Genomic DNA, 72,089 nt, shown 5'->3' on the forward strand with positions numbered 1-72,089 from the left:
TGGAGAGTGACCGTCAGATATGGTAACTATGGAGAGTGACCGTCAGATATGGTAACTATGGAGAGTGACCGTCAGATATGGTAACTATGGAGAGTGACCGTCAGATATGGTAACTATGGAGAGTCACCGTCAGATATGGTAACTATGGAGAGTGACCCGTCAGATATGGTAACTATGGAGAGTGACCGTCAGATATGGTAACTATGGAGAGTGACCGTCAGATATGGTAACTATGGAGAGTGACCGTCAGATATGGTAACTATGGAGAGTGACCGTCAGATATGGTAACTATGGAGAGTGACCGTCAGATATGGTGACTATGGAGAGTGACCGTCAGATATGGTAACTATGGAGAGTGACCGTCAGATATGGTAACTATGGAGAGTGACCGTCAGATATGGTAACTATGGAGAGTGACCGTCAGATATGGTAACTATGGAGAGTGACCGTCAGATATGGTAACTATGGAGAGTGACCGTCAGATATGGTAAATATGGAGAGTGACCGTCAGATATGGTAACTATGGAGAGTGACCGTCAGATATGGTAACTATGGAGAGTCACCGTCAGATATGGTAACTATGGAGAGAGAAGATATAGGTGACAGGAGGTTTACACAGATACTAAGGCTTGGCGCAAGGAATTGTGGGCCTGTGCAGTCCGCTCCTGGGCCTGGAGCTCGCATCTGACTGGGAAGCAGCGCTGTGACTGGTTGCTATGGGCAACACGCGCTGAATGACACCTAAGCAGCAGCGCCCCCTGGTGTAGAGCTCTCGGCTCCGCCCACAGTCCGTGTGCCTCCCGTCGTTCCCGCCCACACCTCCGATCACAGGCTGACCGAGTAAGGTAGGGCACAGTGGGGAGGGGGTTAACCATCCCAGAGCACGTGATCTTCCGGCCGAGTCCCGTGACTGCGCTCGTCCTCGCCTATTGCTGCGGTTGTTGGTGCGCGTGAATGCCGGCCCCGCCCATCCCTGACCCGCGGGGAACGCGCAAGGAAACCCCGTGCAAGCGCGGCCGCCATCTTGGATCGACGGGAATACAGAGAAATAGGAAGAGAAACACCGGGAGCTGCCGGGAAAGCGAGACACCTAGGCTTCCCCCCGGGCACCGACCGACCGACCGACCGACCGACCGACCGACCGCCTCCGGACACTGCGCAGGTGAGAGCCGCCCCTCCGGTCATCCCGGTACTCTGTATACCGCCCTGAGCCCCTGTATATACTGTGTGAGGAGACAGCCCCCCCCCCCCTGTATATACTGTGTGAGGAGACCCCCCCCCCCTGTATATACTGTGTGAGGAGACAGCCCCCCCCCCTGTATATACTGTGTGAGGAGACCCCCCTGTATATACTGTGTGAGGAGACAGCCCCCCCCCCTGTATATACTGTGTGAGGAGACAGCCCCCCCCCCTGTATATACTGTGTGAGGAGACAGGCCCCCCCCCCCTGTATATACTGTGTGAGGAGACAGCCCCCCCCTCTATATACTGTGTGAGGAGACCCCCCCTGTATATACTGTGTGAGGAGACCCCCCCCCTGTATATACTGTGTGAGGAGACAGACCCCCCTGTATATACTGTGTGAGGAGACCCCCCCCCTGTATATACTGTGTGAGGAGACCCCCCCCCTGTATATACTGTGTGAGGAGACCCCCCTGTATATACTGTGTGAGGAGACCCCCCCTGTATATACTGTGTGAGGAGACCCCCCCTGTATATACTGTGTGAGGAGACCCCCCCTGTATATACTGTGTGAGGAGACCCCCCCCCCCCTGTATATACTGTGTGAGGAGACCCCCCTGTATATACTGTGTGAGGAGACCCCCCCCCCTGTATATACTGTGTGAGGAGACCCCCCCCCTGTATATACTGTGTGAGGAGACCCCCCCCCTGTATATACTGTGTGAGGAGACCCCCCCCCCTGTATATACTGTGTGAGGAGACCCCCCCCCTGTATATACTGTGTGAGGAGACAGCCCCCCCCCCTGTATATACTGTGTGAGGAGACAGCCCGCCCCCCTGTATATACTGTGTGAGGAGACCCCCCCCCTGTATATACTGTGTGAGGAGACACCCCCCCCCCCCTGTATATACTGTGTGAGGAGACCCCCCCCCCTGTATATACTGTGTGAGGAGACCCCCCCCCCCTGTATATACTGTGTGAGGAGACCCCCCCCCTGTATATACTGTGTGAGGAGACAGCCCCCCCCCCTGTATATACTGTGTGAGGAGACAGCCCGCCCCCCTGTATATACTGTGTGAGGAGACAGCCCCCCCCCCCTGTATATACTGTGTGAGGAGACAGCCCCCCCCTATATACTGTGTGAGGAGACCCCCCCCCCTGTATATACTGTGTGAGGAGACAGCCCCCCCCTGTATATACTGTGTAAGGAGACCCCCCCCCCCTGTATATACTGTGTGAGGAACCCCCCCCCCTGTATATACTGTGTGAGGAGACAGCCCCCCCCTATATACTGTGTGAGGAGACAGCCCCCCCCCCTATATACTGTGTGAGGAGACAGCCCCCCCCTCTATATACTGTGTGAGGAGACAGCCCCCCCCTCTATATACTGTGTGAGGAGACAGCCCCCCCCTCTATATACTGTGTGAGGAGACCCCCCCCCCCCTGTATATACTGTGTGAGGAGACCCCCCCCCCTGTATATACTGTGTGAGGAGACAGACCCCCCCCCCCTGTATATACTGTGTGAGGAGACCAGCCCCCCCCTGTATATACTGTGTGAGGAGACAGCCCCCCCCTGTATATACTGTGTGAGGAGACAGCCCCCCCCCCTGTATATACTGTGTGAGGAGACCCCCCCCCCTGTATATACTGTGTGAGGAGACAGCCCCCCCCCCCTGTATATACTGTGTGAGGAGACAGCCCCCCCCCCTGTATATACTGTGTGAGGAGACAGCCCCCCCCCCCCTGTATATACTGTGTGAGGAGACCCCCCCCCTGTATATACTGTGTGAGGAGACCCCCCCCCCCTGTATATACTGTGTGAGGAGGACCCCCCTGTATATACTGTGTGAGGAGACAGCCCCCCCCCCCTGTATATACTGTGTGAGGAGACAGCCCCCCCCCCCCTGTATATACTGTGTGAGGAGACAGCCCCCCCCCTGTATATACTGTGTGAGGAGACAGCCCCCCCCCTGTATATACTGTGTGAGGAGACAGCCCCCCCCCCCTGTATATACTGTGTGAGGAGACCCCCCCCTGTATATACTGTGTGAGGAGACCCCCCCCCCCTGTATATACTGTGTGAGGAGACCCCCCTGTATATACTGTGTGAGGAGACAGCCCCCCCCCCTGTATATACTGTGTGAGGAGACAGCCCCCCCTCTATATACTGTGTGAGGAGACCCCCCTGTATATACTGTGTGAGGAGCCCCCCCTGTATATACTGTGTGAGGAGACCAGCCCCCCCCCCTGTATATACTGTGTGAGGAGACCCCCCCCCTGTATATACTGTGTGAGGAGACCCCCCCCTCCCTGTATATACTGTGTGAGGAGACCCCCCCCTCCCTGTATATACTGTGTGAGGAGACCCCCCCCACCTGTATATACTGTGTGAGGAGACCCCCCCCCCCCTGTATATACTGTGTGAGGAGACAGACCCCCCCTGTGTATACTGTGTGAGGAGACCCCCCCCCCCCTGTATATACTGTGTGAGGAGACCCCCCCCCCCTGTATATACTGTGTGAGGAGACCCCCCCCCCCTGTATATACTGTGTGAGGAGACCCCCCCCCTGTATATACTGTGTGAGGAGAACAGCCCCCCCCTGTATATACTGTGTGAGGAGATCCCCCCCTCCCTGTATATACTGTGTGAGGAGACCCCCCCCCCTGTATATACTGTGTGAGGAGACAGCCCCCACCCCCTGTATATACTGTGTGAGGAGACAGCCCCCCCCTGTATATACTGTGTGAGGAGACCCCCCCCCCCCTGTATATACTGTGTGAGGAGACAGCCCCCCCCCTGTATATACTGTGTGAGGAGACAGCCCCCCCCCCCCCTATATACTGTGTGAGGAGACAGCCCCCCCCCTGTATATACTGTGTGAGGAGACCCCCCCCCCCCTGTATATACTGTGTGAGGAGACCCCCCCCCCCCTGTATATACTGTGTGAGGAGACCCCCCCTGTATATACTGTGTGAGGAGACCGACCCCCCTGTATATACTGTGTGAGGAGACCCCCCCCCCCCTGTATATACTGTGTGAGGAGACAGCCCCCCCCCTGTATATACTGTGTGAGGAGACAGCCCCCCCCCCTGTATATACTGTGTGAGGAGACAGACCCCCCCCCCCTGTATATACTGTGTGAGGAGACAGCCCCCCCCCTCTATATACTGTGTGAGGAGACAGCCCCCCCCCCTGTATATACTGTGTGAGGAGACAGCCCCCCCCCTGTATATACTGTGTGAGGAGACAGCCCCCCCCCCCTATATACTGTGTGAGGAGACAGCCCCCCCCCTGTATATACTGTGTGAGGAGACCCCCCCTGTATATACTGTGTGAGGAGACCCCCCCTGTATATACTGTGTGAGGAGACAGACCCCCCTGTATATACTGTGTGAGGAGACAGACCCCCCTGTATATACTGTGTGAGGAGACAGACCCCCCTGTATATACTGTGTGAGGAGACAGACCCCCCTGTATATACTGTGTGAGGAGACCCCCCCCTGTATATACTGTGTGAGGAGACCCCCTCCCTGTATATACTGTGTGAGGAGACCCCCCTCCCTGTATATACTGTGTGAGGAGACCCCCCCCCCTGTATATACTGTGTGAGGAGACCCCCCCCCCTGTATATACTGTGTGTGGAGACCCCCCCCCTGTATATACTGTGTGAGGAGACCCCCCCCCCCCTGTATATACTGTGTGAGGAGACCCCCCCCCCCCCCCCCTGTATATACTGTGTGAGGAGACCCCCCCCCCTGTATATACTGTGTGAGGAGACCCCCCCCCCCTGTATATACTGTGTGAGGAGACCCCCCCCTGTATATACTGTGTGAGGAGACCCCCCCCCTGTATATACTGTGTGAGGAGACCCCCCCCTGTATATACTGTGTGAGGAGACCCCCCCCTGTATATACTGTGTGAGGAGACCCCCCCCCCCTGTATATACTGTGTGAGGAGACCCCCCCCCCTGTATATACTGTGTGAGGAGACCCCCCCCCCTGTATATACTGTGTGAGGAGACCTCCCCCTGTATATACTGTGTGAGGAGCCCCCCCTGTATATACTGTTTGAGGCGACCCCCCTGTATATACTGTGTGAGGAGACCCCCCCCCCCTGTATATACTGTGTGAGGAGACAGCCCCCCCCTGTATATACTGTGTGAGGAGACCCCCCCCTGTATATACTGTGTGAGGAGACCCCCCCCTGTATATACTGTGTGAGGAGACCCCCCCTGTATATACTGTGTGAGGAGACCCCCCCTGTATATACTGTGTGAGGAGACCCCCCCTGTATATACTGTGTGAGGAGACCCCCCTGTATATACTGTGTGAGGAGATCCCCCCCTCCCTGTATATACTGTGTGAGGAGACCCCCCCTGTATATACTGTGTGAGGAGACCCCCCTGTATATACTGTGTGAGGAGATCCCCCCCTCCCTGTATATACTGTGTGAGGAGACCCCCCCTGTATATACTGTGTGAGGAGACCCCCCCTGTATATACTGTGTGAGGAGACCCCCCCCCCTGTATATACTGTGTGAGGAGATCCCCCCCCCTCCCTGTATATACTGTGTGAGGAGACCTCCCCCTGTATATACTGTGTGAGGAGACCCCCCCTGTATATACTGTGTGAGGAGACCCCCCCCCCCCCCCCCCTGTATATACTGTGTGAGGAGTAGGGATGTCACGATACCAGAATTTTAAGTTCGATACCGATACCAGCTTTCTTATTTCGATACTCGATACTAATTTGATACTAAATAAAGTTTGAAAAAAAAACCCATGTAAAAATACAAATATACTGTAATTTCCCCCCGCCCAGACTGCGAATATGATGCCCCTATGTACAACATTTTTATTTTTCTGACTTTTTGATCACTTTGGATACATTTTATAGTTCTGACAATTATGCATGCAATGGTTGCTAAATACAGGTATGTTCCTTTTTTTTTATTATTACTTATTTTGAAATAAAAAAGGGAAAAGGGAGATTTTTGGAACCTTTATTATTATTTATTTTAATTTTTTAAAAACACACTTTTTATTTCCCCTCTACCTCGCAGCATACCTCCCTATGCACTACAATTCCCAGCATACCTCCCTATGCACTACAATTCCCAGCATACCTCCCTATGCACTACAATTCCCAGCATACCTCCCTATGCACTACAATTCCCAGCATACCTCCCTATGCACTACAATTCCCAGCATACCTCCCTATGCACTACAATTCCCAGCATACCTCCCTATGCACTACAATTCCCAGCATACCTCCCTATGCACTACAATTCCCAGCATACCTCCCTATGCACTACAATTCCCAGCATACCTCCCTATGCACTACAATTCCCAGCATACCTCCCTATGCACTACAATTCCAGCATACCTCCCTATGCACTACAATTCCCAGCATACCTCCCTATGCACTACAATTCCCAGCATACCTCCCTATGCACTACAATTCCCAGCATACCTCCCTATGCACTACAATTCCCAGCATACCTCCCTATGCACTACAATTCCCAGCATACCTCCCTATGCACTACAATTCCCAGCATACCTCCCTATGCACTACAATTCCCAGCATACCTCCCTATGCACTACAATTCCCAGCATACCTCCCTATGCACTACAATTCCCAGCATACCTTCCTATGCACTACAATTCCCAGCATACCTCCCTATGCACTACAATTCCCAGCATACCTCCCTATGCACTACAATTCCCAGCATACCTCCCTATGCACTACAATTCCCAGCATACCTCCCTATGCACTACAATTCCCAGCATACCTCCCTATGCACTACAATTCCCAGCATACCTCCCTATGCACTACAATTCCCAGCATACCTCCCTATGCACTACAATTCCCAGCATACCTCCCTATGCACTACAATTCCCAGCATACCTCCCTATGCACTACAATTCCCAGCATACCTCCCTATGCACTACAATTCCCAGCATACCTCCCTATGCACTACAATTCCCAGCATACCTCCCTATGCACTACAATTCCCAGCATACCTCCCTATGCACTACAATTCCCAGCATACCTCCCTATGCACTACCATTCCCAGCATACCTCCCTATGCACTACCATTCCCAGCATACCTCCCTATGCACTACCATTCCCAGCATACCTCCCTATGCACTACCATTCCCAGCATACCTTCTTATGCACTACAAGTACCAGCATACCTCCCTATGCACTACAATTCCCAGCATACCTCCCTATGCACTACCATTCCCAGCATACCTCCCTATGCACTACAAGTACCAGCATATCTCCTTATGCACTACAAGTACCAGCATATCTCCTTATGCACTACAAGTACCAGCATACCTTCTTATGCACTACAAGTACCAGCATACCTTCTTATGCACTACAAGTACCAGCATACCTTCTTATGCACTACAAGTACCAGCATACCTTCTTATGCACTACAAGTACCAGCATACCTTCTTATGCACTACAAGTACCAGCATACCTTCTTATGCACTACAAGTACCAGCATACCTTCTTATGCACTACAAGTACCAGCATACCTTCTTATGCACTACAAGTACCAGCATACCTTCTTATGCACTACAAGTACCAGCATACCTTCTTATGCACTACAAGTACCAGCATACCTTCTTATGCACTACAAGTACCAGCATACCTTCTTATGCACTACAAGTACCAGCATACCTTCTTATGCACTACAAGTACCAGCATACCTTCTTATGCACTACAAGTACCAGCATACCTTCTTGTGGGGAGTTGTGCACAAGGAGGTATGCTGGGAGTTGTAGTGCGTGCACAAGGAGGTATTCTGGCATGTTGTGTCAGGAGGCTGCTGCACAACTGCAACTCCCAACCTACCTCCTTGTGCACTACAACTCCCCACAAGAAGGTATGCTGGGGGTTGCAGTTGTGCATTAGCAACCTCCTGACACAACAACTCCCAGCATACCTTCGTATGCACTAAAACCCCCACATACCTCCTTGTGTACTGCAACTCCCCACAAAAAGGTATGCTGGGAGTTGTAGTGGACACTGAGGTATTCTGGAACTTGTAGTGCACAAGGAGGCTGCTAATGCACAACTGCAACACCCAGCATACCTTCTTGTGGGGAGTTGTAGTGCACAAGGAGATATGGTGGGAGTTTCAGTTGTGCAGCAGCAACCTCCTGGCACAACAACTCCCAGCAGCATACCACCTTGTGCACTACAACTCTCAGCATACTTCCTTGTGCACAAAGAGGTATGCTGTGGGTTGTACTAGTGCACAACGAGGTATGCTGCTGGGAGTTGTAGTGCAGCAGCAGCCTCCTGACACAACTCCCAGCGTACCTCCTTGTGCACAACTCCCCACAAAAAGATATGCTGGGAGTTGTTCCACTGTGCCGGCGGGCCCTGGGGGGACGGTGACAGGATTGTGGAGGGACCCCACTGCAGCCGCAGGTCCTGGTGGGAGAACTAAAGGGCGCAGGGAACCCCGCTGTATTAGTGGGTCCTGGAGTGTGCTGCGGTTCTGGAGGGTGCGGGGGACGCCGCTGCACCAGCCGGTCCCGGGGTGGGGAGACTGATAATGGTTAAGTGACTGCCGTGGACTGGCGGAGGAGGGGACACCAGGGGGCAGTACCCAGTAGGGCTGGGCGGTATACCGCAAAAATACCGATACCGTCACTGGCGTCGGTTAACCGACCTCAACTTAGCCAGGACGGTATCTGCGGTATTTTTGCTTTTCTATCTCCCTGTCAGAGTGCCCCCTCACTGCGCCCATCCTGTGAGAGCGCCCCCCGCACACACGCACGCCGCCTGGCATTAGCGCTGTACATTATGTGCAGGGGCGCTAATATCAGAGCGGGAGGTGGTGGAGGAGCAGCAGTGTAAGAAGGCCCCGCCCCCCGCAAGTCCCGTCCAAGCGCCCGCCCTCCTTACCTGTCCGATACCACCCCACCCCCAGCGGTCCAGTCCCGTCCGATGCCCCCCACTGGTCCCGTCCTGTCCGAGGCCCCCCACCTCTCCCCTCCGAGGCTCCTCCCCCACACACCCGGCCGGCGAACACTGCCCATGTTTTCCTGTGTGTGCAGGGACGCCGGCGTGTCAGAGCTGGAGGAGCAGCATTTTGGGGCGGCTGTCCTGTACTTCCCTAAGTAACAGTACAGGAGTGTAGCATAGGAGGAATGAATGGGCTGCAGCAGGCAGGATAAGTTATAGGAGACATCCTGCTGCAGCCCATTCATTCCTCCTATGCTACAGCCCTGTACTGTTACTGAGGGAACTACATTTCCCTGTATAGTAATACACCCCTATCCGCCGCCCTGTATAGTCATACACCCCTGTCCCCCCCCTCCCCCCCTGTATAGTCATACACCCCTGTCCCCCCCTGTATAGTCATACACCCCTGTCCCCCCCCCCCCCCCTGTATAGTCATACACCCCTGTCCCCCCCCCTGTATAGTCATACACCCCTATCCCCCCTGTATAGTCATACACCCCTATCCGCCCCCTGTATAGTCATACACCCGTATCCCCCCTGTATAGTCATACACCCCTATCCGCCCCCTGTATAGTCATACACCCCTGTACGTCCTCCCTGTATAGTCATACACCCCTATCCGCCCCCCCTGTATAGTCATACACCCCTATCCGCCCCCCCTGTATAGTCATACACCCCTATCCGCCCCCCCTGTATAGTCATACACCCCTATCCGCCCCCCCTGTATAGTCATACACCCCTGTACGTCCTCCCTGTATAGTCATACACCCCTATCCGCCCCCCCTGTATAGTCATACACCCCTATCCGCCCCCCCTGTATAGTCATACACCCCTATCCGCCCCCCCTGTATAGTCATACACCCCTATCCGCCCCCCCTGTATAGTCATACACCCCTATCCGCCCCCTGTATAGTCATACACCCCTATCCGCCCCCTGTATAGTCATACACCCCTATCCGCCCCCCCTGTATAGTCATACACCCCTATCCGCCCCCCCTGTATAGTCATACACCCCTATCCGCCCCCCCTGTATAGTCATACACCCCTATCCGCCCCCCCTGTATAGTCATACACCCCTATCCGCCCCCCCTGTATAGTCATACACCCCTATCCGCCCCCCCTGTATAGTCATACACCCCTATCCCCCCCCCTGTATAGTCATACACCCCTATCCGCCCCCCCTGTATAGTCATACACCCCTATCCGCCCCCCCTGTATAGTCATACACCCCTATCCGCCCCCCCTGTATAGTCATACACCCCTGTCCGCCACCCCTGTATAGTCATACACCCCTATCCGCCCCCCTGTATAGTCATACACCCCTATCCGCCCCCCCTGTATAGTCATACACCCCTATCCGCCCCCCCTGTATAGTCATACACCCCTATCCGCCCCCCCTGTATAGTCATACACCCCTATCCGCCCCCCCTGTATAGTCATACACCCCTATCCGCCCCCCTGTATAGTCATACACCCCTATCCGCCCCCCCTGTATAGTCATACACCCCTATCCTCCCTGTATAGTCATACACCCCTATCCTCCCTGTATAGTCATACACCCCTGTCCGCCACCCCTGTATAGTCATACACCCCTGTCCGCCACCCCTGTATAGTCATACACCCCTGTCCGCCACCCCTGTATAGTCATACACCCCTATCCGCCCCCCTGTATAGTCATACACCCCTATCCGCCCCCCCTGTATAGTCATACACCCCTATCCGCCCCCCCTGTATAGTCATACACCCCTATCCGCCCCCCCCTGTATAGTCATACACCCTATCCGCCCCCCCTGTATAGTCATACACCCCTATCCGCCCCCCCTGTATAGTCATACACCCCTATCCGCCCCCCTGTATAGTCATACACCCCTATCCGCCCCCCTGTATAGTCATACACCCCTATCCCCCCCCCCTGTATAGTCATACACCCCTATCCTCCCTGTATAGTCATACACCCCTATCCTCCCTGTATAGTCATACACCCCTATCCTCCCTGTATAGTCATACACCCCTATCCTCCCTGTATAGTCATACACCCCTATCCGCCCCCTGTATAGTCATACACCCCTGTCCGCCACCCCTGTATAGTCATACACCCCTACCCCCCCCTGTATAGTCATACACCCCTATCCGCCCCCTGTATAGTCATACACCCCTGTCCGCCACCCCTGTATAGTCATACACCCCTGTCCCCCCCCCCTGTATAGTCATACACCCCTATCCTCCCTGTATAGTCATACACCCCTATCCTCCCTGTATAGTCATACACCCCTATCCTCCCTGTATAGTCATACACCCCTATCCTCCCTGTATAGTCATACACCCCTGTCCTCCCTGTATAGTCATACACCCCTGTCCGCCACCCCTGTATAGTCATACACCCCTATCCCCCCCTGTATAGTCATACACCCCTATCCCCCCCGTATAGTCATACACCCCTATCCTCCCTGTATAGTAACACACCCCTGTCCGCCCCCCCTGTATAGTCATACACCCCTATCCTCCCTGTATAGTCATACACCCCTATCCGCCCCCTGTATAGTCATACACCCCTGTCCGCCACCCCTGTATAGTCATACACCCCTATCCCCCCCTGTATAGTCATACACCCCTATCCGCCCCCTGTATAGTCATACACCCCTGTCCGCCACCCCTGTATAGTCATACACCCCTATCCCCCCTGTATAGTCATACACCCCTATCCCCCCCTGTATAGTCATACACCCCTATCCGCCCCCTGTATAGTCATACACCCCTGTCCGCCACCCCTGTATAGTCATACACCCCTGTCCCCCCCCCTGTATAGTCATACACCCCTATCCGCCCCCTGTATAGTCATACACCCCTATCCGCCCCCTGTATAGTCATACACCCCTATCCGCCCCCTGTATAGTCATACACCCCTGTCCGCCACCCCTGTATAGTCATACACCCCTATCCCCCCCTGTATAGTCATACACCCCTGTCCGCCACGCCTGTATAGTCATGCTCAGTGAGTTTTTTACTTTTTTGATATTGACAGTTTTTCATAGCAAGTGGGTGTGGTTTGCAAAGAGGGGCGTGTCATAATTATCGTTCAGTTATCGTTACCGCGGCTACATGTGCGATTAACCGCGATATTGATTTTGGCCCATATCGCCCAGCCCTAGTACCCAGAGAACATAGCCGGCGCTCAGTTAGTCGCCGGCCGTGTTCTCTGAACTACACTTCATGTTAAGTTGCGCTATTACGCAACTTAACAAAGTTTCGATACCAGGAAATCCTGGTACCGAACCGTTTTTCTGCCCAAAATATCGATAGTAGTATCGATATTTCGGTGCATCGTGCATCACTAGTGAGGAGACAGACCACCCCCCCTCTATATACTGTGTGAGGAGACAGACCACCCCCCCTCTATATACTGTGTGAGGAGACAGCCCCCCCCCTTCTATATACTGTGTGAGGAGACATCCCCCTCCCTCTATATACTGTGTGAGGAGACATCCCCCTCCCTCTATATACTGTGTGAGGAGACAGCCCCCCCCCCCCCTGTATATACTGTGTGAGGAGACAGCCCCCCCCCCTATATACTGTGTGAGGAGACAGCCCCCCCTGTATATACTGTGTAAGGAGACCCCCCCCCCCCCCTGTATATACTGTGTGAGGAACCCCCCCCCCCTGTATATACTGTGTGAGGAAACCCCCCCGGTATATACTGTGTGAGGAAACCCCCCCCCCCCCTGTATATACTGTGTGAGGAAACCCCCCCCCTGTATATACTGTGTGAGGAGACCCCCCTGTATATACTGTGTGAGGAGACAGCCCCCCCCTCTATATACTTTGTGAGGAGACAGCCCCCCCCCTCTATATACTGTGTGAGGAGACCCCCCCCCCTGTATATACTGTGTGAGGAGACGGACCCCCCCCTGTATATACTGTGTGAGGAGACAGACCCCCCCCCCCCCTGTATATACTGTGTGAGGAGACAGACCCCCCCCCCCCCCCTGTATATACTGTGTGAGGAGACAGACCCCCCCCCCCCCTGTATATACTGTGTGAGGAACCCCCCCCCCCTGTATATACTTTGTGAGGAGACAGCCCCCCCCTCTATATACTTTGTGAGGAGACAGCCCCCCCCCTCTATATACTGTGTGAGGAGACAGCCCCCCCCTGTATATACTGTGTGAGGAGATGGACCCCCCCCTGTATATACTGTGTGAGGAGACAGACCCCCCCCCCCCCCCCCTGTATATACCGTGTGAGGAGACAGACCCCCCCCCCCCCTGTATATACTGTGTGAGGAGACAGACCCCCCCCCCCCCCTGTATATACTGTGTGAGGAGGCAGACCCCCCCCCCCCCTGTATATAATGTGTGAGGAGACAGGCCCCCCCCCCTGTATATACTGTGTGAGGAGACAGCCCCCCCCTCTATATACTGTGTGAGGAGACAGCCCCCCCCCCTGTATATACTGTGTGAGGAGACAGCCCCCCCCCCCTATATACTGTGTGAGGAGACAGCCCCCCCCCCCTATATACTGTGTGAGGAGACAGCCCCCCCCCTGTATATACTGTGTGAGGAGACAGCCCCCCCCTGTATATACTGTGTGAGGAGACAGCCCCCCCCCTGTATATACTGTGTGAGGAGACAGCCCCCCCCCCCCTGTATATACTGTGTGAGGAGACAGCCCCCCCCCCCTGTATATACTGTGTGAGGAGACAGCCCCCCCCTGTATATACTGTGTGAGGAGACCCCCCCTGTATATACTGTGTGAGGAGACCCCCCCCCCCTGTATATACTGTGTGAGGAGACCCCCCCCCCTGTATATACTGTGTGAGGAGACAGACCCCCGCCCTGTATATACTGTGTGAGGAGACAGACCCCCGCCCTGTATATACTGTGTGAGGAGACAGACCCCCGCCCTGTATATACTGTGTGAGGAGACAGACCCCCGCCCTGTATATACTGTGTGAGGAGACAGACCCCCGCCCTGTATATACTGTGTGAGGAGACAGACCCCCGCCCTGTATATACTGTGTGAGGAGACAGCCCCCCCCTCTATATACTGTGTGAGGAGACCCCCCCCCCCTGTATATACTGTGTGAGGAGACAGCCCCCCCCCCCCTGTATATACTGTGTGAGGAGACCCCCCCGCCCTGTATATACTGTGTGAGGAGACCCCCCCCCTGTATATACTGTGTGAGGAGAACCCCCCCCTGTATATACTGTGTGAGGAGACAGACCCCCCCCCCCTGTATATACTGTGTGAGGAGACCAGCCCCCCCCCTGTCTATACTGTGTGTGGAGACCCCCCCCCCCCCCTGTATATACTGTGTGAGGAGACCCCCCCCCCTGTGTATATACTGTGTGAGGAGACCAGCCCCCCCCCCTGTATATACTGTGTGAGGAGACCCCCCCCTGTATATACTGTGTGAGCAGAACCCCCCCCTGTATATACTGTGTGAGGAGAACCCCCCCCTGTATATACTGTGTGAGGAGACCCCCCCCCCACCTGTATATACTGTGTGAGGAGACCCCCCCCCCCCCCCCTGTATATACTGTGTGAGGAGACAGACCCCCCCCCCCTGTATATACTGTGTGAGGAGACAGACCCCCCCCCCTGTATATACTGTGTGAGGAGGCAGACCCCCCCCCCCCCCTGTATATACTGTGTGAGGAGACAGCCCCCCCCCCTCTATATACTGTGTGAGGAGACAGCCCCCCCCCCCTCTATATACTGTGTGAGGAGACCAGCCCCCCCCCCCCCCTGTATATACTGTGTGAGGAGACAGCCCCCCCCCTATATACTGTGTGAGGAGACAGCCCCCCCCTCTATATACTGTGTGAGGAGACAGCCCCCCCCCCTCTATATACTGTGTGAGGAGACAGCCCCCCCCCCTCTATATACTGTGTGAGGAGACAGCCCCGCCCCTGTATATACTGTGTGAGGAGACCCCCCCCCCCTGTATATACTGTGTGAGGAGACAGCCCCCCCCCCTGTATATACTGTGTGAGGAGACAGCCCCCCACCCCCTGTATATACTGTGTGAGGAGACAGCCCCCCCCCTGTATATACTGTGTGAGGAGACCCCCCCCCCCTGTATATACTGTGTGAGGAGACAGCCCCCCCCCCTGTATATACTGTGTGAGGAGACGGACCCCCCCCCCTGTATATACTGTGTGAGGAGACAGCCCCCCCCTGTATATACTGTGTGAGGAGACAGCCCCCCCCCTGTATATACTGTGTGAGGAGACAGCCCCCCCCCCCCCCTGTATATACTGTGTGAGGAGACAGCCCCCCCCCCCTGTATATACTGTGTGAGGAGACAGCCCCCCACCCCCTGTATATACTGTGTGAGGAGACAGCCCCCCCCCCCCTGTATATACTGTGTGAGGAGACAGCCCCCCCCCTGTATATACTGTGTGAGGAGACCCCCCCCCCCCCTGTATATACTGTGTGAGGAGACCCCCCCCCCCCCCCTGTATATACTGTGTGAGGAGACCCCCCCCCCTGTATATACTGTGTGAGGAGACAGCCCCCCCCTCTATATACTGTGTGAGGAGACAGCCCCCCCCTCTATATACTGTGTGAGGAGACCCCCCCCCTCTATATACTGTGTGAGGAGACCCCCCCCCCCCCCTGTATATACTGTGTGTGGAGACCGCCCCCCCCCCCTGTATATACTGTGTGAGGAGACAGCCCCCCCCCCTGTATATACTGTGTGAGGAGACAGACCCCCCCCCCCTGTATATACTGTGTGAGGAGACAGCCCCCCCCCCTGTATATACTGTGTGAGGAGACCCCCCCCCTGTATATACTGTGTGAGGAGACCCCCCCCTGTATATACTGTGTGAGGAGACCCCCCCCCCTGTATATACTGTGTGAGGAGACAGCCCCCCCCCCTGTATATACTGTGTGAGGAGACAGCCCCCCCCCTGTATATACTGTGTGAGGAGACAGCCCCCCACCCCCTGTATATACTGTGTGAGGAGACAGCCCCCCCCCCCTGTATATACTGTGTGAGGAGACAGCCCCCCCCCCTGTATATACTGTGTGAGGAGACAGCCCCCCACCCCCTGTATATACTGTGTGAGGAGACAGCCCCCCACCCCCTGTATATACTGTGTGAGGAGACAGCCCCCCCCTCTATATACTGTGTGAGGAGACAGCCCCCCCCTGTATATACTGTGTGAGGAGACAGACCCCCCCCTCCCCGTCACTACCGCTTCTCCTCCCGTCCTCTCCGCACCCCTCCTGTGTACAGATGTGGGGGGGCTGTCACCTCCTCCTCCCGTCCTCTCCGCACCCCTCCTGTGTACAGATGTGGGGGGGGGGGGCTGTCACCTCCTCCTCCCGTCCTCTCCGCACCCCTCCTGTGTACAGATATGGGGGGGGGCTGTCACCTCCTCCTCCCGTCCTCTCTGCACCCCTCCTGTGTACAGATGTGGGGGGGGGCTGTCACCTCCTCCTCCCGTCCTCTCCGCACCCCTCCTGTGTACAGATGTGGGGGGGCTGTCACCTCCCGTCCTCTCTGCACCCCTCCTGTGTACAGATGTGGGGGGGCTGTCACCTCCTCCTCCCGTCCTCTCCGCACCCCTCCTGTGTACAGATGTGGGGGGGGGGGGCTGTCACCTCCTCCTCCCGTCCTCTCTGCACCCCTCCTGTGTACAGATGTGGGGGGGGGCTGTCACCTCCTCCTCCCGTCCTCTCCGCACCCCTCCTGTGTACAGATGTGGGGGGGCTGTCACCTCCCGTTCTCTCCGCACCCCTCCTGTGTACAGATGTGGGGGGCCTGTCACCTCCCGTCCTCTCCGCACCCCTCCTGTGTACAGATGTGGGGGGGCTGTCACCTCCCGTCCTCTCCGCACCCCTCCTGTGTACAGATGTGGGGGGGCTGTCACCTCCCGTCCTCTCCGCACCCCTCCTGTGTACAGATGTGGGGGGCCTGTCACCTCCCGTCCTCTCCGCACCCCTCCTGTGTACAGATGTGGGGGGGCTGTCACCTCCCGTCCTCTCCGCACCCCTCCTGTGTACAGATGTGGGGGGGCTGTCACCTCCCGTCCTCTCCGCACCCCTCCTGTGTACAGATGTGGGGGGGGCTGTCACCTCCCGTCCTCTCCCCACCCCTCCTGTGTACAGATGTGGGGGGGCTGTCACCTCCTCCTCCCGTCCTTTCCGCACCCCTCCTGTGTACAGATGTGGGGGGGGGGGCTGTCACCTCCTCCTCCCGTCCTCTCCGCACCCCTCCTGTGTACAGATGTGGGGGGCTGTCACCTCCTCCTCCCGTCCTCTCCGCACCCCTCCTGTGTACAGATGATGGGGGGGGGGGGCTGTCACCTCCTCCTCCCGTCCTCTCTGCACCTGGCCTGTATGGTTTTCACATATCCGTGCCCCTGCACGTTAACCCCGTATAGGCCGCACGGCCGCTGCACACCACCTAGGCTGCATTTAGCAGGGGAAGGGGTGTCGCCTTTGTCACAGCTGAGAGAGGAGACAGAGACTTCCTGAGAAGGTGCAGCAGGACATGAATAAGTCATGAGGATTACAGGCCTGGACGGCGGAACGGGACGGAGAATCCACATCTGTCTCATCATCACTAGTAGCTGATGTCACTGGTTGTGTATACTCTGTATTCTGTATGTGATATCACTGTATATAATACACAGTACATACACATGGATTATGCTGTAGGGGTGTAGCTAATTTCACTGGTTGTGGATATAGGGTGACGCTGTGGCTGATGTCACTGGGTGTAGATATAGGGTGACGCTGTGGCTGATGTCACTGGTTGTAGATATAGGGTGACGCTGTGGCTGATGTCACTGGTTGTAGATATAGGGTGACGCTGGGGCTGATGTCACTGGGTGTATATATAGGGTGACTCTGTATCTGATGTCACTGGTTGTGGATATAGGGTGACGCTGTGGCTGATGTCACTGGTTGTGGCTATAGGATGACGCTGTATCTGATGTCACTGGGTGTAGATATAGGTTGACGCTGTATCTGATGTCACTGGTTGTGCATATAGGATGACGCTGTATCTGATGTCACTGGTTGTGGATATAGGGTGACGCTGTGGCTGATGTCACTGGTTGTGGATATAGGGTGAGGCTGTATCTGATGTCACTGGTTGTGGATATAGGGTGACGCTGTGGCTGATGTCACTGGTTGTGGATATAGGGTGAGGCTGTATCTGATGTCACTGGTTGTGGATATAGGATGACGCTGTGGCTGATGTCACTGGTTGTGGCTATAGGATGACGCTGTATCTGATGTCACTTGGTGTGGATATAGGGTGACGCTGTGGCTGATGTCACTGGTTGTGGATATAGGATGACGCTGTGGCTGATGTCACTGGTTGTGCATATAGGGTGACGCTGTGGCTGATGTCACTGGTTGTGGATATAGGGTGACGCTGTGGCTGATGTCACTGGTTGTGGATATAGGGTGACGCTGTGGCTGATGTCACTGGTTGTGGATATAGGGTGACGCTGTATCTGATGTCACTGGTTGTGGATATAGGGTGACGCTGTGGCTGATGTCACTGGTTGTGGATATAGGATGACGCTGTGGCTGATGTCACTGGTTGTGGATATAGGGTGACGCTGTATCTGATGTCACTGGTTGTGGATATAGGGTGACGCTGTATCTGATGTCACTGGTTGTGGATATAGGGTGACGCTGTGGCTGATGTCACTGGTTGTGGATATAGGATGACGCTGTGGCTGATGTCACTGGTTGTGGATATAGGATGACGCTGTATCTGATGTCACTGGTTGTGGATATAGGGTGACGCTGTGGCTGATGTCACTGGTTGTGGATATAGGGTGACGCTGTGGCTGATGTCACTGGTTGTGGATATAGGGTGACGCTGTATCTGATGTCACTGGTTGTGGATATAGGGTGACGCTGTATCTGATGTCACTGGTTGTGGATATAGGGTGACGCTGTGGCTGATGTCACTGGTTGTGGATATAGGATGACGCTGTGGCTGATGTCACTGGTTGTGGATATAGGATGACGCTGTATCTGATGTCACTGGTTGTGGATATAGGGTGACGCTGTATCTGATGTCACTGGTTGTGGATATAGGATGACGCTGTGGCTGATGTCACTGGTTGTGGATATAGGGTGACGCTGTATCTGATGTCACTGGTTGTGGATATAGGGTGACGCTGTATCTGATGTCACTGGTTGTGGATATAGGATGACGCTGTATCTGATGTCACTGGTTGTGGATATAGGGTGACGCTGTGGCTGATGTCACTGGTTGTGGATATAGGATGACGCTGTATCTGATGTCACTGGTTGTGGATATAGGGTGACGCTGTGGCTGATGTCACTGGTTGTGGATATAGGGTGACGCTGTGGCTGATGTCACTGGTTGTGGATATAGGGTGACGCTGTATCTGATGTCACTGGTTGTGGATATAGGGTGACGCTGTATCTGATGTCACTGGTTGTGGATATAGGGTGACGCTGTGGCTGATGTCACTGGTTGTGGATATAGGATGACGCTGTGGCTGATGTCACTGGTTGTGGATATAGGATGACGCTGTATCTGATGTCACTGGTTGTGGATATAGGGTGACGCTGTATCTGATGTCACTGGTTGTGGATATAGGGTGACGCTGTGGCTGATGTCACTGGTTGTGGATATAGGGTGACGCTGTATCTGATGTCACTGGTTGTGGATATAGGGTGACGCTGTATCTGATGTCACTGGTTGTGGATATAGGGTGATGCTGTGGCTGATGTCACTGGTTGTGGATATAGGGTGACGCTGTATCTGATGTCACTGGTTGTGGATATAGGGTGACGCTGTATCTGATGTCACTGGTTGTGGATATAGGGTGACGCTGTGGCTGATGTCACTGGTTGTGGATATAGGGTGACGCTGTGGCTGATGTCACTGGTTGTGGATATAGGGTGACGCTGTATCTGATGTCACTGGTTGTGGATATAGGATGACGCTGTATCTGATGTCACTGGTTGTGGATATAGGGTGACGCTGTGGCTGATGTCACTGGTTGTGGATATAGGATGACGCTGTATCTGATGTCACTGGGTGTAGATATAGGATGACGCTGTATCTGATGTCACTGGGTGTAGATATAGGATGACGCTGTATCTGATGTCACTGGTTGTGGATATAGGATGACGCTGTATCTGATGTCACTGGTTGTGGATATAGGATGACGCTGTATCTGATATCACTGGTTGTATATATAAGGTGACGCTGTATCTGATGTCACTGGGTGTAGATATAGGGTGACGCTGTATCTGATGTCACTGGGTGTAGATATAGGGTGACTCTGTATCTGATGTCACTGGGTGTAGATATAGGATGACGCTGTGGCTGATGTCACTGGGTGTAGATATAGGATGACGCTGTATCTGATGTCACTGGTTGTAGATATAGGGTGACGCTGTATCTGATGTCACTGGTTGTGGATATAGGATGACGCTGTGGCTGATGTCACTGGTTGTAGATATAGGGTGACGCTGGGGCTGATGTCACTGGGTGTATATATAGGGTGACGCTGTGGCTGATGTCACTGGTTGTAGATATAGGGTGACGCTGGGGCTGATGTCACTGGGTGTATATATAGGGTGACGCTGTGGCTGATGTCACTGGTTGTAGATATAGGGTGACGCTGTGGCTGATGTCACTGGTTGTAGATATAGGGTGACGCTGTGGCTGATGTCACTGGTTGTAGATATAGGGTGACGCTGTGGCTGATGTCACTGGGTGTATATATAGGGTGACGCTGTATCTGGTGTCACTGGTTGTGGATATAGGGTGACGCTGTATCTGATGTCACTGGTTGTGGATATAGGGTGACACTGTATCTGATGTCACTGGTTGTGGATATAGGGTGACACTGTATCTGATGTCACTGGTTGTGGATATAGGGTGACGCTGTGGCTGATGTCACTGGTTGTGGATATAGGGTGACGCTGTGGCTGATGTCACTGGTTGTGGATATAGGGTGACGCTGTATCTGATGTCACTGGTTGTGGATATAGGGTGACACTGTATCTGATGTCACTGGTTGTGGATATAGGGTGACACTGTATCTGATGTCACTGGTTGTGGATATAGGGTGACGCTGTATCTGATATCACTGGTTGTGGATTTGCATTGGCTTCTAGGATATACAATTGGTTTTAGGATGACCATTATGTTTTGAAATTTTTGTATCTTCAGATCAGAACTCTAAGGAAAGTTCTGATGCCCCAAAATGAGAAGAAAAGTTGAAATTGCCCTAAGCAAATGTGTGTAAGGGCCTGATTTACCCATAAGGATATGTTCACACTGAGCAAATGTCGTGGAATGCCATGGCAATTCTTTGAGCGCAGGCACGCGATCCCTCTCATAGAGATGCTGCCTGACATTAAGCAGGCGGGATTCCGTGGCTGAATTCACCCCCCCCCCCTCTCATTTGCTCAGTGTGAACATACCCGTACAGTCAGTGTGTGTTCTGAGGCCCCTGGTTCCTGTATGTGGCCCCAGGAGTGTGTGTTCTGGGGTCCCTGCTTGTATCCTGTATGTGGCCCCAGGAGTGTGTGTTCTGGGGTCCCTGCTTGTATCCTGTATGTGGCCCCAGGAGTGTGTGTGTTCTGGGGTCCCTGGTTGTATCCTGTATGTGGCCCCTGCAGTGTGTGTTCTGGGGCCCCTGGCTTCTGTATGTGGTCCCACTCTGATGTGTCTCCTATTTTCTTGCAGGACTCTGACATCCACTGACGCTTCTTCTGTGTTTGCTGTCATTTATCAGGTAAATCTCCTGTCCGTGCGGGCAGTGATGGCGGTGGTGGTGCTATGCGGGCAGGGATGGCGGTGGTGGTGCAATGCGGGCAGGGATGGCCGCGGTGGTGCTATGCGGGCAGTGATGGCGGTGGTGGTGCTATGCGGGCAGGGATGGCCGCGGTGGTGCTGTGCGGGCAGGGATGGCGGCGGTGGTGCTGTGCGGGCAGGGATGGCGGCGGTGGTGCTGTGCGGGCAGGGATGGCGGCGGTGGTGCTGTGCGGGCAGGGATGGCGGTGGTGGTGCTGTGCGGGCAGGGATGGCGGCGGTGGTGCTGTGCGGGCAGGGATGGCGGCGGTGGTGCTGTGCGGGCAGGGATGGCGGCGGTGGTGCTGTGCGGGCAGGGATGGCGGCGGTGGTGCTGTGCGGGCAGGGATGGCGGCGGTGGTGCTGTGCGGGCAGGGATGGCGGCGGTGGTGCTGTGCGGGCAGGGATGGCGGCGGTGGTGCTGTGCGGGCAGGGATGGCGGCGGCGGTGGTGCTGTGCGGGCAGGGATGGCGGCGGTGGTGGTGCTGTGCGGGCAGGGATGGCGGCGGTGATGCTATGCTATGTGGGCAGGGATGGCGGCGGTGATGCTATGCTATGTGGGCAGTGAGGGTGGCGGTGATGCTATGCTATGTGGGCAGTGAGGGTGGCGGCGGTGACGCTGTGCGGGCAGGGATGGCGGCGGTGGTGCTGTGCGGGCAGGGATGGCGGCGGCGGTGGTGCTGTGCGGGCAGGGATGGCGGCGGTGGTGGTGCTGTGCGGGCAGGGATGGCGGCGGTGGTGCTGTGCGGGCAGGGATGGCGGCGGTGACGCTGTGCGGGCAGGGATGGCGGCGGTGATGCTATGCTATGTGGGCAGGGATGGCGGCGGTGATGCTATGCTATGTGGGCAGTGAGGGTGGCGGTGATGCTATGCTATGTGGGCAGTGAGGGTGGCGGCGGTGACGCTGTGCGGGCAGGGATGGCGGCGGTGATGCTATGCTATGTGGGCAGTGAGGGTGGCGGCGGTGACGCTGTGCGGGCAGGGATGGCGGCGGTGACGCTGTGCGGGCAGGGATGGCGGCGGTGATGCTATGCTATGTGGGCAGTGAGGGTGGCGGCGGTGATGCTATGCTATGTGGGCAGTGAGGGTGGCGGCGGTGATGCTATGCTATGTGGGCAGTGAGGGTGGCGGCGGTGATGCTGTGCGGGCAGGGATGGCGGCGGTGATGCTGTGCGGGCAGGGATGGCGGCGGTGATGCTGTGCGGGCAGGGATGGCGGCGGTGATGCTATGCTATGTGGGCAGTGAGGGTGGCGGCGGTGACGCTGTGCGGGCAGGGATGGCGGCGGTGATGCTATGCTATGTGGGCAGTGAGGGTGGAGGCGGTGATGCTATGCTATGTGGGCAGTGAGGGTGGCGGCGGTGATGCTGTGCGGGCAGGGATGGCGGCGGTGATGCTGTGCGGGCAGGGATGGCGGCGGTGATGCTGTGCGGGCAGGGATGGCGGCGGTGATGCTGTGCGGGCAGGGATGGCGGCGGTGACGCTGTGCGGGCAGGGATGGCGGCGGTGATGCTATGCTATGTGGGCAGTGAGGGTGGCGGCGGTGATGCTGTGCGGGCAGGGATGGCGGCGGTGATGCTGTGCGGGCAGGGATGGCGGCGGTGATGCTGTGCGGGCAGGGATGGCGGCGGTGATGCTATGCTATGTGGACAGTGAGGGTGGCGGCGGTGATGCTGTGCGGGCAGGGATGGCGGCGGTGATGCTGTGCGGGCAGGGATGGCGGCGGTGATGCTGTGCGGGCAGGGATGGCGGCGGTGATGCTGTGCGGGCAGGGATGGCGGCGGTGATGCTGTGCGGGCAGGGATGGCGGCGGTGATGCTATGCTATGTGGGCAGGGTGGCGGCGGTGATGCTGTGCGGGCAGGGATGGCGGCGGTGATGCTGTGCGGGCAGGGATGGCGGCGGTGATGCTGTGCGGGCAGGGATGGCGGCGGTGATGCTGTGCGGGCAGGGATGGCGGCGGTGATGCTGTGCGGGCAGGGATGGCGGCGGTGATGCTGTGCGGGCAGGGATGGCGGCGGTGATGCTGTGCGGGCAGGGATGGCGGCGGTGATGCTGTGCGGGCAGGGATGGCGGCGGTGATGCTATGCTATGTGGACAGTGAGGGTGGCGGCGGTGATGCTGTGCGGGCAGGGATGGCGGCGGTGACGCTGTGCGGGCAGGGATGGCGGCGGTGATGCTATGCTATGTGGGCAGTGAGGATGGCGGCGGTGATGCTGTGCGGGCAGGGATGGCGGCGGTGATGCTGTGCGGGCAGGGATGGCGGCGGTGATGCTGTGCGGGCAGGGATGGCGGCGGTGATGCTGTGCGGGCAGGGATGGCGGCGGTGATGCTATGCTATGTGGACAGTGAGGGTGGCGGCGGTGATGCTGTGCGGGCAGGGATGGCGGCGGTGATGCTGTGCGGGCAGGGATGGCGGCGGTGATGCTGTGCGGGCAGGGATGGCGGCGGTGATGCTGTGCGGGCAGGGATGGCGGCGGTGATGCTGTGCGGGCAGGGATGGCGGCGGTGATGCTGTGCGGGCAGGGATGGCGGCGGTGATGCTATGCTATGTGGACAGTGAGGGTGGCGGCGGTGGTGCTGTGCGGGCAGGGATGGCGGCGGTGATGCTGTGCGGGCAGGGATGGCGGCGGTGATGCTGTGCGGGCAGGGATGGCGGCGGTGATGCTGTGCGGGCAGGGATGGCGGCGGTGATGCTGTGCGGGCAGGGATGGCGGCGGTGATGCTATGCTATGTGGGCAGTGAGGGTGGCGGCGGTGATGCTATGCTATGTGGGCAGTGAGGGTGGCGGCGGTGATGCTATGCTATGTGGGCAGTGAGGGTGGCGGCGGTGATGCTATGTGGGCAGTGAGGGTGGCGGCGGTGATGCTGTGCGGGCAGGGATGGCGGCGGTGATGCTGTGCGGGCAGGGATGGCGGCGGTGATGCTATGCTATGTGGGCAGTGAGGGCGGCGGTGATGCTATGCTATGTGGGCAGTGAGGGTGGCGGCGGTGATGCTATGTGGGCAGTGAGGGTGGCGGCGGTGATGCTGTGTGGGCAGTGAGGGTGGCGGCGGTGATGCTATGCTATGTGGGCAGTGAGGGTGGCGGCGGTGACGCTGTGCGGGCAGGGATGGCGGCGGTGACGCTGTGCGGGCAGGGATGGCGGCGGTGACGCTGTGCGGGCAGGGATGGCGGCGGTGACGCTGTGCGGGCAGGGATGGCGGCGGTGACGCTATGCTTTGTGGGCAGTGAGGGTGGCATGCAGGCGGTTAGACCCTGGTAACAGCCCATGTAATGAATGTTTTGGGGTCTGACAGTTTCCTTTCTGTGTTTTCCTCCAGCGCCATCATGGCAACCGCACCTTACAACTACTCGTATATATTCAAGTACATCATAATCGGTAAGTGACCGGACACCAGGGGGCCATGGTGGTGAAGGGGTCATCACCTGAATCTAATGGCGCAGATTTGAAGTCGCACATTCAAAGCGAATCAAATCTGGGCCATGAAATCTGCTGTGGACCCTGTATGTGTGAACGCACCCTAAAGCATTCTGTTCTGACTGACGAGCAGCATGGTATCCTAGTCCCCACAATGAAATAATAAAACACACAAGCAGATCTTTTATCCATTAAGAACCATATGTTTAATAAAAATTCTATATTATAAATCCATACCCCACCAAGGTCATGAAAAATCACATGGCCTCCCCCAAGACATTGCAGTCAATTGTCAATGATATTCTGCAGACCACAAAGAAAAATATCATTGCCAACATCAGACAGATGGACTAAGGGCCCTATTACACAAACAGATTATCTGACAGATTTTTTTTCTCTCCTCATCTTCACGACGGCACCACAGGGATTAACTCTACTCCCTAGGGACAGTAAAAGCACAAACACGAGAGGTTAAAAGCCCCTTCCCACAATCACCAGTGCTTTTCCTGTCCCTACAGGGCAGGCACAAGAGGTGGGGATCAGTCTTGAAGATGGGAGACCCCATGAAGAATTAAGACGACATCTTACCCCTCAGCCGAGTCGATCGGGGTTCGTCCCCCTTCCTCCCTGGGAGCGGCTGCGGATCTCCGGATCCGGGGGTGGCGGGATGGTCCGGTATGGCCCATCCTGGTGTGTGCGGACTCTGCAGGGGTCCGGTCCGTCTTCTGGCCGGCTCTCCCTGGTGCACGCAGACTAGGAGGGACCCGCTGCCAGGTAAGTAGATTACCGGCTTGCCTCCGAGTGAGCATGGGCTGATTGCGGCCTACTTCCGGTACGGCCTGGTGGGTCCGATGCTTCTTCCGGTCACGCCGGAAGTGGGGCGGTGGGTCACAGCGACGTCCTCACGCTGCATGGGGACGTGCTGACATCACACCCGGAAGTCTCGGCACTCCGGACGCTCCAAATTCAAACCGCTGGGACGGCATATAAGGAGAGCGGGTTGTCCGTCTCAAGAGGTCTGATCAGTCAGGATGGATTCTTCTTCCTCGGCAAGTACTGCTGCGGCTGATAAGCCTTCCCATGTGTCCCATGCAGTGAGTACTAATTCTGTACCGTCTTGACTACTCTTTGGGGGCTCTGTATCCTGTATAACACACCCTCTCCTGATTCCTTATTATTTTTGCACTGGGTGAAGGATAAAGATAAGGAAAAGGACAAGGAGTCTAAGGAGAAGTCTAAAGTGGCCCCTACAATGAAATGCGTCACTTGTAATAACCGCTTATCATCATCATCCTACAAAAAGAACATCTGCTCCACATGCGTTGGGAATATTGTTAAGGAGGACAGATCCTCATTTCTTGCAGAAATAAGGAAGATGATGAAGGATAAGATAAAAACTTCCATATCCGTACCTACTCCTGTAGTGTTACCACCAGCTCCTCCTACGATTCCTATTGTTCCAACCATAATCCCTACTCTGACTCCCGCTCCTCTGAACATAGCACCTCCGGCTCCGGCCAGTGTTTCAGGGGATTCCTCTAGGTCCAAGAGACCCAGATCTACATCTCCAGAATCTGATGCAGAATCCGGTCATTTAGATTCAGTAATTGTGTGTGAGGAGGAGGAGGTCGTCACAGTAGAACGACCTAAGAGATACCTTTTTCCTTCTGATCTTACCGGGCCATTTAATGAAGCTGTTAGAGAGGCCCTAGGTATGGAAGAAATTCAGGAAGACATTGAACCCAAAGATAAGCTTTTTGCGGGACTCAAGGCGAGGGAAAAAACTATTTTTCCTATACATGAAACCCTTCAATCTCTGGTCCTGGAGGAGTCGAAGGAACCAGAGAAAAGGTTTAATATTCCAGAGGAAATTAGGAGAAGACTACCATTCAAAAGTGAAGATATTGAAAGGTGGGAGGAAGCACCAAAAATTGATGCACAACTGGCTAAAGTGTCCAAGAAAATGGTGCTGTCATTTGAAGATTCTTCTTAGCTAAAAGATCCCATGGATTGCAAGGCAGAAAGCTTGTTAAAAAAATCCTGGGATATAAGTGCCTTCTCCATTAATAATAACATTGCAGCTACAAATGTGGCACGCGCTATGCATGTGTGGTTGGAACAATTAGATGACGATCTAAAGAAAGATACTGATAAGGAGGACATTTCTAACTCCATCACTCTTTTAAAAGATGCTGCAGCCTTTTTGGCTGATTCATCTGCTAAATCAGTGAGAGCAGCGGCCAGGGATGGGGCCCTTACTACGACTGCTTTGCGAGCCTTATGGTTGAAGGACTGGTCGGGGGATAACATATCTAAATCCAAATTGTGTGGCATCCCATTTGAAGGCAACTATGTGTTTGGATCAGCTTTAGATAAAGTCTGTGAGAAAACTTCAGGTAAGAAGAAGGCCTTACCAGAGGTTAAGTCCCTGAAAAAGAAGGAACCATACAAAAGACCTAGATACCAAGACCAAACAAAAGGTAAAGGTAAATCTGGAGGTCGCTGGAGCTACCAAAAGGGCGGGAAAAGCAAGAATATTTTTTACCCCGCCAAGAACTCCCAGGATAAGCAATGACCAAGTGCCAGTGGGGGGGGAGGAGACTATCCAGGTATGGGGAAACCTGGAGACTGGTAACTCAGAATCCATGGATTCTGGACATTGTTCATCAGGGTTACAATATAGAATTCACCCAGTCTCCTCCCTCAAGATTTCTAATCTCTCGCCAATCCTCCCCTCATTTACAGTCGGAACTCATAAAAAGTGTAAGGAAGCTTATTCTATCAAAAGTAGTAACCCCTGTCCCAGTGACGGAACTGGGAGAGGGTCATTACTCCAACCTGTTTCTGGTGAAGAAACCAAACGGGTCTTACAGACTAATAATCAATCTAAAACCCTTAAACAAAGCGGTGAAGTACAAAAGATTCAAGATGGAATCTATAAAGTCGACCACTGCTCTGATATCAAGAGACGCGGTGATGGCTTCAATCGATTTGACAGATGCGTATTATCACATCCCTATCCATGCTGCATCCCAACGCTACCTAAGATTCGCAATGAGGATGGACGGTAAAGTGCAACATTTTCAATTTAGAGCTCTCCCCTTTGGGACTTCCTCAGCTTCCAGAATTTTCTCAAGTGTAATGGGAGAAGTTGCCTCTTACTTACTTACATTTAAAAGGAATAAGCATTGTGTGTTATTTGGATGACCTTCTTTTAATTTCAGAAACCCCTCAAAGGCTTCTCCAAAAGTGACATCAGATCTTCTCAAGAACCTGGGATGGCTTCTAAACGAGAAAAAATTGGACCTAATCCCAAGCACCCAAAAGGTAATTCTTGGAATCCTTTTGGATTCTTCCAAACAAATGTCGTTTCTCCCTACAGATAAGAAGTTATCACTACTAGACAAAGTAAACAACTTCAGATGGAAGAGATCCTGTAGGATCAGAGAAGCCATGTCATTGATGGGATCATTCACAGCCTGTATTCCAGCCATACCATGGAGTCAAGCCCACTCCCGAATCTTACAGACTCAGATTCTGTCGGTCTGGAATCATCATAAAATAGGTCTGGACAAACTAATGTCTATCCACAGGTTCTCGGGTCCCTCGATTGGTGGCAATGTCCAGAGAACCTGTCAAAAGGTGTTCACTGGAATCCAGCTCCCAGAATAACGATGACCACAGATGCAAGTCTTACAGGATGGGGAGCCCAAGTGGAAGGTCTTCTCCTCCAGGGTCTATGGTCACAGAAAATAAAGACACGATCTTCCAATTACAGAGAATTATTGGCGGTATGGATGTCTTTAAAACAAGCAGAAAGTACGCTGAGACAGTGTCATGTGCAAATCCTCTCGGACAATATCACGACAGTCGCCCATCTTCGTCACCAAGGCAGTGCGAAGAGGAATGCCCTTCAAAACATATCGTCCAGGATATTTCTGTGGGCAGAGGAAAACATTCTTTCCCTCAGTGCAACACATCTCAGGGGCTAAGAATATTGGTGCAGACTTCCTGAGAAGGCACACAGTCCATCCAGGAGAATGGTGCCTCAAGGACAAGGTATTTCAACAATTGACCAACAGATGGGGTCTACCCCAGATAGACCTGTTTGCCAATGCACGAAACAGGAAGACGCAAGATTTCTTCTCTAGATCCCAGAGATGGTGCGTTGGGAATAGATGCTCTAGCCCATGCGTGGAACGTCAGTTTGGCATACGCCTTTCCTCCAATCCCTCTGATTCTCAGAGTTCTTCAAAAGATCATGAAGGAACAGATATCGGTAATCCTAATTGTCCCATTCTGGCCGAGCAGGTCGTGGTTCGGTCTACTTCAGAGCCTTGCAGCAGAACCCCTGATTCACCTGCCACAGGAACCGGATCTTCTCTTTCAGGGCCCTCTCTTCCATCCAGATCTCCGTATACTGAATCTGTCAGCTTGGATCCTGAGAGGTGCATGCTCAGGAGTAAGGGACTGTCTAAGGAAGTAATATCTTCCATCCAGAAAAGCCGTAAACCTGTAACTAACAAGATTTACCTAAAAGTGTGGAAGGTGTTTTCATCCTGGTGTCCAGCAAAACCTCCCTTCCCAGCCAAACCAAATATTGCCTTAATTCTAGACTTTATCCAAGCAGGTCTCGCTAAACGTCTAAAACCGGCCACTCTTAAAGTTCAGGTGGCAGCCCTCTCAGCCATCTATGATTATTCCATCGCTGAGCATAGGTGTGTAAAAAAATTCCTAAAAAGTGCCCAGAGACAGTCTCCTTCCATAAGGAACCTTGACCCACCTTGGGACCTTAACACGGTGCTTGAGGGTCTTACCTGTTCACCCTTTGAGCCATTGGAAGAGGCCGACATAAAGATTCTATCCTACAAAACTGCCTTCCTAGTAGCCATAGTATCAGCTAGAAGAGTAGGAGAGCTACAAGCTCTTACTATCCGGGAACCTTATTTTGTCATTCAGGACGATAGAATCATTCTGAGAATAGATCCCAACTTTCTCCCGAAAGTTGTATCATCCTTCCACCAGTCTCAAGATATTGTTCTCCCTTCATTCTGTTCCTCCCCTAAAAATGATTTAGATCATAAATTTCATACGTGGGATGTAAGACTATCAATTTTACAATATTTAGATGTCTGCAATTCCTGGAGGAAAGACCAATCTCTATTTATTCAGTTTCAAGGGAAAAATAAAGGCAAAGTTTCCAAAAGTGTTTTAGCACGCTGGATCCGAAAAGTTATAGAACAGTCCTATATTCATCGAGGTCTCTCTTCTCCATTGAAAATCCGAGCCCATTCCACCAGAGCTGTGTCCACCTCCTGGGCAGAAAGGGCCTCCGCTTCGATTGACCAGATATGCCGAGCAACCACTTGGTCCTCTCCGCACACCTTCACGAAGCATTATAGGCTACAGCTTCAGAAGAACGAAGACCTCACCTTTGGGAGAAAGGTTCTTCAGGCTGTGGTCCCACCCTAAGGTAAATGGTTGGCATTCTCCTGTGGTGCCGTCGTGAAGATGAGGAGAGAAAAAGATATTAGTCTTACCGGTAAGACTGTTTCTCCGAAATCTTCACGACGGCACCAACATCCCGCCCTATACGGTGTATAGAATATATATATATATATATATATATATATATATATATATATATATATATATATATATATATATATATATATATAATATTTATATTATATACACACACACACTGGTGATTGTGGGAAGGGTAGGGGCTTTTAACCTCTTGTGTTTGTGCTTTTCCTGTCCCTAGGGGCTAGAGTTAACTCGTGGTGCTGTTGTGAAGATTTTGAAGAAACAGTCTTACCGGTAAGACGAATACCTTTTTTTAAGCCAAAGCCAGGAATGGAACTTTATAATACTGGCAGCAGAGTATCCAGCACCCATCAGCTCAGACACAAACAGCAAGCCAGCGTCCACCGAGGAACGAAAAAGGGTCCAGATGGCGAACCAAACAAAAAGTAGTCCATTTTTTCACACAGCCGAGTAACTGGCCCAGGTATTCCTGGCTATAGAATTGTGCAAATAGGTCTCAATCAATCAATCCCATATGACATCCCATAGCGACCTTGGACAGGCCAGGCCCACCTCCTGACAGTCCTAGTCCTGGGCTAGTTCCAGGAACCTGGCAATCTGGGAACGAGAGAGCGAATCCGCTAGCACATTAGAATATCCTTCAATGTATTGACTTTCAACCAAACATTATTTTCCAAGCAAACTAAAGCCCCTATTCCACGGGGCCATGCAGAGGAGCTGTCAGCGATCGTTTGCACCTCGTTCCCAGCTATTCCATGCGGCGGCAAGGAGCGGGTGAGTGCGGAGGCTGCCCGGGTGATCGCTAGATTGTCAGGGCAGCGCATAGAGGATAATGGCGGTCAGCTGCCGCCGCTTCTATTCCATGTGGTGACTGCAGCAGATCGCTGCTATCTCAGTCGCTTGTTTTTCAACATGTTTGAAAAACAAGCGACGCAACGATCGGCCGACATCGTTGCCTTCTATTCCACGCGATGATTATCAGCCGATATCTGCCAAATACGGCTGATAATCGTTCCTTGGAATAGGGCCTTAACACAATGCACCTCACGACTTTCACTACATCGTCACTCTTAGCAGAAAGACAATTCAAGAAGCAGTTCAAAAAAATTATAATTTTTTTTGTGAACTGCTTCTTTCAAGGCAAAAACTACACCATTGTTGTCTGAGTGCAAAAGAATGCGTTTGTTCTTAAAGGAGAAGTCCAGTGAAAATCTTTAAGTATTGTATTGCCCCCCAAAAGTTATACAAATCCCCAATATACACTTATTATGGGAAATGCTTATAAAGTGCTTTTTTCCCTCCACTTATTACTGCATCAAGGCTTCACTTCCTGGATAACATGGTGATGTCACGACCCGACTTTCAGAACTGTGCGGGCTGTGGCTGCTGGAGAGGATGATGGCAGGGGGACACTGAGGGACACAGGGCACTGGAGGGACACTGAGCATCCCTCTGCCATCATCCTCTCCAGCAGCCACAGCTCTGGGAGTCGGGTCGTGACATCACCATGTTATCCAGGGAGTGACATCACCGTGTTATCCAGGAAGCGACATGGCCGTGTTATCCAGGAAGCGACATGGCCGTGTTATCCAGGAAGCGACATTGCCGTGTTATCCAGGAAGCAACATGGCCGTGTTATCCAGGAAGCGAAGCCTTGATGCAGTAGTTTGTGCTTTGTATAACTTTTGGGGGGCAATACAATACTTTATTAAAAATTTTCACTCTACTTTCCGTTAAACTTATGAAACCATACAGACAAGGCCAACAAAACCGGAAACACACTGGTGCGTACAGGCTCCGACAGCCAGGGGTTAACGGGCTGGGCTGCGGACAGACTCACAGCGGGGTGTGCATCCTGCTGCGAGTTTGTTTGCCCATAGAGTTCACTGGGCAGGGATCCGCAGCAGAGAACGTACCCTTAGGGTAAGTTCACACTTACCGGATCCGCAGCTGATTTAATTTAAATAACTGAACACAGCATCAAATCTGCTGCGGATCCTGTAGGTGTGAACGCACCCTAAATCTGATCAAGCTGAGAGGGGCTAAAACTGTCATTAACTATTGGAGTGCCAAACTGTCTGATGAACTGGAGGAGGTGATGCCCACCTAAACTGACACTAGCTGCTTGAGGGAGGCGGGGACCTACATCGATACTAGCAGCACATGCAGCACCGGCAGCTAGACTGACACTAACTGCACGCCTGTCCCTGTGTGCTCTGGTGTGGTGCAGCAGGAAAACCAACTTGCTCTTCAGCACCACCTGACAATCCAGCTGAAGCCTGTGCCTGGGAGGTGGAGAGCCGGGAACCTTGACGCCTATCACCATATCTGGGAGGCAGAGTATAAACCCTACGGCATCTTCTGCTCTTCCTAGAGCGCTTAGGAGCCACAGCATGGACCATAAGGGGGCCCGCAGGGGTGTCCTCATCTTCAGACGCTGCCTGATGTCCTTCCATCAAATTCGCCCCCGGACCCTGGCTCCCAACGTCCTGGGCTCTCACCATCCTCCACAGCAGAGTGATCAGTAAGGCAGCGACAAAGCCATCCGCAATCGCTCGGAGCCTCGGCCATTAATTCCCGCTGCCACATCAAGTCGCAGACTTCCGGCTGAATCTCCGGCACAGACTGGGCAGACCCCCAGCTGCATCACCTCCTGGGATGGATTCTCTAGCAGTGCAGCATCACTTCTCTGCCTCCTCGGGCCTCCAAGAAGACATCCTCCGAATCGGCTCAGCAACCGGCAGGACGACACAGGACCGAAGCTGTACACAGCAGGTCAGGTCAGCTCTTCTGCCCGCCAAAAGACTGCTGCACTTCGCTCCTACTCCTTCTTATATACAGCTCATGTTCTGTTTCTTGTGGGATCCAACGCCGGGTGCTTGCCCACGCAGATTCTTGAGTGTCAATGAGAATATTGGCCACTACCATCACCATACTAGGTGACAGGATACCATGTGAACACCCCCCCTTCCCTCTTAATGGTGCTCCAATCCACTGGCACGGGTACTCAGTGTATACTTATCCTCCTCCTGTATGAGTGTATATATCTCCATTCTGTGTAGGTATACAGCAGTGTATTATATACTTATTATCCTCCTGTATGAGTGTGTGTATATATCTCTGCATTCTGTGTAGGTATACAGCAGTGTATTATATACTTATTATCCCCCCCCCCCCTGTATGAGTGTATATATCTCCATTCTGTGTAGGTATACAGCTGTGTATTATATACTTATTATCCCCCTCCTGTATGAGAGTATATATCCCCCCATTCTGTGTAGGTATACAGCAGTGTATTATATACTTATTATCCTCCTGTATGAGTGTGTATATATCTCCCCATTCTGTGTAGGTATACAGCAGTGTATTATATACTTATTATCCCCCTCCTGTATGAGTGTGTATATTTCCCCCCATATTCTGTGTAGATATTCAGCAGTGTATTATATACTTATTATCCTCCTGTATGAGTGTGTATATATCTCTCCATTCTGTGTAGGTATACAGCAGTGTATTATATACTTATTATCCTCCTGTATGAGTATATATCCCCCCATTCTGTGTAGGTATACAGCAGTGTATTATATACTTATTATCCCCCCCCCCCCCCGTATGAGTGTATATATATCTCCATTCTGTGTAGGTATACAGCAGTGTATTATATACTTATTATCCTCCTGTATGAGTGTGTATATATCTCCCCATTCTGTGTAGGTATACAGCAGTGTATTATATACTTATTATCCTCCTGTATGAGTGTGTATATATCCCCATTCTGTGTAGCTATACAGCAGTGTATTATATACTTATTATCCTCCTGTATGAGTGTGTATATATCTCTCCATTCTGTGTAGGTATACAGCAGTGTATTATATACTTATTATCCTCCTGTATGAGTGTGTATATATCTCTCCATTCTGTGTAGGTATACAGCAGTGTATTATATACTTATTATCCTCCTGTATGAGTGTGTATATATCTCTCCATTCTGTGTAGGTATACAGCAGTGTATTATATACTTATTATCCTCCTGTATGAGTGTGTATATATATCCATTCTGTGTAGGTATACAGCAGTGTATTATATACTTATTATCCCCCTCCTGTATGAGTGTGTATATTTCCCCCCATATTCTGTGTAGATATACAGCAGTGTATTATATACTTATTATCCTCCTGTATGAGTGTGTGTATATATCTCTCCATTCTGTGTAGGTATACAGCAGTGTATTATATACTTATTATCCCCCCCCCCCCCGTATGAGTGTATATATCTCTCCATTCTGTGTAGGTATACAGCAGTGTATTATATGCTTATTATCCTCCTGTATGAGTGTGTATATATCTCCCCATTCTGTGTAGGTATACAGCAGTGTATTATATACTTATTATCCCCCTCTATGAGTGTGTATATATCTCCCCATTCTGTGTAGGTATACAGCAGTGTATTATATACTTATTATCCTCCTGTATGAGTGTGTATATATCCCCATTCTGTGTAGGTATACAGCAGTGTATTATATACTTATTATCCTCCTGTATGAGTGTGTATATATCTCTCCATTCTGTGTAGGTATACAGCAGTGTATTATATACTTATTATCCCCCTCTATGAGTGTGTGTATATCCCCATTCTGTGTAGGTATACAGCAGTGTATTATATACTTATTATCCCCCTCCTGTATGAGTGTGTATATTTCCCCCCCATATTCTGTGTAGATATACAGCAGTGTATTATATACTTATTATCCTCCTGTATGAGTATATATCCCCCCATTCTGTGTAGGTATACAGCAGTGTATTATATACTTATTATCCCCCCCCCCCCCCGTATGAGTGTATATATCTCTCCATTCTGTGTAGGTATACAGCAGTGTATTATATACTTATTATCCCCCCCCTGTATGAGTGTATATATCTCTTCATTCTGTGTAGGTATACAGCAGTGTATTATATACTTATTATCCTCCTGTATGAGTGTGTATATATCTCTCCATTCTGTGTAGGTATACAGCAGTGCATTATATACTTATTATCCCCCCCCCCCTGTATGAGTGTATATATCTCTCCATTCTGTGTAGGTATACAGCAGTGTATTATATACTTATTATCCTCCTGTATGTATATATATATCTCCCCATTCTGTGTAGGTATACAGCAGTGTATTATATACTTATTATCCTCCTGTATGTATATATATATCTCCCCATTCTGTGTAGGTATACAGCAGTGTATTATATACTTATTATCCTCCTCCTGTATGAGAGTATATATCTCTCCATTCTGTATAGGTATACAGCAGTGTATTATATACTTATTATCCCCCTTCTGTATGAGAGTATATATCCCCCCATTCTGTGTAGGTATACAGCAGTGTATTATATACTTATTATCCTCCTGTATGAGTGTGTATATAGCTCTCCATTCTGTGTAGGTATACAGCAGTGCATTATATACTTATTATCCCCCCCCCCCTGTATGAGTGTATATATCTCCCCATTCTGTGTAGGTATACAGCAGTGTATTATATACTTATTATCCCCCTCTATGAGTGTGTGTATATCCCCAATCTGTGTAGGTATACAGCAGTGTATTATATACTTATTATCCTCCTGTATGAGTGTGTATATATAAGTATATAATACACTGCTGTCTACCTACACAGAATGGAGAGATATATACACTCATACAGGAGGATAATAAGTATATAATACACTGCTGTATACCTACACAGAATGGGGGGATATATACACACTCATACAGGGGGAGGATAATAAGTATATAATACACTGCTGTATACCTATACAGAATGGAGAGGTATATTCTCTCATACAGGAGGAGGATAATAAGTATATAATACACTGCTGTATACCTACACAGAATGGGGAGATATATACACACTCATACAGGAGGATAATAAGTATATACACTGCTGTATACCTACACAGAATGGAGATATATACACACTCATACAGGAGGGGGATAATAAGTATATAATACACTGCTGTATACCTACACAGAATGGAGAGATATATACACACTCATACCGGAGGAGGATAAGTATATAATACACTGCTGTATACCTACACAGAATGGAGAGATATATACACTCATACAGGAGGATAATAAGTATATAATACACTGCTGTATACCTACACAGAATGGGGAGATATATACACACTCATACAGGAGGATAATATGTATATAATCCATTCTGCGTAGGTATACAGCAGTGTATTATATACTTATTATCCTCCTGTATGAGTGTGTGTATATATCTCTCCATTCTGTGTAGGTATACAGCAGTGTATTATATACTTATTATCCTCCTGTATGAGTGTGTGTATATATCTCTCCATTCTGTGTAGGTATACAGCAGTGTATTATATACTTATTATCCTCCTGTATGAGTGTGTATATATCTCCATTCTGTGTAGGTATACAGCAGTGTATTATATACTTATTATCCTCCTGTATGAGTGTGTATATATCTCCATTCTGTGTAGGTATACAGCAGTGTATATACTTATTATCCTCCTGTATGTGTGTGTGTATATATCTCTCCATTCTGTGTAGGTATACAGCAGTGTATTATATACTTATTATCCTCCTGTATGAGTGTGTATATATCTCTCCATTCTGTGTAGGTATACAGCAGTGTATTATATACTTATTATCCCCCTCTATGAGTGTGTATATATCTCCCCATTCTGTGTAGGTATACAGCAGTGTATTATATACTTATTATCCTCCTGTATGAGTGTGTGTATATATCTCTCCATTCTGTGTAGGTATACAGCAGTGTATATACTTATTATCCTCCTGTATGTGTGTGTATATATCTCTCCATTCTGTGTAGGTATACAGCAGTGTATTATATACTTATTATCCTCCTGTATGAGTGTGTATATATCTCCCCATTCTGTGTAGGTATACAGCAGTGTATTATATACTTATTATCCTCCTGTATGAGTGTGTATATATCTCCCTATTCTGTGTAGGTGACTGGTGGGTGTTGTGTTGGGGGTCTCAGCAATGACACTTGTTGTTTCTTACAGGTGACATGGGAGTTGGGAAATCCTGTCTGCTGCACCAGTTTACAGAAAAGAAATGTAAGAACCCCTCCCCCCCTCCTTTCAATGTGATCACATGACTCTCTTTCCTCCCTGCAGTCATGGCAGACTGTCCTCACACTATTGGGGTGGGATCAGTGGGGGAGGGTGTACCTGGGTGGTCACATGACTCTTTCCTCCCTGCAGTCATGGCGGACTGTCATCACACTATTGGGGAGAGTGTACCTGGGTGGTCACATGACTCTTTCCTCCCCGCAGTCATAGCGGACTGTCCTCACACTATTGGGGTGGGATTAGTGGGGGAGGGTGTACCTGGGTGGTCACATGACTCTTTCCTCCCTGCAGTCATGGCGGACTGTCCTCACACTATTGGGGAGGGTGTACCTGGGTGGTCACATGACTCTCTTTCCTCCATGCAGTCATGGCGGACTGTCCTCACACTATTGGGGAGGGTGTACCTGGGTGGTCACATGACTCTTTCCTCCCTGCAGTCATGGCGGACTGTCCTCACACTATTGGGGAGGGTGTACCTGGGTGGTCACATGACTCTTTCCTCCCCGCAGTCATGGCGGACTGTCCTCACACTATTGGGGAGGGTGTACCTGGGTGGTCACATGACTCTTTCCTCCCTGCAGTCATGGCGGACTGTCCTCACACTATTGGGGAGGGTGTACCTGGGTGGTCACATGACTCTTTCCTCCCCGCAGTCATAGCGGACTGTCCTCACACTATTGGGGTGGTATCAGTGGGGGAGGGTGTACCTGGGTGGTCACATGACTCTCTCCTCCCTGCAGTCATGGCGGACTGTCCTCACACTATTGGGGAGGGTGTACCTGGGTGGTCACAAGACTCTCTCTCCTCCCTGCAGTCATGGCGGACTGTCCTCACACTGTTGGGGTGGTATCAGTGGGGGAGGGTGTACCTGGGTGGTCACATGACTCTTTCCTCCCTGCAGTCATGGCGGACTGTCCTCACACTATTGGGGTGGAGTTTGGGACCCGGATAATTGAAGTCAGTGGACAGAAGATAAAGCTGCAGATCTGGGATACGGCAGGGCAGGAGCGTTTCCGGGCTGTCACCCGCAGCTATTACCGTGGAGCTGCCGGTGCCCTGATGGTGTATGACATCACTAGGTAAGTGTGCGCCATGTGGTAGTAATATTCCAAGTGTCCTCCCATCCTCAGGATCTCACACTGTCCTCTGTCACAGGAGAAGCACATACAACCACCTGAGCAGCTGGCTGACTGACGCTCGCAACCTGACCAACCCCAACACTGTGAGTACCGCTTCCAGGGGAAGGAACAGCGTGTTTACTGGTTGGCGGGGAGGGGTCAGGGTGCGTGTACGGGCTGGTGGGGGGAGGGGTCAGCGTGCGTGTACGGGCTGGTGGGGGGAGGGGTCAGTGTGCTTGTACGGGCTGGTGGGGAGGGGTCAGTGTGCTTGTACGGGCTGGTGGGGCATGGGGTCAGTGTGCGTGTACGGGCTGGTGGGGGGAGGGGTCAGAGTGCGTGTACGGGCTGGTGGGGGGAGGGGTCAGCGTGCGTGTACGGGCTGGTGGGGGGAGGGGTCAGCGTGCGTGTACGGGCTGGTGGGGGGAGGGGTCAGCGTGCGTGTACGGGCTGGTGGGGGGAGGGGTCAGCGTGCGTGTACGGGCTGGTGGGGGGAGGGGTCAGCGTGCGTGTACGGGCTGGTGGGGGGAGGGGTCAGCGTGCGTGTACGGGCTGGTGGGGGGAGGGGTCAGCGTGCGTGTACGGGCTGGTGGGGGGAGGGGTCAGCGTGCGTGTACGGGCTGGTGGGGGGAGGGGTCAGCGTGCGTGTACGGGCTGGTGGGGGGAGGGGTCAGCGTGCGTGTACGGGCTGGTGGGGGGAGGGGTCAGCGTGCGTGTACGGGCTGGTGGGGGGAGGGGTCAGCGTGCGTGTACGGGCTGGTGGGGAGGGGTCAGCGTGCGTGTACGGGCTGGTGGGGAGGGGTCAGCGTGCGTGTACGGGCTGGTGGGGAGGGGTCAGTGTGCGTTTACGGGCTGGTGGGGAGGGGGTCAGCGTTCCTGTATGGGCTGGTGGGGAGGGGCCAGGGTGCGTGTATGGGCTGGTGGGGAGGGGCCAGGGTGCATGCATGGGCTGGTGGGGAGGGGTCTGTTTGCTGCCGATTAGTGGTACGTGCCACTACCACAACTAAAAGCAACATTTAACCCCTCCTGCTCCGCTCCATATGCAGCAGGGGTCGGCTACTATGTGGAGCAGGCCCCCCTCTGCTAATGACTGTGATCCTGCTGGCAATGTTGCAATGTAACGTGATTGTAGGATTGAAATGGATGGTTGTCAGCTGCCTGTCAAGTGTCTAATCTTCATCCCCATGTGACTGTGGGGGCCGATAAGTGACATCACAGCCGGGGGTCCACACTCACCCTTGTCTCTCTTCTAATAGTCTCGCTCAGCCACTGTCTATTAGGATCTCACTGATTTACGCAATGCTACACACACATATATATATAATATATATATATATACAATACATCACTAAACTATATACCATTGCATAGATCCATAGACTGACTAAACAAGATCCCTAGATGGGAAATTAAAAGTGTTTTTAAAAATGCAATCTCATGCTAAACAGCGTATGCACCCAAAAAAAGCAAAATTCAAAATTTGCCATCTTACCCCCCCTTACCTCTCAACTTTGATAAATTTTTATCTCCCCGCTCCCTTTCCCAAAATAAACAGTCACCTGTTGGATACATTAGCCACAGCAGCCATTATATTACTAACATACAAAGCAAGTATACAAGCATAATATGTTACTTCTAATATCCACACACATCGCTGCCTTGGAAGTAGGAGGATAATCCGTACTGGGACGGCACTTGTAATCCAAATCACTCTTACACCAAAGCAAATGTTCACATAAGAAATTACTGATCTGCAGACAATTGGTTCCACACCCCAAATATACTGATTATTATTCTGAATAACATGTAGAAGAGATGGAACAATGAGAAGCAGCTGGATATGTGATATATAAGTTACTGTACAGTATAGCACTCAGCATGTGGTATATAATGTATAGTAACTGTATAACCCTGATAACACAGCAGCAGCTGGATATGTGATATATAAGTTACTGTACAGTATAGCAGCATGTGGTGTAATGTATAGTAACTGTATAACCCTGATAACACAGCAGCAGCTGGATATGTGATATATAATTTACTGTACAGTATAGCAGCATGTGGTATATAATGTATAGTAACTGTATAATCCTGTAACACTGCAGCTGGATATGTGATATATAAGTTACTGTACAGTATAGCGGCATGTGGTATATAATGTATAGTAACTGTATAACCCTGTAACACTGCAGCTGGATATGTGATATATAAGTTACTGTACAGTATAGCAGCATGTGGTGTATAATGTATAGTAACTGTATAACCCTGATAACACTGCAGCTGGATATGTGATATATAAGTTACTGTACAGTATAGCAGCATGTGGTATATAATATATAGTAACTATAACCCTGATAACACAGCAGCAGCAGCTGGATATGTGATATATAAGTTACTATACATTATACACCACATGCTGCTATACTGTACAGTAACTTATATATCACATATCCAGCTGCTGTGTTATCAGGGTTATACAGTTACTATACATTATATACCACATGCTGCTATACTGTACAGTAACCTATATATCACATATCCCGCTGCTGTGTTATCAGGGTTATACAGTTACTATACATTATACACCACATGCTGCTATACTGTACAGTAACTTATATATCATATATCCAGCTGCTGCAGTGTTATCAGGGTTATACAGTTACTATACATTATACACCACATGCTGATTGCTATACTGTACAGTAACTTATATATCACATATCCAGCTGCTGCTGTGTTATCAGGGTTATACAGTTACTATACATTATACACCACATGCTGCTATACTGTACAGTAACTTATATATCACATATTCAGCTGCTGTGTTATCAGGGTTATACAGTTACTATACATTATACACCACATGCTGATTGCTATACTGTACAGTAACTTATATATCACATATCCAGCTGCTGCTGTGTTATCAGGGTTATACAGTTACTATACATTATACACCACATGCTGATTGCTATACTGTACAGTAACTTATATATCACATATCCAGCTGCTGTGTTATCAGGGTTATACAGTTATTATACATTATATACCATATGCTACTATACTGTACAGTAACTTATATATCACATATCCAGCTGCAGTGTTATCGGGGTTATACAGTTACTATACATTATACACCACATGCTGCTATACTGTACAGTAACTTATATATCACATATCCAGCTGCTGTGTTATCAGGGTTATACAGTTACTATACATTATATACCACATGCTGCTATACTGTACAGTAACTTATATATCACATATCCAGCTGCTGCTGCGTTATCAGGGTTATACAGTTACTATACACTATATACCACATGCTGATTGCTATACTGTACAGTAACTTATATATCACATATCCAGCTGCTGTGTTATCAGCGTTATACAGTTACTATACATTATACACCACATGCTGATTGCTATACTGTACAGTAACATATATCACATATCCAGCTGCTGCTGTGTTATCAGGGTTATACAGTTACTATACATTATATACCACATGCTGATTGCTATACTGTACAGTAACTTATATATCACATATCCAGCTGCTGCTGTGTTATCAGGGTTATACAGTTACTATACATTATACACCACATGCTGCTATACTGTACAGTAACTTATATATCACATATCCAGCTGCTACTGTGTTATCAGGGTTATACAGTTACTATACATTATATACCACATGCTGCTATACTGTACAGTAACTTATATATCACATATCCAGCTGCTGCTGTGTTATCAGGGTTATACAGTTACTATACATTATATACCACATGCTGCTATACTGTACAGTAACTTATATATCACATATCCAGCTGCTGCTGTGTTATCAGGGTTATACAGTTACTATACATTATATTCCACATGCTGCTATACTGTACAGTAACTTATATATCACATATCCAGCTGCTGCTGTGTTATCAGGGTTATACAGTTACTATACATTATATACCACATGCTGCTATACTGTACAGTAGGGCTGGGCGATATTGCCAAAAAATAAAATCTCGATTTTTAAAAAATTTTGGACGATTCTCGATTTAAATCTCGATTTTTTTCATTTTGCTAAATAAACAGGACATTTTTCTCCCTGCAGCATCAGATACTATTTTATTGACGTTTGAGACAACGGTATTGCTCCCCCTGTGCCCCCATATAAGTAGTTTTCCCAAATATGTGCCCCATATAGTATAGGAGATCTTCTTTGTGCCTCCATCTAGGTAGGGAGTAGTAATGGGGGTATAGTGGATAAGGGGTGTAGTAGTACAGGTAAACATGAGGAGTGTGGTAGTAGTACAGGTAAAGATGATGGGTGTAGTTGTAGTACAGGTATAGATGATGGGTGTAGCTGTAGTACAGGTATAGATGGGAGTGTAGTAGCACAGGACTAGATGAGGGGGGCTGGGGGGGACTAGGGGTGACAGAGGGGCTATGGGGCAGACTGCGGGTGACAGAGGGGCTCTGGGGCAGACTGGGGCTCACTGAGGGGCTCTGGGGCAGCCTGGGGGTGACAGAGGTGCTATGGGGCAGACTGGGGGTGACAGAGGGGCTATGGGGCAGACTGGGGGTGACAGAGGGGCTATGGGGCAGTCTGGGGGTGACAGAGGGGCTATGGGGCAGTCTGGGGGTGACAGAGGGGCTATGGGGCAGACTGGGGGTGACAGAGGGGCTATGGGGCAGTCTGGGGGTGACAGAGGGGCTATGGGGCAGTCTGGGGGTGACAGAGGGGCTATGGGGCAGACTGGGGGTGACAGAGGGGCTATGGGGCAGACTGGGGGTGACAGAGGGGCTATGGGGCAGACTGGGGGTGACAGAGGGGCTATGGGGCAGACTGGGGGTGACAGAGGGGCTATGGGGCAGACTGGGGGTGACAGAGGGGCTATGGGGCAGACAGAGGGGTTATGGGGCAGACTGGGGGTGACAGAGGGGCTATGGGGCAGACTGGGGGTGACAGAGGGGCTATGGGGCAGTCTGGGGGTGACAGAGGGGCTATGGGGCAGACTGGGGGTGACAGAGGGGCTATGGGGCAGACTGGGGGTGACAGAGGGGGTATGCGGGACTAAGGCAGGTGCGGTAAAGTGTGGGGCCGGAGAGAGTTGCAGGACGGCGCGGTGAGGTGCAGGGACGGCAGTCAGGAGAGATGTGGTACCGGCGGCTCCAGCCTCTCCACAGAGCCGCCGCTGACCTGTCCCCCGCCCCTTACACGTTAGTGCCGCGCTGAGCTGCGTCCCGCTCTCTTCCTGCAGCTGACCGGTCTGTGGAGGAGGCGGCAGGGATCGCAGCAGAAGGCGATCTCCTTCTGCTGCGATCCCTGCCGCCTCCTCCACAGACCGGTCAGCTGCACGTGTGACAGGAAGAGAGCGGGACGCAGCTCAGCGCGGCACTAACGTGTAAGGGGCGGGGGACAGGTCAGCGGCGGCTCGGTGGAGAGGCTGGAGCCGCCAGTACCACATCTCTCCTGACTGCCGGCCCTGCACCTCACCGCGCAGTCCTGCAACTCTCTCCGGCCCCACACTTTACCGCGCCGCCCGCCATGATTTTTTGTGAAAATCGAATTTACGATTTTCACAAAAAATCAAATCGATTCTAACTGTCTGGGCGAATTAATCGAATTAATTCGATTAATCGCCCAGCCCTACTGTACAGTAACTTATATATCACATATCCAGCTGCTGCTGTGTTATCAGGGTTATACAGTTACTATACATTATATACCACATGCTGCTATACTGTACAGTAACTTATATATCACATATCCAGCTGCTGTGTTATCAGGGTTATACAGTTACTATACATTATACACCACATGCTGCTATACTGTACAGTAACTTATATATCACATATCCAGCTGCTGTGTTATCAGGGTTATACGGTTACTATACATTATATACCACATGCTCCTATACTGTACAGTAACTTATATATCACATATCCAGCTGCTGCTGTGTTATCAGGGTTATACAGTTACTATACATTATACACCACATGCTGATTGCTATACTGTACAGTAACTTATATATCACATATCCAGCTGCTGCTGTGTTATCAGGGTTATACAGTTACTATACATTATACACCACATGCTGATTGCTATACTGTACAGTAACTTATATATCACATATCCAGCTGCTGCTGTGTTATCAGGGTTATACAGTTACTATACATTATACACCACATGCTGCTATACTGTACAGTAACTTATATATCACATATCCAGCTGCTGTGTTATCAGGGTTATACAGTTACTATACATTATATACCACATGCTGCTATACTGTACAGTAACTTATATATCACATATCCAGCTGCTGCTGTGTTATCAGGGTTATACGGTTACTATACATTATATACCACATGCTCCTATACTGTACAGTAACTTATATATCACATATCCAGCTGCTGCTGTGTTATCAGGGTTATACAGTTACTATACATTATACACCACATGCTGATTGCTATACTGTACAGTAACTTATATATCACATATCCAGCTGCTGCTGTGTTATCAGGGTTATACAGTTACTATACATTATACACCACATGCTGATTGCTATACTGTACAGTAACTTATATATCACATATCCAGCTGCTGTGTTATCAGGGTTATACAGTTACTATACATTATACACCACATGCTGATTGCTATACTGTACAGTAACTTATATATCACATACTGGTGAAACTCTGACAACACCCAGCTCCGAACCATTCCCCAAAAACCTATCCAGCAAACTACTGCCAACTCTCTAGGACTACCTAGCTGATGCCCATTCAGGTGAACATCTGCTCTGCGAGCTCCACACATCATGAAAGAGTGACCAAATATCCACTCTAAACACAGCCCTTGCCCTAAAACGAGAGAGTAAGGAGAAGGGGGGGGGGGGGGGTCAACCATCATTACAGTCTGGCCCAGCATCCCGCGCCATTCCTCCAGCACCCCCAAACTTCCCCCTTTTTGCCAACCCACACTTTACCCAACTGTTTTGACCTCACATAAGAGGAAATAATTAGACTCCTAGCAGCCAATCCTCCCCACAATGTCTGCCCCCAGACCCTAGCCTGCTGCCACAAAACTATGGCCATCCCACAAGACCGCCCAGGTACTCTGTAAAGCCAAAAGACAGCTAAGGAGAAGGCGAGCCGGAACTAGGACGTCTTATAAGGAGACCACAAATCCTCTCGAACCCTGACTATCCTTTCCAATAAGAGAGGAAACCGGCCTCCTAGTATCTCTCAAAGTTCTCGCCTGCCTGAACCCTGATCAGTGCCAACCCCAATAAAAATGCTTGGTCACATCTCCTAAACCCCCATACTTAAAACCAAAAACTTTAGCAACCGACAAATCCGATACTTACCCAAAGCTCAACTAACCTAACGGCCCCTACCCTATCATCTACTCCACCCTGTCTCATAGGTCTTCCATGTGCCCTCTACCAGCACCCGCTGACCCAACCCAAGCTCCCACAATTCCTGTGGACATGCCAGCCCTTTCTCTCTGCCTCAACAACCGGAACCAATTGAACTGCAAACGAGAGTGAGCATCTGCCAATGACTCCCGTCAATTCCGGGAAGATGTACTGCAACACACCAAATGTTTAATCTGAGGCATTGTTATACAAGGTGACACAATAGTGAAACTACCGGAGGGGAGGAAGCTGTTAAACTGTTGATAACCTGGACCACACCCATGTCGCAGTGAAACCTAACCTTTTTATCACTGAAACTGCCCCCCTTCCCACCATAACGATAACGCCACAAGAGTCAGGAAAAATTCCATGAACGTGAGGTTCTTAGGCTATGTTCACACACCCGTAGTGCAGCCCGCGACCGCAGACCGCACTACAAATGTTCATCTGTAGCACTTAGAGCTTCACTGAGCACTACATTCCCACTTTATCACCATTGCAATCATGGCCGCAAAATGCAGTCCGCATTACAACGTGTCCTTTTTTCTGCGGCACGGATTGCGGCCACGTACAGACGTGTGAATGGGGCCAATGAATACCATTGGTCCTATGTTCTGTTCTCAGTTGCGGACAGTACAACGGATGTGTGAATGTAACCTTAGTTAGGCCCAATTCTCTCCAACACTGCGGCCGCGATCTGGCGTACCACTGCCTCTTAGGACCCCCGCTGCGTCTGCAAAGTCACATCAGCATTAATTACATGATCTTCAGTCTGCAGCAACTTCCTGATCTATTCCAGAAAACTGTCCCATACCTTTTAATAGTCCTTATATTCTTTGGTTATATGTATGAAAAGGTGAAGCTTCCTGGCCCCCAGCAGTGGCTGCCACCAACCTGCAGCTAAACACCCTCCCCATCGTGATAATCCTGCAGGCAAAGTTTCCCCAGTAATGAAACCAACCCTCTCAGGGCCCTATTACACAGTACAATTATCGTGCCAAAAATTGTTTGAATTTAAATGATGATCGTTCTGTGTAAAAATCGTTTGTATGTTGTTGATCGTTGATATAGTTCTGAACCTAAAATTATCGTTAATTGTTCACTAATCGTTCGCTGTAATTCCACATTCGTTCCGCTTTTTTTTTTTTACTAACCGTTCAGTGTAATTGCACATTGTTCATTGTTTTTCTGGGATCAGAAGGAATAAACGATCGTAGTAACTATCATAACTAACAATTATCGTTCTGTGTAATATGGTAAACGATTTCAGGTTAATGATAAACAATCTCATTTGCGATCGTTTATCGTTAGTCGTTAATTGTTAAAAATGGCTCGGTGTAATAGGACCCTCAGGTTAATCTTCTTAAGGACAGCAACTTGTCCTCTGGCAGCCGTCATTTCATGCTTATGGAATCAATCATGATTCCAAGGAAATCGATTACCACGGTGGGGTATACCGTTTTTTTTGGGTGCTAATGTAACCCCAAAACTTTTTCCACCCACTCAAGAGTTAAAAAGCTACTGCCAGATTACTCTTCGGGGCCAATACATAAAAAGAAAAAATCATCAATGTCATGGATAATGGACAGGATGCCAGAGACATCCCGCACTACCCATTCCAAGAATTAACAAAACGGCTCAAAATAGGCTAACAAAATTGTGCAGCCCATAGGGAGGCAACGGTCAACATAATACGCCCCTTTTCAAAAACATGGAGGAGCCGAAGACTCCCAGGATGCACTGGAAGGAGGCGATATGCCGACTCAACATTGGTTTTTGCCAAGAAGACCCCATTTACCTTACCCTTAAACCCATGACATGGCCGCATCGAAGGAAATGTAAACCACAGAGCAAAGCTCTTTTACATAGGACTCCTAGCTGAGAACTACCCAAATCTAAGATAGGAGGGTCCCTAAATGGGCCCGGCATGCAACCTAATTCTACTACTTCTGGCTGGTGGGAGGGGTCAGCATGTGTGTACGGGATGGTGGGAGGGGTCGGCGTGTGTGTAGGGGCTGGTGGGAGGGGTCAGCATGTGTGTACGGGATGGTGGGAAGGGTCAGCGTGTGTGTACAGGCTGGTGGGAGGGGTCGGCGTGTGTGTACGGGCTGGTGGGAGGGGTCGGCGTGTGTGTACGGGCTGGTGGGAGGGGTCGGCGTGTGTACGGGCTGGTGGGAGGGGACGGCGTGTGTGCACGGGCTGGTGGGAGGGGACGGCGTGTGTGTACGGGCTGGTGGGAGGGGACGGCGTGTGTGTACGGGCTGGTGGGAGGGGTCAGCGTGTGTGTAGGGGCTGGTGGGAGGGGTCGGCGTGTGTGTACAGGCTGGTGGGAGGGGTCGGCGTGTGTGTACGGGCTGGTGGGGAGGGGTCAGCGTGTGTGTAGGGGCTGGTGGGAGGGGTCAGCGTGTGTGTAGGGGCTGGTGGGAGGGGTCAGCGTGTGTGTAGGGGCTGGTGGGAGGGGTCAGCGTGTGTGTAGGGGCTGGTGGGAGGGGTCAGTCTCTGTGACGGGGGTTAGCATTTGACTGCAGTTTCTACATGTACCACCTCCCCTCTCCCCTGCAGGTCATCATTCTTATAGGTAATAAAGCGGACCTGGAGGCGCAGCGTGACGTTACGTATGAGGAGGCCAAGCAGTTTGCTGAGGAGAATGGTACGTAAGGATTTCCAGGCTGAATTTCCCCGTCATCTTCGTCATCCCATAGCCCCCACAGTAATCTCCTCTCCACCCATAGCCCCCACAGTAATCTCCTCTCCACCCATAGCCCCCTCAGTAATCTCCTCTCCACCCATAGCCCCCTCAGTAATCTCCTCTCCACCCATAGCCCCCACAGTAATCTCCTCTCCACCCATAGCCCCCTCAGTAATCTCCTCTCCACCCATAGCCCCCTCAGTAATCTCCTCTCCACCCATAGCCCCCTCAGTAATCTCCTCTCCACCCATAGCCCCCACAGTAATCTCCTCTCCACCCATAGCCCCCACAGTAATCTCCTCTCCACCCATAGCCCCCTCAGTAATCTCCTCTCCACCCATAGCCCCCTCAGTAATCTCCTCTCCACCCATAGCCCCCACAGTAATCTCCTCTCCACCCATAGCCCCCACAGTAATGTAATCTTTTTTTTCTTTATAAAGGTCTCTTGTTCCTGGAGGCGAGCGCAAAAACGTAAGTGTCGTCCTGGTGGGATGTGAGGATGCAGTGTTATCCATGTAGATAATGTGCAGGTTATACTGCAGGGGGCTCTGGGGGGGGGGGGGGGAGCTTGGCCTCCTCTGCAGGTTTTAGCCTCTTTATATACAGTGACTGCAACAAACAACAACTTTGTCTTCCTTTTCCCTTCTTCCTCCTGTATCATATATAAAGGTTCCCATCATGTCCTCCCTTTCCCTTCTTCCTCCTGTAACATATATAAAGGTTTCCATCATGTCCTCCCTTTCCCTTCTTCCTCCTGTAACATATATGAAGGTTTCCATCATGTCTTCCCTTTCCCTTCTTCCTCCTGTAACATATATAAAGGTTTCCATCATGTCCTCCCCTTTCCCTTCCTCCTGTAACATATATAAAGGTTTCCATCATGTCCTCCTTTCCCTTCTTCCTCCTGTAACATATGTAATGTTTCCATCATGTCCCTCCTTTCCCTTCTTCCTCCTGTAACATATATAAAGGTATCCATCATGTCCTCCCTTTCCCCTCTTCCTCCTGTAACATATATAAAGGTTTCCATCATGTCCTCCCTTTCCCTTCTTCCTCCTATAACATATATAAAGGTTTCCATCATGTCCCCACTTTCCCTTCTTCCTCCTGTAACATATATAAAGGTTTCCATCATGTCCCTCCTTTCCCTTCTTCCTCCTGTAACATATATAAAGGTTTCCATCATGTCCTCCTTTCCCTTCTTCCTCCTGTAACATATATAAAGGTTTCCATCATGTCCCTCCTTTCCCTTCTTCCTCCTGTTATATATATAAAGGTATCCATCATGTCCCCCCTTTCCCTTCTTCCTCCTGTAACATATATAAAGGTTTCCATCATGTCCCTCCTTTCCCTTCTTCCTCCTGTTATATATATAAAGGTATCCATCATGTCCTCCCTTTCCCTTTTTCCTCCTGTTATATATATAAAGGTTTCCATCATATCCTCCCTTTCCCTTCTTCCTCCTGTAACATATATAAAGGTTTCCATCATGTCCTCCCTTTCCCTTCTTCCTCCTGTAACATATATAAAGGTTTCCATCATGTCCTCCCTTTCCCTTCTTCCTCCTGTAACATATATAAAGGTTTCCATCATATCCTCCCTTTCCCTTCTTCCTCCTGTAACATATATAAAGGTTTCCATCATGTCCTCCCTTTCCCTTCTTTCCCACACTTTCTTAATGACTGTAACATTAGAGAGCGGCCATCCCCCGACCGTAACCACATAGAAAATGCTTGGAATTCAATAATAATTAAAAAAAAAAAGGTTGAAGAGACCCAGCAGCATAATCCATCTAAAGGAGGCGCTGAAGTCACTCTGGTTAACCATGACATTGGTGTGACCTCCAAGGGGTATTCTGTGTTATAAAGTGACCTCACATGACTGAGATTTTCCGCCATGTTATGGGTGGGCTGTCGTGTCAGAGACCCCCTTATAACGGATACATACTCATAGGCAGTGTATAGGTTCAGTGTGTCCTGTGATCCCAGCAGCCTCAGCTCTGACTCTTGGGGGACAGTCTCTGCAGTGTGTGTTGGGGGAAACAAGACGTACAAGAACATGGCCGCTCTCATATGATCTTGTGCACCCAGGAACTGACTTTTCTCTTTTGCTCCACAGAGGAGAGAATGTGGAGGACGCGTTCCTGGAGGCGGCCAAGAAAATCTACCAAAATATCCAGGATGGAAGCCTAGATCTGAATGCAGCAGAGTCCGGGGTCCAGCACAAGCCGTCAGCACCCCAGGGAGGCCGACTAACCAGCGAACCCCAGCCCCAGAGGGAAGGCTGCGGCTGCTAGTGCGCTGTGGGCGGGGGCCGTCTTTCTGACCTTTCTTCCTCTGTCTGTCTCGCAGTATTTTTTGCTGCCCCATTCTCTTCTGTCCATCCTATTGGTTTATGAAAGGTGGGGGGAGGGGGCGGCTGTGCTGCGACGGCGGTAACACCGTACTAAACTGCTACGTAACTAGATGTATTCAGGTTCTGAGGCCGCGTAATAAACAACCACAACTCCAACCATTTCCTGCATGGTATGACGTCTAGCTCCCCTGGACTCCGCCCCTGTGACTTCTCCGTTCTGTCCTCCTCTTGCTGTGAATAAGACGGTTATTAGGGGATCCCGCTGTCTGTCGCCGCCACTCCTCTCTTCCTGTCCCCCCGGGGGGCTTATTACTCCCACTGTCTGTTGCCCTGCCCCCCCCCCCCCCCCCCCCCCCCCCATCCCAAAAAAAACCCCAACCCTGCGGGATACCACTTCTAATGAAACAGGGAAAAATGTTTTTGTGCTGAATTAGTTTTCTCTCCTGTGTAATAATGTAAAGACCCCACAGACCAGGAAGATGGTGACTGCCGGCCCCCCACTAGACAGAACGTCGGGCTTCTTCATATCCGCAGTTTCTGTCTGTCTTTTTATTTTGCACTGTGGCTTCTGAGCTGATTTCTCTGAAATATTCCATTGTGGGCTGATGGGTGGGATGATGATGGTGGTGAGTCGGGGAAACCTTCCATTACCGCTCCGCATTCCCTGCCTTGCGCTGCCTCGTCGCCGGCTACGTGTTGCACATGTTCGGCGTTCTTTGTTTTAACCCTTGCTGTTCGGTGTCTGGAGAATCTCGTTCTGCTGCTTTTTAGAATGAACTTTCTTGTGCGTTTTTAACACTACAGTCTATGGTTTTTAGGCGGTTTAGTTTATTCCAGTGGTTGGTTTTGAGGCACTGAACCAATACTGCTACATCTGAGAATCACATGGTAAACCACACGCTGTAGACTCCACACACAAGGCCAAAACTGGAACAGGATGAGGTGGGTTGTGTGGTGCGGCCCCTTAACATGGATATATATATATCTCTCCTTTTTTTTAATGATTAATACGGGGTTTCTTTTTGGGGGTTAATGCATTTTGCATCCATCAGATCAGCAGAACGTGTCTTGTGCAGGGACCACACTCTCCCCGGTGATAGGTCGGCACCCGCAGCTCGTCTCCCCCACACTTCTGCAGTGCCTGGAGCCGTTCCATCTGGGACTGAAGGATTCTCGGGCCGCTCTACTTTCCCTTGATGTAACAAAATGCTATTAATCTATTTGTAAATAAAGTTCCTGGATCTAGATAATTTACATGGCGTCTCCTCCATTCTTCCCAGATAGTTGTTACAGTGCACTAGGCATTTCTGCGGTGGTCCTGGTGCCTGCTGACTATGAGCTGGAGTGACGCTGCTGTCTGGCACACAGAGCATCAAGGGTTCTCTTCCAGGTAGGTTTTGCTGTGACATGTGGCACCCCCTCCCCCACGATGGTGTGTGGGCTGTACATCCATCACCACTACTAATGAGAGAATTGGGGGAAAGCAATTCAAACAACTGAGCAGTGGGGGGCACCAGTCATCAGACCCCTGCTGATATACAGCTGATTGAGACACATGATACCTCGCAGTGTCTATGTCATAGTGAACTGTCATCTTTGTCCTTCCACAATGTGCCCTGTTTGATAGACAGCTGGAAGGTGAGACGTTTCTAGATCTTGTTCCTGTGCATTAATTGTGCTAACGTGAGATTTGGAAAATGGCATCTGCTTTTGGCTGTCGATTAGAGTGTATCAGTCATGTTGGTAAGTTCCAAATAGTTTACTTATTTTTTTTGCTCATTAATGTACACTCTGCACCTTCTCCCCCAATCCCCTCCCCCTCCCCCCAAAAAAATTAAATAATAATAATAATGGAAACACTGCAGAGACTAACCCCCCAACCCTCCCCTGGCTATGTGATTAAAGAGGGAGGTGATCCGTTCAACTTACCCGGCCGGGCCTCAGCTTTGGAATGATGCTGATCCGGGCACGGTAATCGACAGCTCTGGTCTGCAACAGACCAGAGTAATACAGCATCGATCTAATGGATCAGTGCTGTATAATGTATACTAGACAGGGAGGGTGGATCCCAGCCTTGTCCAGGAGGCACAACGTATATGTTGAGCTGGTGGGGGAAGGTCCCCCTTAATGCCTATGAATAACCGGGAGGCTAAAACTTAACTTTTACACAGTTAAAATTTTTGACGTGCTCAAAACAAAAAACGAAAAATGCATTCGTGATTAAAAGTATGGAGGGGGTAATTGTCTCGTATTGAACCTTATATGGGGTTAGTCTATCTAGATTGTACAGTATATTTAGATAATACAGAGGCTACGGTCCAAAAGAAGCACCCCGGCTACGGGTGCTAGACACGTGAACTCCCACTCTATCGACTTTTACAGACTTGGCAGTCGGCAATAGCCATAAAACACGCCGCTGCCAAAGAGCGTAGAAGCCCTCTGTAGTTAGCGCTGCTTGGCCCGTTTAGCTACAGCGGAGGAAGCAGGCACGTTCCATGCTCTGGAGATTGTGCTAAATAGCTTTTATGCGATTTTGTATACGCATGCCTAAATTTCCCACATAAAGGTTAACCCCACAGCATGCAGGTTAAAACGCACTGTTTGTATCTTACATTATTCACCAACAAATCAAAGTTCCTATGGCAAAAGCATGTATACTACACTCAAGTTCCCCCCCCCCCCCCCAAAAAAAACACTTTTATTAATAAAAATTTTAATTACCCTCCTTTTCCCATTTTATAAATAAACATTTGGTATCGCCCGGACTATTATATTATCACATTTCTGATCTTGCACGGTAAATGGCATAAGTGACGTGACGTGAAATCCTGAAAAATTTAAGTGATCAAAGTTGCATATATGCAAGCAAGGTACCGATAGAAAGAACAGATCATGGCACAAAAAATAACACCTCACACGGCCCCATAGACCAAAGGATAAAAGCGTCATAAGTAAAGAATAGAAACACTATAAACAGAGATCAGGTAATAAAAGCCTGAGACTTTTCCTCTGTTGAAATCCATTCCTGGCTTTGGCTTCGAATTTTTGGCAGATAATCTTTCTGTGTAAATGGACCCTTAGTTTAAAATGGTTTTAATTTTTTAAAAGCTGTGATATTTAAGTTACATTTCATTGTAATCGTACCGACTTGGGGAACATGTATAATAGGTCAGGTTTTTTTCAGTGTGAAAGGTCTAAGCACAAACCTCTAATTTAAAAAAAAAAAAAAATTATTTTCTATTTCACCACACAAGTAATTTTTTTTTCTGGAAGAGAGAATATATATAGGTGCAGCTCACAGTTACAGTAACTAATTGGGTCGAGGTGAACCTAAAATGCCCTTACCTAGACATGGGCTAAAAGAAATAAAAATGGAGAAAATGTATAGTATTTAGTCCTCCAGACCACAACAAGTCCCAACCTTTGCATATACCAGTTTTAATTAATAAAGATACCATAAGCTAATAAAATATATAGTAGGCTATGAATACACTAAAAAATAAATGAGATAGTTGATTTGTGCAACAAATACATATAAGAATACATATACAAAAAAGGTTTAAAATTGTCAGTGTAATACCGCTGGGTATCGGCCAATGCTATATTTAGCGTTAGTTCAAATGTGTCAATTGAGGCCACAGATGGAAAACGTTATGAGCAAGTCAGTTATAGGACCTGTAGTCCCACTATTGGATGTGTATCTCAACGCTCCCGATGCCCGGTGTAGTGAGACACCCAATATCTGGCAGATCAGTTCACATAGATCAGTTCACGTTTAATGTGGCGATACAAAGTATGCGAAATGGAGTCTGTGACGCCGCTCACCCGTCCGAGTTGGTAGCTGCTGTCGTGGCTCTCTCCCTCCTGCGGAGGCTCTTAGTTGCGGTCACTTGATCTGACCTGGAGAGTGAAAGATTGCCATCACTGCTACTGTTCATCACCGCCACTGACGAAGGGGTTAATCAGTATAACCTTGAAACGCGTTTTGCATATTATATAAACTGTCTTTCAGAGAAATTTTTATTACTAAAAGTTATACCGCTACGGGGGGGCCCCCCCGTTACTCTTTTTCACCCGATCAACTTACGGCAATCACCCATTATCCCTATCAGCATCTCACCCTAGACGGAGACATCCGAGGTGAGAGTGAGAACGAGGCCGGGATACAGAACAGCGCGCGGACGCCAATACCACGAGGACGTACTGCAAGAGCCTCTCCAGGTCACATCAAGTGACCGTAACTAAGAGCCTCCGCAGGAGGGAGAGAGCCACGACAGCAGCTACCAACTCGGACGGGTGAGCGGCGTCACAGACGCCATTTCGCATACTTTGTATCGCCACATTAAACGTGAACTGATCTATGTGAACTGATCTGCCAGATATTAGGTGTCTCGCTACACCGGGCATCGGGAGCGTTGAGATACACATCCAATAGTGGGACTACAGGTCCTATAACTGTGACTTGCTCATAACGTTTTCCATCTGTGGCCTCAATTGACACATTTGAACTAACGCTAAATATAGCATTGGCCGATACCCAGCGGTATTACACTGACAATTTTAAACCTTTTTTGTATATGTATTCTTATATGTATTTGTTGCACAAATCAACTATCTCATTTATTTTTTAGTGTATTCATAGCCTACTATATATTTTATTAGCTTATGGTATCTTTATTAATTAAAACTGGTATATGCAAAGGTTGGGACTTGTTGTGGTCTGGAGGACTAAATACTATACATTTTCTAAATTTTTTTTTCTGGTTTCACAGCATATTTTATTAAAAAATTAAGTCTGCATTGCAAAGTACAATTCGTAGTGCAAAAAATAAGGGCTCATGTGGGTCACTAGGTAAAAAAAATGCAAGTGTTATGGCCTTTTAAGCACAAGGAGGAAAAAACAAAAGTGCAAAAACAAACATTAGCCTGGTCCTGAAGGGGTTAAACAAGAAAACCTTAACTCTTGCCTGCTGATAAGTATTCAGAGACTGTGACCCTCATACTGTAACTCACATGCTGTCCCTTTCCTTCTGATCCTCTTGCTCCTTCATTGGAGTCCAGCTGCGTTTCTTTTGCTTCAATTGGTCACTATTTTTCCCCATTGTGCCGTCCCGCCTTGCACCAGCACGTGTGCCGTAACATCAGACACACCTTGAGTAATGCAGTTACTGCAAAGGTCCACTTGACAACCAACACGTGAACAAGCGCTTGTGGCCACGGATGCTACATCTCCTTGATGGCACACTGGGTGAATGTTGTGGAGGCGGGGACTTGGTTGCACCCTTGGACGGGCTACTCCTGCCCAAGATGGTTGGCATTCTTTCTATCACAGTTTCTGCTACCCATTTTTGACAGCTTGGAGTACCCTTCTCAATTTTTGTTTCATCTGTCCACCACCCAGTCATCCACACAGTCCAGTCTCTTTGAAAGCCAAGAGTCACAGCAGGATCCCCACTCTAACCCTCCTTCCTCCTCCCCCCCCCGTCAAAAGTTATCAACTGAGTGATCCCGCCCACTCCCAGGAGCTCTTCTCAGGCCCCTTTCCTGAATTTGATTCCTTGCAGGAGCTACCTGAGGAATTTCTTTGTACTTATGCCCCAACGCTGGAGCTTCCTCCATCTCTGGCTGATGATGGTGTTGAAGTTTGAGTTTCAAATGGTGATCGATGATAAAGAGACACCGTTGTCAGTAAAGGAGGCTGTTTGCATGTTGGGTGGGCAGGAGGAGGTGATTGAGGAAGTGTAAGAGAAGATGGTGGACGACGAAGTATGTGACCTCACCTGGCCCGGTGTCATGTCTAGCGGGTAAAGCAATGGGCATGCACTGGAAGATGCAGCGGCGTGGCTACTCCCCATTGAGGGCTTGTTCTTCCTTGATGTGGAAATATTTTAACGTGTGCAGATGCCAAATTGAGTGCGGTTCCAAGTTGAGGAGGGGCTGTGAAAATAGCAACCTGACCATCGCGCTGGACTGAATGGGAAAGAGCCAACAGACGACAACCTGCGCCAGTGGGTGCCCCCACTGCCTCGTCCCCTGTTTTGGGTGCTGGCACTGCAGTCCAGTCCACCACCTGTTTTTACTATGTTCGCCCTGGGGTAAAACTGACTCGTTATATATGTTCCTTAAGTTGTTACGATTACAGCGATATATAACATGTATAACTTTTATTTGATTTGATGCCTTGTAAAAAATTAAAACCTTTTAAAGAAAATATATGTTCCTTAAAATCGCTCCATTCCCCGGCTTATAGCGCTTTTATCCTTTGGTCTATGGGGCTGTGTCAGGTGTCATTTTTTGCGCCATGATGTGATCTTTCTATCGGTACCTTGATTGCGCATATATGACTTTTTGATCGCTTTTTATTACAATTATTCTGGATTTGATGCGACCAAAAATGCGCAATTTTGCACTTTGGGATTTTTTTGTGCTGACGCCGTTTACCGTGTGAGATCAGGAATGTGATTAATTAATAGTTCGGGCAATTACGTGCGCGGCGATAGCAAACATGTATTAATTTATTTATTTTTATTTATAAAATGGGGAAAGGGGGGTGATTCAGACTTTTATTAGGGGAGGGGATTTTGTGTTATTAAAAATACTTTTTTCTTTTACTTTACACATATACTAGAAGCCCCCCTGGGGTTAGGGTTATTCCCTCTCTGGGGTTAGGGTTATTCCCCCCCTGGGGTTAGGGTTATTCCCCCCCTGGGGTTAGGGTTATTCCCCCTGGGGGACTTCTAGTATATGCACTCTGATCTCTCATAGAGATCCATGCAGTATAGTTATACTGCATGAATCCATGAGATCGGTGTTCTATTACTTTTGGCTGCTGCAGCCAAAAGCAATAGAATGCCGAGCCGGGATCAGCGCCATTACGGAGCAGACCCCGGCCCGGGATGGATGCGGGGATCGCCCCCCCCGCAATCGCGCCGCAGGGGGGCGATCCCCCCACTAGACCACCAGGTATGCATATCAGCAAGTATTTAGAAGCAGCTGTCAACTTTGACAGCTGCTTCTAAGTACTTAATTAGCAGGCACGGCGATCGGACCGTGCCCGCTAATAGCCGCGATCCCGGGCTACATGCGGCACCCGGGATCGCGGCAGTTCAGAGGGGGGGTCGGCGCGCGACCCCCCTCTGAACTCCCATAGCGGCACGAGGACGTTCAATAACGTCCTGGTGCAGCTATGGGTTAATGATGGGCTGCTTTTCCAACATTACGGAGATCAAAAAATACTGGCTGTTTGCAATCCTTAACCACCACTCCAAGGATAACTTATCTTCTCTTATTTCTGTAGTGGAGAGGGGCAATTGGTTGACTTTATACCAAAAGGAACAGCTTCAGAACATGATGGGAATCTTCCCACGAACATCACTGGTGGCAGAGAGGAGAGTTCCAGACAGTTTGGGAACATCCAGCAGGTCCACAGTCATTAGTAGAACACTCTTTAAGGTGTGTGTGATGGAAATGGACAGCCCAGTCCCTATTGTGTGTACAGTTATATGTGGTATGAAAGTGTTTGACTCATTCAAACACTATAGACTGTTATGTGTATTCCACTCACTATACCTTGGCTTGTCCAAACATCATAAACTCTGGGCAGGTTATTGAGGGTCTCAGGAAACCTGGAGTTCTTATCTACTTCAAAGAATGGAGACCCACTCAAAAACAACACCCCCCAACCATAGGACAATGGTTCAATTACAGGACACATGCAATGAGGTGTCCCTGGTGCTTCCCCATTATCCTAATCACCTTTTGGGCGGCTCGGAAATCTGAGCTGAGTTTTGACTGTATAAAACATGGTGCCAACAGCTAAACTTGGTGGCAGTGGAGGGGGTCAGTCTGACTGAGCTGCGATCCATGATTTCTCCTACCCCCTGGGAAGGCAACAACTATTGTAAGTGTTAGATAGTTTCTGCTTATTTCTCCCTTTTATTTTATACTGTTATTGCATGTATGTGTGTGTATATATGTGTGTGTGTATGTGTGTGTGTATATGTATGTATGTGTATATATATGTGTGTGTGTGTATATGTATGTATGTATATGTGTGTATGTATGTATATGTATGTGTGGACCTCCACGGACCCCTTTTTTGCATATGTATGTGTGTCATCTTATTTACCTTTATTTTTGTAAGCACTGGACCTTTTGCCTATTAAAGCTTAAAACTTTAATAAGTTTGGTCCTTGTATGCTCTAAGAATCCATAGCCTTTGGATGTTGTGTTTTAACCCTGTGAGTGCCAGTGAGTGGTGGTGTGGGTTGACAGTGTCCTTTCACACTTAATTTGAAAGGTGGTGGCAGCGTGTGTGTTCAGATGCTTGGACTGTGTTGGGGTGTGATTTATGCTCAATTTGCCACCTGAGTGGAAGGTGAGTGCAAGATTGAGTGAGTGGAAATAGATTAACCCCTTGCAGTGGCCTCCCCGTCACGTGCTAGTAAGTGTGTACGTGACAGTGTGGAACACTTTCATGGCACCCTCTCAGGGATCAGCGAATGTTGAGGAAGTGCCTGGCCGACCGTAACCCTGTCCTCCCCGATCCTTTTACGCCCTACAATATTTGGGTGTCCAAGCTGGACTTGTGGCTAAAACCGCCTCTCTACGCCTAGGAGGTGCTGTCCTGCTCTGCCGCTAGCATTCTTTCTCACCACAGCCGGGACCATAGATGCCCATAGAGAATGACGGCTTAATTCATTCTCTATGGGCGTCAGACTCATCTCAGCGCCGTGTGCACAGCTTCGGGCGCTGATATCTTCGTCCTGGGACTGCCTCTAGGAACAGGACTCGTCGGAAAGGGTAAGTATCCGGGGGCTGCACCGGGGGTTGGGCGGGCTCTGTGCCCGCGTCCCCGGTGACAGGTTCCCTTTAAGCTCTGACTGACAATTCCTATGCGCCCCTATCAACCCAACAAAGTGTATGAAGTGTATGTTTTATCTCATTTCCTCCCCATCAACCACTGGCTTAGTAGGCCATTAAAATAGAATTTTCAGGCTGGACGACACAAGACTCAACTCCGAGGTCTCAATTGCAAATTTTGGAGAGTTTACCTAAAGAGACTCAAATTAAATTTATGGAAGGCTCAGCACAGTTTGATGTATGGTGACAGCATGTGGGTGCAAATGGCATATTCTCTATTACTTAACCGGTAAATAAATAAAACAGAGACCAAATTTTTTCTAAATTTGTGGAGTCTTACGGCCACGGGTCTTTATTCTCAGTTTACTTTTTCATATACATAAATAAATGTAACTAAATAATGTAATCAATAAATAACCATATAAATCCTTATATAATATCCATGAACACCTAAATTAAATAGATCCATCAACCTATAACTTATCCATATAATATCATAATATGACTGTCCGCCCCTATCAAACATGTCGGGACGACCCACCCATACAAACAAATGTCCACAAAGTGACAAGACTGACGAACAAGGGCCCGTGACAAGAAAAGGAGGGAAGGGGGGGAGGGGATTTCTTCTGTATCTTGAAGAAACTGTCAACAACGGTTGCTCGCATATAGTTTTTATAAACCGGTTTGCTGATGTCATCCAAGGTATCTGGCCAATCATGACGATACTTACCGTTTTTTACCCAGATACTGCCAACGAATTTCTTACCTGTAAGAAATACCTGTCTAGGTAGTAACCATTATGATGCGTGGGAAGTGTAAAAAAGGATCTGGACCATACCACTATAGAATATTAAATATTTATAGAGTGCCAATGCACCCACATATATACTCTTCACCAATTTGCTCCGAGTATATTTCATGTGGGTGCAAATGGCATATTCTCTATTACTTAACCGGTAAATAAATAAAACAGAGACCAAATTTTTTCTAAATTTGTGGAGTCTTACGGCCACGGGTCTTTATTCTCAGTTTACTTTTTCATATACATAAATAAATGTAACTAAATAATGTAATCAATAAATAACCATATAAATCCTTATATAATATCCATGAACACCTAAATTAAATAGATCCATCAACCTTTAACTTATCCATATAATATCATAATATGACTGTCCGCCCCTATCAAGCATGTCGGGACGACCCACCCACAAATGCCGGCACAGCCAGGCATGAGCCCAGACGAGCCGTGGCCAGCTCCACAATATTCTGAAGGCCCACATTAAAAAGATCCAGACCAATATCCGATAAATGAACGCCATCATCACGATACAGGCCCGGTAAAAAACCTTCCAGATCAATATGGCGGTACGAAATACCGCCGAAGGACCTCATAAAGTTGGCCATGCCTCTATTCAGGCGACGCCTAATAGTGTCGAGATAGACATAACCCGAAAAGGACCATACTAATCTGGGCACTATCTCCGAAAAACAGAGAACAGAGGCAGGATACAAAACGGCCAACACCCTAAACGTCATCTTAAACTCACTGAACTAAAAATCGGATCGCATACGACCGATATCATTACCACCAGCATGAATGACAATGATATCAGGCGAAGGCCAAACCCTACAGACCCCATCGAACAAGTCCATTAACTGACCCCATCTTAAACCCCGAACACCTGCCCAATAAATATTATGTCACTAAGACCCAAATTTGTGGTATAAATTCTGTGACGTGCCCTCCTATGGGCCCAGTAGGTGAAGGAATGTCCGAGAATCCAGACAACGACGGGACTGCGACCTGAAACAAAATCAAAGACACAAATGAGGCCTAATATATAAACGATACCTATCAGATTTCCACCTACCCAATCGCTTAATCCTAGACGGGGGGAGCCCTAATCTAAAAGCTTCAGTCGCGGCCCCAATTCTAAATGAATGCGCGGAAAAACCAGACAAGTCCACACCCAAAGTAAGCAAACATTTACGGAAGACGGAGACAAATTGAAATCTAGACAAAGAAGAACCGTCCTCATGAACCAAAAAGAAGCCGCCGACTCCCGGACGGACCAACAAATATTCTAAAACCGATAGAACAGGACAAACAGGACTACCAGGAATCACCCTGAGCAAAATACTAACACCGCGGGCAAACCTATCCGTTTTAGAACGACGGAGAAATAAACAAACGCAAGTCCTAGAAACAAAAATGTCCCGTAAAACCAACGCGGAAACAGAATCAACCCTATCAGCCACTAATTCACCAATTCGGAAAGCACCGAAAAAAGCCAAAGAAAAGGCAACCTTAAATAAAGTCGCTTCGAAAGGAGAAACACAAACAGACAAACAAGCCTGACCCAAGCTAACCAAAAGGGGGTAAGTCACCGGACGCCTACTATCAGGAGCCGTCCTACGAGACAATTTCAAACCTTTAAGCCATTGCTTGACAGCGAAGCACAAAGACATAGGAGGAATTGACAACCATCTCTGAAAATATGAGATACCAGAAAAAACCTTCGATAGGACAGACATGGACAGACCGGAAGACAACAAATCTGATAAAAATAATAAATAAACAAAAGGGGAAGAACAAAGAACCGAAATATTAGAAGCATGACAAAAGGAACACCAGCGAAGCCATGCAGCAGCGTAGGATCTCCAGGTAAGTGTAGACAACGATCTTTTAATCATCTCGCTAATCAAGCCCAAATCACGTTCCACAATTCGGGTGGGCAAGGGGACCCCACGAGATCTGCCGCTGGAGCCAGAGCACGAAAACGCGCCATCTGAAAACGAGACAAAGAATCGGCAATGACATTCTGGACGCCCGGAACATATTTCGCTTTCAACCAAACATTAAGACGAAAACACAATAAAACTAAGTGTCTCAAAAGATTCACCACCAAATCAGACTTCAACGATAAACAGTTAATAGCATATAACACACCTCTATTGTTAGTGTGAACTAACAACCTCCTATCCCTAAACGCAGGACCCCATAAAGTCAAAGCCACCACTACAGGGAACAATTCCAACAGGACAATATTAGACAACACACCAGATCGAGTCCATGATTCAGACCAACTCCCAGCACACCAATGACCATTCCAATAGGCACCAAAACCACGACTCCCAGCTGCGTCGGTATGCAAGTCCAAGGCACCTAATTCAACTAAGTCTTTCTGCCAAACAGATCTGCCGTTAAAGTCAGACAAGAAATTACTCCAGATACGCAAATCAGCTTTAAGATCGGCAGTCAAACGAATATGAGCCCTAGGAGAATTCAAACCCTTGGTAGCAGAATATAGACGTCTGCAAAATACCTTACCCATGGGAATCACACGGATAGCAAAAACCAAAGAACCCAATAAACTCTGAAGTTCTCTCAAGCGAACTTTCTTCCTCCCCAAAAAGGAAGACAGCAAATCCAAAATTCTAACAATCTTATCACGAGGCAAAGAAAATTCCATTTTATCAGTATCCACAAGTATACCCAAATATTCCAAGCAAGTGCAAGGCAACACTGTTTTATTCAACGCCAACGGGACACCAAATTCAGCACAAATACGAGAAAACGAATCTAGAAGATAACCACATTCGCCAGAATGAGCTCGACCCACAAATAAGAAGTCATCCAGATAGTGACAGCAGGAAGACAGACCAGTGGAAGACATCAAGACCCATTCTAAGAAACTGGAAAAGGTTTCAAAATAACAGCAAGACATACAAAAACCCATAGATAAAGCTTTATCAAAATAATAACTTCCCCTCCACATAAAACCCAACGAGTTAAATCCAGAAGGAGAAATCGGAAGGAGTCGGAAAGCCTACTCAACATCAGCTTTCGCCAACAGAGCATGAGGACCACAAGAAGGAATTAAATCAAGAGCCGATTCGAAGGAACTATACTTAACCGATACCAACGATGGATCAACCGAATCATTAAGCGAAGAACCAATAGGATGCGACAAATTATGAATCAGACGAAAACGAAAAGGTTCCTTCTTGGGCACAAGGCCCAACGGGGAAATTCGAAAATCAGCAAAAGGTGGATGAACAAAGGGTCCGTCAATCCGACCGGCGACCAATTCCACAGACAATTTACAATCAACTTCGGTAGAATTGGACATAACAGAAATATGATTGTCACTCACCAAACAACCGGTACCGTCATAACCGGGGACTGGGAAACCATAAGAAAAACCAAAACACAATAAATCAGCCATCCACCTGTTTGGGCAACGATCTAGCCAAGGAAGCATTTTTTCCAGCATCACTGGAGTCCGGGCCTTTTGAAAGCGGGTCTCTATTAAACGCGGAGGATTGTCCGCCATGACCCACTTTCTTAAAGCAACTGGACACTGGGTGAGGTCCGGAACAATGCGCACAGTCGTGCTTGTATTTGCAGGAATGACCCCATTTGCAAAAGGATTCATTAAAAGCAAAGCAAAGTCCTTTCCGAAAGGACTGCACAGGAACACTCGAAGGAGGCAACGCACGAGACCTTTGAGGCATCATAAGTTGAATCCAAAGACCGACATCTTTTTGGCCCCATTTCAAATTCGGATAAACAGATAGCTTTTGTCTAAACATTTCATCGTACAAAAGCCAAGCATTACCACCGAAGCTACGATAAGCCTCCAAAATAATGTCAACATGGTGAAACAAGGATGCACCAATAAGAGGTTGCTTTTCACCTAACACTGTAGCATATACACAAAACGCCTGCAACCAGCTATAAAAGGACTTATAAACAGGGGGCTTCCTCTTATCATTGTCTTTATCAGTCTCCTTACGTTCCCTAACTTGAGGCAGTAAAGAGAAAATATCAATATAGTCGAGCTTCCATATCTTATCTTTAATAGATTGTGGCAAATGAAAACCTAATGGAGACACAGTACAGGGTAATACTTCCTTCATGCACACCTCAGGCACACCAGGCTTAACAGACGGTAAAACCGTCGCGTTCGCACGATCAGCAAACGAACCACAGTGATCCAAAACAGGCATCCCTTCATCCACAGCATCAGGAACCCAAGCATCACCAAATGAGGGAGAAACAATAGCAGGGGAAGGATTAGACACTGTATGGCAAACATCATCACTCTTCCCAAGTATCTTCAACAGGGTAGCAACACCGGACAACAGATCAGGATCGATACCAACACTCTGCCCAGCATTTACAGACAATACTGGCACCAGACAGACAATACTGGCGAACAGCACCCGACTCACCCGAAGCAACTGCCCCAGAGGCTCCCCGTTTGTCCACAGTAGCGACAGGATCTGCATTCTTCACTGCCCTCCTAGGCCTCTTTTTTGCCCGTCCGGTACGGCTCCCAATCGTTGAAGCAGCAGCCGGTGACGACAACTTCCTCGTACCCCTGAGCCTGCCTCCAGATCTGCGTCGGATGACGAAGCTGCCTCCGCCTCCGGACATCGCGACATCAGACCCCGTCGCACCGGTAGTGACATCAGCAACAGGTCCCCGGGAAACCGCGTCATCGTCCGGCACAGTCATGGCCGAAGAAACACCACCGGAACCGATCATCGAAGAGAAGCCAGCACCGATTCCAGTCGCGATCCCCTCTTCCACCTCTTCAGAAAGCTGCAGACAGGTACGAAGCCAATTCTCCCCTCCGATGCCCGATGCCTTAGTCAAAACCTTATAATAAAGATCCTCCATGACGCAGGAGCAAATAGAGATCAGAGAAGCGCAGGCGATTTCTTCTGTATCTTAAAGAAACTGTCAACAACGGTTGCTCGCATATAGTTTTTATAAACCGGTTTGCTGACGTCATCCAAGGTATCTGGCCAATCATGACGATACTTACCGTTTTTTACCCAGATACTGCCAACGAATTTCTTACCTGTAAGAAATACCTGTCTAGGTAGTAACCATTATGATGCGTGGGGAGTGTAAAAAAGGATCTGGACCATACCACTATAGAATATTAAATATTTATAAGGTGCCAATGCACCCACATATATACTCTTCACCAATTTGCTCCGAGTATATTTCAGATATGTAAGTCTTTTTACTTACTTTCAACCATGCGCAGAGCGCAATAAAGTGTACTGCGACGACTTTTAGCTAACAGCAACTAATGGTGCGTTTACACAGATTTATCTGACATATTTTGGAAGCCAAAGCCAGAAATGGGTTTGGAAACAGGAGAAATCTCTGTCTTTCCTTTTATGACCTGTTCCCTGTTTATAATCTGTTCCTGGCTTTGGCTTAAAAAAATCTGTCAGATAAATCTCTCTGTGTAAACGCACCATAAGTGAACACTGGCAGATACAGTATATTTATAAAGTTTGATGTATGGCGGCAGCTGATAGGAAGCAGAGTCTTTTTTTTTTTTTTTTTTTTATATCACACCGGAAGAGGGGGCTTCTACTCACTACTGACCACAGGGAGGAGGGGGCTTCTACTCACTACTGACCACAGGGAGGAGGGGGCTTCTACTCACTACTGACCACAGGGAGGAACGGGCTTCTACTCACTACTGACCACAGGGAGGAGGGGGCTTCTACTCACTACGGACCACAGGGAGGAGGGGGCTTCTACTCACTACGGACCACAGGGAGGAGGGGGCTTCTACTCACTACCGACCACAGGGAGGAGGGGGCTTCTACTTACTACGGACCACAGGGAGGAGGGGGCTTCTACTCACTACCGACCAAAGGGAGGAGGGGGCTTCTACTCAGTACTGACCACAGGGAGGATGGGGCTTCTACTCACTACTGAGCACAGGGAGGAGGGGGCTTCTACTTACTACTGACCACAGGGAGGAGGGGGCTTCTACTTACTACTGTTTAATTTGCTAAAATATTTACATTAGTTTTTTTTCAGAGTGTCCATTATTGAGCAAAAAAAATACGAACTTTTGTGAACCAAATGGCCACAATGACACAGAGTAAAAATTTTAAATGGTCTGAATACTTTCAGTTCCCACTGTATATAGTTAAAGTGGTTGTCTAGAAAACACATGATTGTGGATGCTACTGGGGCTTGTGATGTATACTCACCTGTCCGGCTCCCCCCCAAAACCACTTGTACCTTCAGATAGCTGCGTTTAATACAAGATCTGTCCTGGGTTCCGTTCGGCAGGTGATGCAGTTATTGTGCTAAAAAACAAGTTTTAATCCTGCAGCCCTGTGCCCAATGGCCGTGGCCTAGATAGTGTATGCATTAGGCTGGCACAACCTCTCTGTCCCTGCTCCCCACCCTCCTCCTCATTAGGAATACTCCAGGCAGATTGTCTCCTATTCCCCACCTGTGTCAGCCCAGCACATGGGCTGGATCGTTAAGCACCTGTGCAATGTTCAGCATGGAGTAAATGTTCCAGTGGCATTCCTAATGATGAAGAGGGCGGGGAGGAGGGACGGAGGGGTGGTGCAAAGTTGAATGCATTATACTCCTAATCCAAGGCACCGCTGTGTGTGTATTTTATTTATAGGGGATCATTTATATAGGGGAATGGGGAATGTGTATATTTGTGTGTGTGTTTGTGACTAACTTTCTCAGGTGAATATATATATAATACATTACAGCCTCCGGGCAATGGCAGCAGGAGGAGACGGTGTGAGACTGCCTCCCTCTGCTGCCTGATCGCCGCTAGGGACAGCATGACTTTCCAGGAACCTTATGTTTCAGGAACTACCTGCTTTACATGATGTTCCTTGAACGTCCTTTTGTGGCAGAAACTCATGGCCTCACCCCAAAACCGTGCAGCCATATTTCAACTACATTTTGAAAACCAACCAGAAGTATATTGTTACCAATAGCAGATAAAGGAATACCATCCAACCAATACAGGCCAGCTATTTTACCTTCCAATTCAGTATGTCTGTACGAGGAACCTCTCCATATGTCTATTAATCCTTTTACGAATTTTCTGCAGGAACTTATTACCTTGCACATACTAGGTCCATCTTTTTTTTATCAATTCTTTATTTTCATTTTTTCATTTTCATTAGTAAGTGAAGGCTTATATGGTCCTGGAGGCCTCGGGTTATAATCCGAGAATGTCAGGTCTTGTGCCAGACGATAAGACAATAGATGCTAGGTACCACTAGTCTAGTACAGTTTGATGTTGTTCGTCTCAGAAATGTCTCTCCTCTTCGGTGGTTCTGGCGAGAGACACAAGTTTCTGCTATTGTCCCATTGTCTTTGTAGCCTTGTGGGTCGCTGTAGCAATATAAACTATTGTCCGGCGTATATAACAAGTAAGTGGAACCATAATAAGCTCTTAGAAGGACCATTAACTAATTTAAAGTAATAGAGATGAAAGTGGGGGTTGAACGGTGTGTGTGTGTGGGGGGGGGTTGTAGACATAGGGAGTATACACTAGGGAAGAATGAGGAAAAGTGGTGGTGGGAGGGGAGGCTGGGGGGGGGGACCTGTGCTGTTAATGTTATATTATATATTTCAGGTAGACAGTGGTGATACTATCCTGGGGGGCAAGTCACATGGTTATGTAGTATATTGGAATCCTTATATAGAAGCCATGGTGACCAAGTTTTTTGGAATATATGTTGTTTTCTATTGAGTAAGTTTGTCAGTTCCTCAAGTCTGCAGGTCTGATGAACTTTGGCAATCCATTGCGCTTTCGTAGGGACTGTCTGACTCAACCAGTGCAGAGGCACCAACAATTTTGCAGCTGAGATTAGATGTGTGAGTAGGTTGTTCTTACCTAGAGCAATCTCCTTAGTGTTGAGCCCCAAAGCTATTGTGTCTAGTGTAAGCCTAATATTAGTAGAGCAGATTTTATTGATCTCCGACTCTATCTCTCTCCTGAAGGATGTTATCAGGGAGCACAACCACCAAAAATGAGAAAGCGTGCCAATGTCTTTTTGGCATCTCCAGCGCCTGTTCGAACCAGACAGCCCTACCCGATGTAGAAATTCAGGTGTCTTGTACCACCTGGTGAGCAGCTTGTAGTGATTCTCCTTAATGCGGATACACGGTGAGAAGCCATGTGAATTTGACGGTATTTTCTTACATTCTGCATCAGAGAACTTCCTTTTCAGTTTCATTTGCCATGAGAGGATGTATAGGGGGACATCACTGGCTCAGGATTTGAGAAGAGGTGCGATATAGTTAGACAGTTGATGTTTTAGCGTGACTCTGGAGACTAGAAGGCGTTCAATCCAGGAAACCTCTCTCCATTTTGGACATTACGAAGAAAGGTCTCGCAGAGGTGACATATAGTATGGAGATGGAGAAAATGTAGTGGAGTTGTTGGAAGTAGGGTTTGTAGGTAGGTGTTGTCTGGGGGTTTAGAATCAGGCATTAGGGTAGCCAGAGGGATATCCGTAAGAGCATCCCATAATGGGTCATGGGTAGTTATAGTTGGATTTACTAAGTATGGTATGGTTGAGCTTGGCGGCTATGGGTGGGGGGTGTTGGTTCCAAGTGTATTTTTGTATTTCATTACTACTTTTAGTGTGCCTTTTAGTAGAGGATTAGTGAAGTCATATAGGCAGGATTTGTTAGTGAGCCAGAGTGCATTGATTCCTCTGGATCCTAGTTGGGTTAATTCTAATTCTGGTCCCGTCAGTAAGTTCTTTTTAGCCGTAACCTCTACCCATCTCTGCAGGTGTACTGCTTTGTACAGAGTTTCCACGTCAGTGAGACCTAGTCCACCTGAGCGTTTCTTTTGTATCATTATTCTATATGGTAATCTTGGTTTTCTCTGAGCCCAGAGAAAATTTGTAAATAGCTTTTCCCTCTCGCCCTATGACGGCACCCATGGAGAGGTCCACCTCCCGCTCCTCTGGACAGGAAACAGTTCACTGGATCCATAAAAGAAGAGACCGCCCCTTCATCGCCAGTTCTGTTTCCTGTCCTTTGGAGCAGGAGGCAGGAGGTGGTTCTCCCACCTCTCCAAAGGATCCAACATAAGGAGAGGGGAATGGGGCAACCGGCTTACTTACCTTACTGCCGACATCCCCGGCGGCGTAAGTCTTCTAACGGAGCAGCTGCTAAGACTGGCTCTCTCCCCAGCACCTGTCAGAAAGACGACCTCCGGATCCTCCCTGGCTCTCCGGTCAGCGGCCACGCATCCTCCGGTAAGCGGGCGGTCCTAGCACTTCCGGGTTGCGGGACGCGCGCGTCGGCGTACGCGTGGTGACGTCACGTGCGTCTGACGTCCGGGACGCTCTGGCTGCTTCCGGGGAGGGGTTCCGGCGGGGCCGTGCTCTTCCGGACCACAGGCTTGGGGCCTGTTAGGTGAGCCAATCGCTGCAGCGATCTGGAGAGGGTGTGCTGGCGCGCGGCAGACGGGAGGAGCCAGCCATTCCTTGGCGCCGAATTCAAAAGGAGCCCAGCAGTCATCGAGGATGGCGTCCACGCTGAGCAGGTATTCCAGCAGGCTTCTGGCTGTGCACTCTGCATTTTCAGCACGTTCCCGGCTGCCAATCTCTGCATTCAGCACGCTCTGTTGCAAACTCTGCAGACATATCTACTTCCATTATGGAGGAGCGCGCAGATAATCCTGAGACCCCTTCTGAGACTCAAACGGTATGACAGGGGCTAAGTATTTACACATAGTATGTATATTTTCTTCTTATAGACGAAAACATCCCGTACTAAGACCAGAGAATGTCCTGTGTGTGACAGAAAGCTGAGTAGTCACAATAAGACATTATGCAGCTCCTGTCGTAATAGATTCCTGGAGGAAGAAACACCATCCTTCATGAAGGACATTTAAGGAACTTATTAGAGGGGAAATTAAATCATCCCTTCCCTCACAGACCCTAGTCCCCGTGGAGACTGGAGAATCCTCCAGGTCTGAGCCTAGGCCTGGTCCCAGTACGGAGGCAGATGAGGAGGATCCTATGTCTGAGACAGAGGATTTTGGTGAGATCGTTGAGATTGGTAATGAGTCTCACCAGTCGGAACCTTCAGAGTCCAACATAGAAGAGGTTGATCCGTTAGTCAGTGCAGTTAGACACACTATGGAACTAGAGGACAGTCCTGTGTCCAAGACCGTACAGGACAGAATGTTTCAGGGCCTTACCCCAAAGAAGAGAAAAGTATTCTCTATCCACCATACTATTAAAGACCTGATTAAAAGAGAGTGGAACAACCCAGACAGAAAGTTCTTCGTGCCTAGGGCAGTGAAGCGTAGATATCCCTTTAATGAGGAGGAGACAGCTGTTTGGGATAGAGCCCCTAAAGTGGATGCACCTTTAGCGAAGATATCTAAGAAGGGGGTCTTACCTTTTGATGACTCTGCTACTCTAAAGGACCCTATGGACAAAAGAGCAGAGGTCTACCTTAAAAAAGGTTGGGAAGCAGCTGCTGCTTCTTTTAAGCCTCTTGTTGCGGCCACATCTGTAGCCAGGTCTATGGACATTTGGATAGAGGAACTAACCACAAAAATTAAGGACGATGCCCCTAAGGAAGAGTTATTGGCTGCCCTCCCCAATATTAGCCAGGGAGCCAAGTTCCTATCGGAAGCCTCAGCAGATACCCTAAAACTAAACGCCAAATTTGCTGCCTTATCCAACTCTGCAAGGCGTACAGTTTGGCTCAGGGACTGGAAAGGGGACATTAC

The 72,089-nt window shown here is 49.4% G+C and overlaps 1 protein-coding gene across 1 annotated transcript; it reads left to right on the forward strand.

The window, feature by feature from the left end:
• The first annotated feature begins 948 nt into the window (after positions 1-948).
• On the forward strand, positions 949-52,905 carry RAB14 (RAB14, member RAS oncogene family). The gene is made up of 9 exons (XM_069986609.1): positions 949-1,162; positions 21,881-21,929; positions 25,307-25,365; positions 38,012-38,065; positions 38,982-39,159; positions 39,236-39,302; positions 49,170-49,257; positions 49,737-49,767; positions 51,415-52,905. The coding sequence occupies exons 3-9, from the start codon at positions 25,314-25,316 to the stop codon at positions 51,590-51,592; spliced, it is 648 nt and encodes a 215-aa protein (XP_069842710.1). The 5' UTR covers positions 949-1,162; positions 21,881-21,929; positions 25,307-25,313; the 3' UTR covers positions 51,593-52,905.
• Positions 52,906-72,089: the final 19,184 nt, after the last annotated feature.

This window comes from Dendropsophus ebraccatus, chromosome 10, assembly GCF_027789765.1.
Source record: "Dendropsophus ebraccatus isolate aDenEbr1 chromosome 10, aDenEbr1.pat, whole genome shotgun sequence".
NCBI classification, from domain to species: domain Eukaryota; kingdom Metazoa; phylum Chordata; class Amphibia; order Anura; family Hylidae; genus Dendropsophus; species Dendropsophus ebraccatus.

Coding starts and splice junctions, on each gene's coding strand:
- RAB14 (XM_069986609.1), top strand. CDS start 25,314: ATGGCAACCGCACCTTACAACTACTCGTATATATTCAAGTACATCATA. Junction 38,066..38,981: donor CCAGTTTACAGAAAAGAAAT/GTAAGAACCCCT, acceptor TCCTCCCTGCAG/TCATGGCGGACTGTCCTCAC. Junction 49,258..49,736: donor GCAGTTTGCTGAGGAGAATG/GTACGTAAGGAT, acceptor TTCTTTATAAAG/GTCTCTTGTTCCTGGAGGCG.